General features: G+C 34.6%; 5 protein-coding genes across 18 annotated transcripts; all 5 read left to right on the top strand.

Moving 5' to 3' along the window:
• The first annotated feature begins 6,572 nt into the window (after positions 1–6,572).
• Positions 6,573–9,736, top strand: LOC8278924 (pyridoxal phosphate homeostasis protein). The gene is made up of 7 exons (XM_002529409.4): positions 6,573–6,919; positions 7,019–7,085; positions 7,395–7,441; positions 7,789–7,876; positions 8,411–8,544; positions 8,818–8,916; positions 9,562–9,736. Exons 1-7 carry the CDS (start codon positions 6,698–6,700, stop codon positions 9,640–9,642), a joined length of 738 nt encoding a protein of 245 aa, XP_002529455.1. The 5' UTR covers positions 6,573–6,697; the 3' UTR covers positions 9,643–9,736.
• Positions 9,737–19,577: 9,841 nt separating this feature from the next.
• Positions 19,578–21,993, top strand: LOC125371134. 2 transcript variants are annotated; one of them, XM_048379493.1, is made up of 4 exons: positions 19,578–19,963; positions 20,049–20,998; positions 21,183–21,350; positions 21,424–21,993. In XM_048379493.1, the coding sequence occupies exons 2-4, from the start codon at positions 20,597–20,599 to the stop codon at positions 21,580–21,582; spliced, it is 729 nt and encodes a 242-aa protein (XP_048235450.1). In that variant the 5' UTR covers positions 19,578–19,963; positions 20,049–20,596; the 3' UTR covers positions 21,583–21,993. The 2 variants fall into 2 exon arrangements, with proteins under 2 accessions (XP_048235450.1, XP_048235449.1); XM_048379492.1 differs by having other exon boundaries at positions 19,578–20,998.
• An 8,486-nt stretch (positions 21,994–30,479) lies between these two features.
• Positions 30,480–42,607, top strand: LOC8278926 (1,4-alpha-glucan-branching enzyme 3, chloroplastic/amyloplastic). Of its 5 annotated transcripts, none has more exons than XM_002529411.4 (21): positions 30,480–30,902; positions 31,139–31,210; positions 31,514–31,578; positions 31,807–32,490; positions 33,159–33,331; positions 33,451–33,540; positions 34,020–34,095; positions 34,467–34,574; positions 35,519–35,609; positions 35,783–35,884; positions 36,706–36,808; positions 38,435–38,572; positions 38,722–38,793; positions 38,923–39,027; positions 39,351–39,428; positions 39,556–39,666; positions 40,019–40,099; positions 40,676–40,780; positions 41,082–41,167; positions 41,267–41,321; positions 42,028–42,607. In XM_002529411.4, the coding sequence occupies exons 1-21, from the start codon at positions 30,625–30,627 to the stop codon at positions 42,058–42,060; spliced, it is 2,706 nt and encodes a 901-aa protein (XP_002529457.2). In that variant the 5' UTR covers positions 30,480–30,624; the 3' UTR covers positions 42,061–42,607. The 5 variants fall into 5 exon arrangements, with proteins under 5 accessions (XP_002529457.2, XP_048235254.1, XP_048235255.1 ...); XM_015725555.3 differs by having other exon boundaries at positions 30,882–31,012; XM_048379297.1 differs by lacking the exon at positions 31,139–31,210.
• Positions 42,608–42,973: 366 nt separating this feature from the next.
• On the top strand, positions 42,974–48,745 carry LOC8278928 (CCR4-NOT transcription complex subunit 9). 2 transcript variants are annotated; one of them, XM_002529413.4, is made up of 10 exons: positions 42,974–43,300; positions 44,572–44,643; positions 45,083–45,172; positions 45,902–45,944; positions 46,112–46,218; positions 46,454–46,549; positions 47,213–47,403; positions 47,544–47,613; positions 48,236–48,337; positions 48,431–48,745. In XM_002529413.4, the coding sequence occupies exons 1-10, from the start codon at positions 43,121–43,123 to the stop codon at positions 48,464–48,466; spliced, it is 987 nt and encodes a 328-aa protein (XP_002529459.1). In that variant the 5' UTR covers positions 42,974–43,120; the 3' UTR covers positions 48,467–48,745. The 2 variants fall into 2 exon arrangements, with proteins under 2 accessions (XP_002529459.1, XP_015581040.1); XM_015725554.3 differs by lacking the exon at positions 44,572–44,643 and adding an exon at positions 44,457–44,528 and having other exon boundaries at positions 42,977–43,300.
• A 385-nt stretch (positions 48,746–49,130) lies between these two features.
• LOC8278929 (ribonuclease 3-like protein 2) lies at positions 49,131–52,592 on the top strand. Of its 8 annotated transcripts, none has more exons than XR_001535976.3 (5): positions 49,133–49,726; positions 50,073–50,228; positions 50,345–50,724; positions 51,062–51,242; positions 51,959–52,095. XR_001535976.3 is itself a non-coding variant. In XM_025159167.2 (4 exons), exons 1-4 carry the CDS (start codon positions 49,409–49,411, stop codon positions 52,131–52,133), a joined length of 978 nt encoding a protein of 325 aa, XP_025014935.1. In that variant the 5' UTR covers positions 49,131–49,408; the 3' UTR covers positions 52,134–52,592. The 8 variants fall into 8 exon arrangements, 4 of the variants coding, with proteins under 4 accessions (XP_025014935.1, XP_015581042.1, XP_015581044.1 ...); XR_001535974.3 differs by lacking the exon at positions 51,959–52,095 and adding an exon at positions 51,326–51,829; XR_001535975.3 differs by having other exon boundaries at positions 49,134–49,726; positions 51,062–51,325; positions 51,959–52,116.
• The last annotated feature ends 877 nt before the right edge of the window (positions 52,593–53,469 follow it).

The raw sequence follows: 53,469 nt of genomic DNA, 5'->3' as shown, positions 1-53,469 counted from the left end.
AATCTTGCATAATGGCATCTTTTTGTTCAGTGGTCAGACTTGGATCATCTAGTGGAGTTGGCAGTATAGGTAAAGTGGATCGTTCAATAATGGAGTGTTCAGTCCATTGATTATCAGGTCCATTATAAGTGCAGATAAGTGGTGTAGAAACATTGGTCCTTCCTAAATCATTTCTCAATTGTAGAGTGAGCTTCAATTCCCTTGTTATTGGCGGAGGAGCAAGATGCAAGGGCATTTCAATTGTTTTTCAATAATGACAGATGTTTTGGGTGGTATAGGTGTCTTCTGAGAGCTTAAAGTAAGGCCTGTGAAGAATATAGATGGCATGATATCCTGAAGCCTTGAAGTCATTATCCGTGAACAATTTGTTTTCATGAATGATTTTGAGGAGATCCTTTTTCCATTGGTATGGGGTTTTGAACCAAGTGAGATATTTCCATGGATATGTTCTTGCATTTGTATCAATATTGAAGAAGTATAGGAGGTCCATGACTGGCACTTCTATAGCATGAAAACAATCTGTGGAAAGACACCATAGAAACCATAGTTCACTTTCAATTTGTGGATGGGTAGGAGAAAAATGATAGATTAAGCACCAAGGGTAATCTAGATAAAAGAAATTGGGTTGGATGGGTAGTGAAAAAGTCTGTTGGATGATTGCCAAATAATGAAACATCATATTTTTGGCAAATTGTTGACTTGTTCGGTTGTGAGACTTGTAGGAAGGTCTGCTAGTGAGGGAGGTTGCAGAGGGTTTTTTGAAGACGAAGAGGCCATAAAGATTATCGGAAGATTAACTGTTGAGGTGAGGAGGACAATAGGTTGGGGTTTTGGTTGTGGCTTTGATAGTCTGGATAAAAAATTTGGGATGAGGTTTCTTATTCCTTTTATATTGTGAACTTCAAAATCATACCTGCTAAACCATGATTTTAATCTCAATAATCGAGGTTCTGGTAAGGTCTTTTGGTTGGACTCAAGGATCTTCAGAAATGAAGAGTTATCCATTCGGACCAAGAAGTGTTGACCAATCAGGAAAAACTCAAACTTTTTTATCCCATATTTGACTGCCATAATCTCTTTATATATTGAATGGTAATGCCTTTCTGATGGAGAAAATTGTCCTGATGCATATCCACACAGTTATTCCTTGTTATTGAGATTTTCAAGAAGAATTGCCCCCATGCATGATCTAATGCGTCAGTCTGTAGGATAAGATGTCCTGTAGACGGAATGGTAAGGGGGGAGGATTATGAGCCAATTCTTTCAGTCTCTTGACAGCTGTTGTCTATTATGTTCCCCAAGGGGGAGGGTTCTTTTTGAGTATTTTAGAAAGATGACATGTGTAACTGGGTAAATGTGGTATGGCTTCCCTGACATAGTTGAGTATCCCAAGAAATTGTTGAATTTGCTTTACAGAGAGATTCTCATCTGGAAAATAATCAAGCTCTTTTGTTAAGTGTGGACCATACGTATATTGGCCGTCCTTAAAATACATTCCAAGGAACTCTATCTCTTGCTGGCCAATAATACTTTTTTTCTCTGAAAGCATGATTCCGTACTTTTGGATGATAGCAAGGAATTGTTTCAGGAGTTGATGATGTTCCTCAGTCGTTTCTGAGAATAAGAGAATATCATCAATGTAGATAAGGGAGGAGTAGAGGATATGCCCAAAGATTTCTATCATTGTTTTATGGAACTGAGAAGGGGCTGTTTTGAGTCCAAAAGGCATGACTGTCCATTGATATTGGGCGCTTGGGATACAAAAGGCTGTTTTGTATCTTTCTGAGGGATAAATACCTAATTGCCAAAATCCAGCTTTGAGATCAAATTTTGAATCGAATTGGGCCTTCTGAATGTGGACTTTTAGGTTCGAAATGCGAGGAATAGGAAACTTGTTGTCTTGCAAAAAATGATTCAGGGGCTTGTAATCAATAACAAATCTCTTTTTTCCTCTTAGTTTTTTAGATCTTTTTTCCACGTAAAATGCTTGATAGGTCCACTGCGAGGTTGTGGGCTCGATGAGGACTTGTTGTAGCAGAGTCAGGCATTCTGATCTGGCAAGAGCGAGATCTGTAGGAGACATTCCTAGATGAGTGGCTTTAGTTGGATTGATATCTTTGTTAAGCTTGAAGGGAAGGCTGATATATAATTGGGAATTTTTCCACAAGGGTAGTGGGTGTTGAAAATGTGAATGGGATTCTGGACAGAGAGGAAGGAATTTTTCCTTATATTGCTAGAATGGTGGTGTTGTGTCTGCTATGATGAACATATTAGAAGTATCTGTGTATGGACAGAATTGCCTTTTGAACTTTATTCCATTGGGAAGAATTTGAAGCCTTTGAGCTTGATGATAAACATCAAAACCTATTAAAAGGTCTTTATTTGGGAGATCTGAGCCAATGATGTGCGTCCATACCACACAATCAGGAAAGAACTGTATCCCGATTTTTTATTTTGAGATCAAGGTAGTCTTGAAAGTTTGGCCATTTGCCGCTCTGAAAAACTAAATATGAGATTTCCAGTATTCAGATGGGAGGACTTCAGGATTCATCATACTTCTCTGAGCTCCAGTATCAAAGAAAGCTATGATTGGAATAGGTTTTGAGTACCTTGAAGATAAGACTCGTATAGGAACCAAAGGAACTGGAGGAATCTTAGTAGCAAGTTGAGATAACTCAGGAACTGGAGATGGAGAAAAAGGGTATTGCATCACATTTGCCAGAATGTCCTTCTCTTCTTTTGAGGAAAGATTGATCATCAAAATTAAAATTTCATTATCATCATAATCTGAAGAGGACTCTTCTGAAGAATCAGTAGAGTCTGAATGTTCTTCTTCTATTCCAAAGAGACTTTCTGGAGTGAGATCGTCTTGTTCTGATAAGAGAAACTCTATATCTTCTTCAAATGAATCTGGTAGAGACATGGACATGCTAACTGGCTGTATCATTCTTGCTGCCTTTTCCAGATTTTGAGGGCAATCCTTAGCATAATGCCGCTTCTTTCGGCAGATGTAGCATCTGTCTGATTTGTTGTCTTGATTCCTCTTTTTCTGGAAGTACTTGAATTTCTTTGTATGTGGCCTTTTTCCTCTGAATTCTTTGCTTTTGTTACGAGGGTATTTTTGGAAATGGTGTTTGATTTTCTTCTTGTGACTGGAGCAGACACAATTGGAGGACTTGCATTTAATCTTAAGGTGGTTTTTGTTACAGGCCTTTTAAACAATCAAATCTCGTTGAGACAGTCTCCTGAATAATTCTTGCTGGTCACATAATCTCTTGATAGAGGATAGAGTAAACTGCCAGATTTCTCCAAGAGTAATGGAGGTAACTGGCTTCTTTGTTGCGGCAATCATGTTATTGACTTCTGGTTGTATCTCATCTGGTAATGAGGTGATGAAAGTATACTTTAACGTATCATCGTCGTCGTGCCCTCCAATGACATAATATAATTTGGACATTGCAGAATAATGTCTTTCTAAATCCTTGATCTTCAACGAACAACATTTTCGATCAAAGTATTTCTGTTTCTATTGTCGTATAATGAGATCATAGCTTCCAAGGAACTGATTATGGAGGACTGTGACCGCAGCTGACGGAGTTGGCAAAGTCACAAATTGGAGTCTGGTATATTCAGGCTGTGACTAGAACCAATCCCTGAAACTACTTGTGAATCTCGTTACAAATTCAGCAAGAACCTTTTTGAGTGTGGCACCATCAAAAGTCATTTGAAGATCAATCTATGCCAAAAATTCAGAAAATTTATCTCTCCATTTTGATGGAGGCAAATCATCAAAGGTGAATTAAGGTCCCGTTCCAGTTGTGGATTTTGACCTTGGGTGTGAAGCTCCAGTAGGAACAAAATATGACTGCATCCTCATGCCATCTTGAGCTCTACTACTTCTGGGTTGGGTTCAGTAGTGGAGGTGTTCATGAGAATTTCTGTTATATCAGCCATCTCAGAGGTATTTGAAGAAGAATCAGAATCATAAGGGCTGATTAGTGATTAATCTGGCAATTTATTTTCTTTCGAGATTGGAGGATGTGATATTTTCTTTTGTTGGGTTGTGGAGCCTTTTGGATAGAGGTGTGAGAAAGTACCAAAGGGTTGGTAAGGAGTTCCTTCTTGTTCTGGCTGTGGAATAAAAGGAAATGTAGAATAATATGATGGAGCAATTGCAGAAGATGTAGAGGTTGCTGATGTAAAGGAAGGGATTGTAGAAGACTGATCTTTTCTAAGTTCATGTTCAATTTGATCAATCTGCCTTTTGAACTTTGTAATTTCTTTTTCATTCTGGCTGAAAGCTGGTGTAATCGGTTGGGGAACTCGAAGCTCTCTATCCAAGGCTTGATATTTGGCGGTTAGAGAGGAATATAGTTGGAGTACTTCTTGAGAGAATGTATCCAATTTCTGGTCCAACTTGTGAGCCAAATGGAGAGCCTGATCTAATTTTCCATCAATCTTCTTTAAATAAGAGTTCTAGACTATGGAATTAGAAGTCTGCAATTTAGTACTTCTTCTGGTGGAGTGAGAGGCTCTATGGATCTTGATGGAGTAACCCTTGAGGGGAGGATCTTGATGGAGTAACCCTTGAGGGGAGGATCTCCGATCTTTTATTTTCTGACTTCCCTAAAGGAGGGAAATCTTCAGGCTGGAACATGAAACAGCTTTGGATTGTCTGGGGTGTTTGGATTGCTGGCAAATCAGAGTAAATCTCCTGTCTGCAAGTAGTAGAAGGCTTCTGTCCAAAAACAATTCCTTTTTTAGCCACAAGTACTTTCATCTTATCAAAGGTAATGTCAAGGACAGTTTTTCCTTCTTTTGCAAAAAATTCCAAAGCTTCCTTATACATAGGAAGAGGAGATTTATCTTTCTTTTCTTTCTATTTTTTGTAGATGCCAATCCAAGGACCGTTTGGATCTCGGTCATCTTGCCTTGGTTCCGTGACTGAACACGGAGTTTCTAGAGACATGACTCTTGGAGTTTTCTTAGAGTGTTGAAAACATGGTTCAGCAAAATCAAGGTCATCTCTGCAGGTGCATCCTGATTTACACTTTTTCTCTACTTCAAGGTCTATTTTCTATGACCACTCACCTAAGAGAGCATACATTTGTGCCCCTGAACTTGGCTTTTTTACTTCTTAATTTGTCATAAAAAACCATTTAGTTATTCCAACTTGTTTAAAATATAATTTATAAATATATTTTTACTTTGTTGGCAAAACAACAAAAATAAATTTTTTATTTATATATGTAGAAAAAAATTTAACTTTTTCTTTATTATATTTAGTTACATTTGATTTTAATAAATAAAAATAAAACTAGCTTAATATTAAAATCAAAAATCTTTTAATATTGAAAGAGATATTCTTAAATTTTAATTAATTTAAATGGGATTTAAAAATTAATTTTATTATATTAAATTTAGATTATTCAATTTTATTTTATTTTATTACTCTTAAGTCCAAACATATATAAATGAAAGAAAAAAAAATTGAGATTGAGAAGAGAATGATGAGTCACTTAAACATATAATTAAGACTAAGTAGATCATATGTCCAATAAAATAAAAATGTGTTTATAAGTTATAATTTAGACAAGTTGAAATAGTTAAATAATTTTTATAAAAAATAAGAAAATAAAATGATTAATCGTATAAAATTCAAATAATTGTGCGAATATATTAAGCTCTATAAAATCATTACATCATAATCAACACTTATCGATATATCTTTTCTATTTAATACTATATAATCCACCTTTATTTGTTTTATTTTTTGATTATTTTAATATAATATATAATATTTTTATAAAATTATCTTTTAATTTTAAAATTTTAAAAAATGGTTTAGTAAAAATATTATATCTCACTCAGATGTACAAGAATTAAGATAAATAAAATGGATAAGTACTTAAAAGTGTTATGTGGTTTCATTATTCAATAATTTTTAGTGTGTAATATTTTTTTAGATAAAAAAATATACGTGGTTACAAATCGTAATAAAAAAAAATATTTCACTGTTAGAAATTATCGATTTGCAAGAATCTATTCACCTTTACACTTATCGGCCATCATTGTAATATTATATGTGTTTAATAACGTGTATTTGGAGCTTAACAACTTCTAATTTAATATTTGACTGTTAAATCATGAATAAAAAATTATTAATCCGATAATATCAATTTAATGGTTAAATAATAACATTTTGAGTTGTTAAGCTTCAAACATTTATTCACAATCACGAGTAAAATGATAATAATAGTTAATCGGAGTGAAAATAACTAAAATCTTTCCAATCGAAATTCAACGGTGAGATATTTTTTATCATAATTTGTAATCAATATTTCTTTTTATCTAAAAAGAATTATATAAAAAAATTATCAAATAATTAAATCACAACATATTTTTTATATATTTATTCCTACATCTTTAGTATTTTTTTTTTGTCTAGTACGATATTAAATTCATAAAAAGAATTCTATTGTATCATAATATCTAATTATTAACTAAATAGATTACGTGGCCATATCATCCACAAGCATTAATACGAGTCAATTAAAACCACAACTTTCAAAGAAAAAAAATCCATCTTCTCCTTCCTTTTAACAATTGTCTTCAGAAAATTTCAAAAAATACACTCTATAAATATTATAAAGTGAATGACATCAAATCTGAACTTTCTTTTCCGAGTTGAAAAGCAATGGCTGCTCCGGCCATAGAAGGAGCAGCAGTAACGGCACTGCGGTCAGTCATGGTCCGAGTCCGTCAAGCTGCAGAGCGTGCCGGAAGACGACCCGAATCCGTAAGAATCGTGGCTGTATCCAAAACCAAACCCGTGTCCCTTATTCGCCACGTGTACGACGCTGGTCACCGTTGCTTTGGCGAAAATTACGTTCAAGAAGTTGTAGATAAAGCTCCACAGGTCTCGATCAATTTAATAAATACGTCATTTTTTTTTCTGTTTGGCGTTAATGTAATCTTATTATTATTTTCTTAATATAATTTAATTGTGTATGTGCAGCTGCCAGAGGATATAGAGTGGCATTTCATTGGGCATTTGCAGAGCAATAAAGTTAAAACTTTATTAGGTATTATGATTAATTCATTCTTACTTTTTAAAAAAAAATATATATCTTATTTGTTAAAAAAGTGATTGAATTTTTTACTGGTTTTTGCTTGCATTTATGTATGTTTTAATAATTAGCTTAAGTGTGCAATTTAATTTTATCAGTACTAAATCGATATCCAAATTATTGTTATCTTTTTAAATCCTTGTAGCTCAGTTTAAGGGTTTTTTTCAGTTAAAAGAAAACAAAGGGTTTTTGAAAAAAAAAAAAAACTTTTTTGCCAGTTCATGGTACTACTACATTATTTAAAGTGATTATTTCTATATGCAGCTGGAGTCCCAAATCTAGCTATGGTTCAGGGTGTAGATAATGAGAAGGTAAACTCCTTATTCGATACCTGTTGTAACTATAAGATGCAATGCAAGAGCTTTTCATTTGTTTTTTCCTTCTTTTACACTTCTTTTGATAAAGGAAACTCAGCTCATAGTTTATTGGCTGCTAAGCTGAAAACTTGGGCAGCACCAATTCGTTATTCACTGTTATTAAGTGATGCTTTGGGTGTTCACGTTGTCATTAATCAGCTATGCACCTCTGGTAATCTTATGTTATCCTTGAACCAGCCAAATTAAGTTACACTTAATAGAGTTAATACGATGATTATATTTTAATCTCTTGAAGAAAAAAAAATCAAAAAATATGTTAACAGAATTCTTTTATCCTACAGGTAGCTAATGTTCTTGACAGAGTAGTGTCTACCCTTGGAAGAAACCCTTTGAAGGTCTTTGTCCAAGTGAATACTAGTGGAGAAGCATGTGAGTAAACTAATTAACTATCATCTATTTTTCCTTATAATTCAGTTGGCAATTTAGAACATATGACATCAGCAGTAGTGAATTGCTCAAAACATCATATTTAGATGTCTGATTATATTTGACTCTGAAGTCGGTGTTCAGAAATCAATGATATGCTCATAATTTATTGAACCTTAAAACAGTTTCTGTTGGATTGAAACTGCCAAATAAGAATAAATATTTCAAAAGAAGACTAGTAATTTTATTTTCGTAATGGGCGAGTAACCTTCTCATACTAGGAGTAGAAGAATTGACTCTTAACCGACCTATTGCATCACTGCACCTACATTCCTCAGAATTGTATCTAAACTCTCAAGTAACTAAAATATCTTGATGCCTGGATATTATGCACTGTCACAGGCAGAAAATAGCTTTTTCTGTAGAATGCTGTTTTAACTACTCCATCTGGCCAATTCTAGAGAAGATTTTTTTTCTTTGCCACTTGTCTAATTTGCTAGATTGATCTGCTGATTGGATTTTGTAACATTGTTTCAGCAAAATCTGGTATCGAGCCTTCAAGTTGTGTAGCCCTTGCAGAACATGTTAAACTGCGATGCCCGAATTTGGTACTTTCTGGCTTAATGACAATAGGGATGCCAGACTATACATCAACTCCAGAGAACTTTAGGGTAATCCTTTGCATTTGTAGAGAGCACATAGAATAACATTACGTAAACACGAAATTTCTTACTTGATTTTTAAGTCTTATGAGAACGTTAAAATATGGGGTTTCTAGTTGGCATCATCTAGTCATTTCACATATATGCTTTTCTATCACATGCACATAATCAATTTGTATAGTATTCCTTTTATGCCTTCTCTTTTCTTGTCTTTTTCTTCATGTATTTTAAATTGTTAGTCAATATATCTGAATATCATATCTATTTCTGTGCATGCAACAGAAACTATCGAATTGCAGACTTGAGGTTTGCAAGGCACTTGGGATGGCAGAGGACCACTGTGAGCTATCAATGGGCATGTCTGGCGATTTTGAGCAAGCGGTAAAGTTAACTGCTGACCTTGTTAAATATCAATTAAATTCAATTGTTTCTTGATGTTATAATAGCAAGCTCTATTCTATAGCTTTCTCACTTCTCAGAATAGCACAGTTCTATAGTACTGAAATGTGTACTTAAAACTGTGATTTGAACAAGATCATAGTATCTTGAAAGTTGAAACTTGGTACTTAAACTGTGACTCAAACTAGATCATGGTTTGTTGAAAGTTGAAACCTGGTTCTTGCCAACTATGAGGATCATTTTCAATGTGGCAACAAATTAAGCTTCTGGACTCTATGTTTATAGATATTTTAAATATCTGAGTACATCTAATGAAACTCAAAAAGTGTTATTACAGCATATCAGTTCTTGATTTGTCGTGGAAATTTATGAGATTTCCAGTATCCAGAGTCGATAAAGGAATGTAAAATCCTCTTAGGCTTCTCTTCCAAGGATAATTGTGAATCTCCTTCAGGGGGTACCACATTAACAACATTTTATTTTCTCTTAAAAAGATAATGCTTAGAGTTCATGTTCTATACATTAGTTTGTTCTGACTTGCAGTTTTTCCCACTGTGTTTCCTAAATGAATTGGAATCACACCTAACATAGCCTAATAAAATGATCATCACTTTCTGATTCGCGCAGATTGAAATGGGCAGCACCAATGTGAGAGTTGGATCAACCATATTCGGACCAAGGGAGTACCCGAAGAAGCAATCCAACTGAAACAGGTTCTTGTTGTACTATAAAGTCGACTGCAAATTCAAATTGTAACATTAAACATTAATATACATGATAAAACCGGCATCTCTTATATTCACATTAATTATCTCTTTTCTTCTTGAGAAAAAAAAAAGATAGAAAAGAATATATACCTCAATAGGTAATGAAATGTTTTTCTAAAAGGAATTCTATTATACACATTTAAACAATTTACATATAAGTAGTTAGTTCGATATACCTATAAATGAATGTCTTTTAAAGCTCCAGAGCTATTCAAAGCTCCAAAGCCCATCAAAATGGCCCGACATACCTTCTAATCCAAAAGTCCACCATCATATAACAATCCAAAAATTGCATTTGTGATGAGTTTTTAAAATTTTTTCTAAGTAATCTAGTACTGTTATACAGGAAGATAATCAAGTTGGTACAGACATGCATATATATATAATGCCCATTAGCAGGTCCATGTGTTTGATAGATCATAGAACATACAGCAATGCAAGGACCAAAGTGTTTAAAAGGGGTAGTCACCTAAATGCAAAGTCTCATAGTAAGGAGACCCACAATGTTAAAATTCAAAAATCAAATATTTAGTCACATTCCTTAATGTGGAAACGCCTTATAACCTTCACCATTGTCAACGCAAATGTGGTGTATTTCCTTATAAATTGACGCCTACCTGGAAGAGGAGGCACTACTGATCTAACCCTCTGCTAGAATCAAAAGCTTAATCAAGAATCCGCATTATCTGTAGGGGGCAAGCTGTTTTTCATACATTTGATAACCAAGGATCATCTTTGAATCCTTCGAATCCTCCTGAAAATAATGATAACCATGAGAAATGTGGGGGAAAGAAAGAGTTAAATGAATTAGAAATCAATTTATTTAAAAACCAGCAAACGATAAAATAGATGTGCATGCCATGAATAAAATAATGTTTTTATAAAATGTTAACATCTAGTGAATAGACATCAAGGGCATTAGAAGCCATATGAAAATTAACTCAGCCGATTAAGCATTGAATATACGGTATGAAAAGAAGGAAATGAGAAGCACCGCCAATCATGTAATTCCTAGCTGAAATGGGACTTTTCATGCCTTGTTCTAAGTTGATGCAAGATGTGTGATATATATATATATATATATATATATATATAAGATTTTCCATGGGACTCTATTTGGCAATATTTTATAAAGTCACATTATATAAAATTTTAATAAAAAATATGACTTTAATGTTATTATATAATACTTATAATGTTAAATACTAATCAAATAAAATGATAATATTAAATACATTTTAATATTAAATACTAATTAAATAAAATTGTAGAATTAAGTGCTTATTAACATAAAATTGTAGCTAAATATAAAAAAAGATTAGTAATTATATAATGCCATTACTAAATTTTTATTTTTTTATTTTTTATGACCATTAAATTTTGAAGTTATTGAAGTAAAATGATAATATAAAGTACTTATAAAATAAAATAAAATAATAGTTAAATATTATATTTTCTTCTAATATAATATATTTATAATTAAAATAAGATACCTAAAAATTTAAATTATAAGATTATCAATAGTTGTGCATTAGCACAATGATATTACTACATGCTTATTAAAATAAAATGATAACTAAATATAATAAAAAATTAGTGATTACATAATTACACTAATTTATTATATATCTATTATGAATTTTCTAATTATTTTTTATAACTATTAAATTTTAAAATTATATAAATAAAATGATAATATTAAGTGTTATTAAAATAAAATAATAATTAAATAAGATTATTTTTTATAATGTAATACTTTTTATTAAAATAAGATATTTCAAATTAAAAATTTATACCATAAACTTATCAATAATTATACATTAGCACAAGCATATTGTTAGTGTATATGTAACCCAAACAACTGGAAGAACAAAACACACAAGTTGCATATCATCCAAGGTTGTATTTTTATTGACTATTTTATTTATTAAATGTTGTATTTTCATTGGCTATTTTATTTATTATCAATAACCACTCATGATTTAAAACCAACCAATACAAATATAACAAATAATAAATAATACTATATATTACTATGCAATTCGTTTTGTCTATAGATGATTTAGTATACTAGTCTAACTGAAAATTTATCTGATCAAGCATATTCAACTACCTCTTTAGTCATTTGTACAAAATTTATACTAGGCAATTAGAGCATATGAAAGGTAGGGTTCATTTTAAATAACAAGAACAAGTATGAACTTGAGAACAAAAGAAAAAAAAACTAAAAAAAATACGTATAATACATATCAGATAATGTGGTTGGCAGATTAGAAGATATAAATCAAAACCATATTTATTAATACAACTAGAAAAATTTCAATTTTCAACTCTGCGATCTGCTTGTAAGTTGTCACGACCCACTCTGGGGGCCCGTGACCGGCACTAGGGAATGGGTAGGCTTAAGGCCACCGAAACCCGTAGTAAGCCTTACCAACCCGCAAATCCAAATATACAATTAACCAAATATAAAATAGTCATAATTGTATATTTGGATTTCGGTGAAGGCTTACTCTTACTGCCTTAACTCTTGATAAATGACAAAGTCATCGAGCTTAGGTTTAGTTTTTCCTTCCGACCTAAGTTAAGATTTTTCTTGTGCGGAGTTAGGATCAAGTTTGTCTTGTTGTTTCATTGACTCAGTGTCTCGACCTTCTCTGTTAGGAGTCGGTCTTTCCTTTCTTGTGAGCTTGTCTTTGGTCTTTGTCTTTGAGAATAAGCTTGTAGCGATGGGAAGATCAAGCGCGATAGACTCGTCTTGTTTCTTAGTGATTAGTGCAGTCCGCCTTTAGAAGCTTTGATTGTTGTTTCGATGGTGGGCACTGCATGATCTGTTTTAGTGTAGGCGTGGTTGCGGTCATGTCATGAAATGCCTCGTCATCGCATCAGGCATCGTCTTATTGAGTAGCGGCAAAGTAGTGCACCGGAAGTCGAGTAGATGTCAGAGCTCTATGGTTGAGTTTTGGTGATTGTAAGAAGCTTAAGAAAGGTGGCGGGAGTATTTTCGGACGCTCGAGAATCCGGAGAAACTTAGCGAACATTATTTATTTTTCTAAGTAGAACAAGTGTTTTAAAATACAATATTACTTGATCCCGTAAGAATGCATATGGCATTTCAACGTTAGGCATACATAAATTCATTTTAGGACATGCATCATACATTGTGCATTGCAACCCTTGGTGATAGGGGCATCATCACCGCTGGTAGCGATATTGTAGAATTTTATATAAAGAAAAATGGCTAGAGATTTTACGATTTTGTAAAAGTATTTTCAAGATAATAAAGTTTTTATCGTTGATGATTATAAAGTAAATAAATAAGTAAATTTTTTCAAAGTAAATAGTGTAAGCTTGAGAATTCTACCGGATGACGAGTTGAGTTCTTTGAGAGTAAGTCTGTGGGTATAGACCCCATGTTAGATTATAAGGGAGGCTTTTGGATTTCGGTCAAGGAGGAATCTTGTGTCGGGGATGGCATGGGTTATGTCGGTTGATGCGATCGGATGGATGTTATGTCATAAGTGATGTGACTCGGTAAGAAAATAAGGTTATGGAGACCCTTGGTTTTGTCGGCAGTTGGTGAGGTGACATGTAAGTTGGACTTGCCGCCAAGTATTAGTAATGTTCTCCGAGGTCAAATCCAGTTGTTTGTAAGTCCGAGTTGAGGAAGTATATTTTCGATCCTTTGCTCGTGTTGGATCCTCGGTGTGTGAATTTAAGTGAAGATTTGGTTTCAGAAGTAGTAAGTGAGGATCGTGGATTTTCAGTTCGCCAGTTTTATTTAAGGGTTTCTTGATGAGTCTTGTGGTTTAGTTTAGTTTCACGAGGAAAGTTCTCTGAAATACGGGTTGGAGTTGAGAGGTTCCTAATTAATTTCGGTCGTAAGTGAAGCCCTTTTCTTTTAAAATTGAAATTCGAATTTTTTTAGGGAGAATGTAACACCGGAATTTTTATATATTTAATAATGAGTTTTTATTTAAGTTAATTTTAGCCTCATTATTATTGGGTTTAATTTGAAATGATTATATTTTGGTTATTCAAAATTTTTCCAAATGCATATTTATATAAGTAAAATTATATATTGAAAAATTTTGGAAGAAATTATAAGGGATGTTTTTATAAAAGAATTTTGAGAAAATTGGTATTATAATTGATTAGTAGTATTAAATTTTAAGTTGGAAATTGATTATTTAATTTAATTGTGTGTAGGATTTAATTGGAAATTTATTTTGGAATAAATTTTGTTTAAGCATGGCATGACACATATGTTTTAACATGACACGTATGGTTCGCGTGATTTATTAATTATTTTAAAATTAAATGAATGTGACATTGAGATATTTGAAGCTGTTTTAGATGTATGATTTTAACTCACTCTAGACCGAGGTCTCCATTTATTGTTTTCGATTCGTGATCGTTAGTTCTCTCGCATGACTCTTATTCAGTAACCGAAACTCCTTCATCATCGGGTGAAGTATTTGATTTGGTATGTAAAATGGTAAATCTTAGATTCTCCATGAGTAGTAATTAGTATATGTATCGGTTGTAAATTTTCCGAGCTTGGTCTCGCCTAGTATTTTCCGGTAGGCAGAAGTAATTTTGTAACGTGTAACTATTAAGATAATTTATGGTTTTAATAATATAAATTTGAGTTGAGATTTGTTTAAATCAGTGAGTGTCAGGCTTACTACGGGTTTCGGTGGCCTTAAGCCTACCCATTCCCTAGTGCCGGTCACGGGCCCACGGGTGGGGTCGTGACATAAGTTACCTGTAAAACACAAGTTAGGAGGGTCCATGCAATGTACCTAGAGAACTATTCTGAAACTTAAGTTAGTCTTTGAATGAGATTTAAGTGTTTACAAGAGTTAAATGGCTCTCCCCTTGAGCAAGTGATCTCTTTGAATTTTATAATGATGATTGTTGGAAATTTATTTCGTAGAAAACTGCTAGTAATGATTTATTGGTAGTGCAGTAAATAGGATCTTATATTCATGGAGGAAGTGTTGAACGTGGGTTATGACTAAGTATGCTACGGTAGTCCGGTCATGTGGGTGGTTCCTGATTTGTGATGGGAGATCTGGTCGGTATAGTGGCGAGCCATATGTCACGAAACTTAGGCTTAAAGGTTAGCCAAGTCGCGCGACACTTAGTTAACTTGCTTGACAAAGTCGAACTAAGTAAGCCTAGATGAGAATTGGGAGAGATTGTAAGTGAGAGGCGAGCTGTGACACATAGCTCGCCTTGGGGTGATCTATTTTAGCCAATTTGTATCACATGTTCCCCCCACAAGTTCCAAGTTAAAGGCTGGAATATTTGTGGAAATCTATACGATATAATTAATAATGGAGATCTAGGGAGATCTGTATAGAAGCTCTACATTAAGGGGATTTGTACGAAAGAAAGCTATATTGGGGAGATTTGTATGGAAGAATTACTTATAAGTATCTTATGTGTTGGAGACATGTTCTCCTATTTTTCAATAAATGGAGAACATGGTACATGATCATGATAACTGATGGAGATCATAGATTGTTATATATGGGAGATCTCATAACTCTTTAGGCGATCTCATAGTTCTCTATCCGATCTCAGAAGAGATCTAGAATCGATCACATAGCTCTTCATTCGATCTCATAGCTCTTCTAGGTGATCCATTAGCTTTACAGGCTATCTCATAGTACTTTGACTAATCTCATAGCTCATATGTGCAATCTCATTAGACGAGTATGCATCGCACACCATGTCCCCCTACAAGTTTCGAGTTAAAGACTCGTGATACCTTGATGTAGATCCTTTTTAGGATTTTCTTGGAGATCTCTTGAAATTTTTTTCTTGGAGATCTTCTTGGAAACTTTCTTTAGAGATCTTATTAAGAGATCTTTTGAAAATTTTTTTAGAGACCTTATTGTAAAGATCTCTTATAAACTTTCTTTAGAGATCTTCTTGGAAGATCTTTTGAAAATTTTCTTTAGAGATCTTCTTGTAAAGATTTTTTAAAAATTTTCTTTAGAAATCTTCTTGAAAGATTTTTGAAAATTTTATTTGGAGATCTTCTTATAAAGATCTTTTGGAAATTCTTTGGGGATCTTCTTGGAAAATCTTTTAAAAAATTTCTTTGGAGATCTTTTGAAAACTTTTTTTGGAGATTTTTTTTGTAAAGATCTCTCAAAAATTTTCTTTAGAGATCTTCTTGGGAGGTCTCTTGAAATTTTTTTTCTTTTGATGGAGATCTTCTTTAAGGATTTTGTTAAAGATCTATATGGAGACCTCTTTTGATAGAGATTTTTTTTTAGAAGATCACTTGAAGATTTTTCACTAGAGATTTTCTAGGAAGATCTTTTGGAGATTTTTAAAGATTTTCTCTTAGAAGATCTTTGGAGATTCTTGGAACATCTTATTTTGATCTTTTTGAGATTTTCTCTAAAGATCTTCCAAGAAGATCTTTCAGAGATTTTTGAAATATCTTCCAAGGAGTTTCTGGAGATCTTCTCTTGAAAGATCTTTTGGAGATCTTCTTACAATAAGATCTCTTGGATACTTTTTTGGAGATCTTCTTAGAAAGTCTCTTGAAGAAATCTCATTGCATATCTTCTGGGAGGTCTCTTTGAAGTCTTCTTGGAGGGTCTCTCATTGATTTGGAGATCTTTCTATAAAAATCCTTTTGGAATTGCGATTATATAGCTAGAAGCATATTGAAAATAATTGAATCTTAAATATAGGATCTTCTTATAACATCAGAAATAAATGTCATATAAAAAATATGTATGAAGAATCTTAAAGAAATTTTGACATTAACTGTTGGACAATTTAGATACTGGCCCTTTATTAAATAAATAAGAACAAAGAAAATTATTAGAAAAAAAATACTCTAGTACTTTATTGGTAGTAGGCGCTCAAGTTATCCAAGTTCTACACAGGAATGACTAGCAGATTAAATCACAAAAGAAAGGTGTTCCACGCTCACTACACCAAATGATACAACTGAAAAAATTTCGATTTTCAACTTGGCGATTTACCTAATGGACAAAGTTAGGAGGGTCCATACGATGTGCCTGAGAACCACTCGGAAACTTAAGTTAGTCTTTAAATGAGACTTGAATATAAGTGTTTACAAGAGTTAAAGTGATCCTCCCCTTGAGCAAGTGACCTATTTAGATTTTTATAATGATGATTGTTGGGAGCCTGTTTCCTAGAAAATAGCTAGTAGTGGTTTATTAGCAGTGGAGTAAATGGGTTCCCATATTCATGGAGGAAGTAGTGAACGTGGGTCATGACCAAGTATGCTGTGGTAGTTCGATCATGTGGGTGGTTCATGATCTGTAATGGCAGATCTAATCAGTATAGTGGCGAACTATAGCTCACCTTGGGAGATCTATTTAGTCGATTTGTATCATTTATCTAAGATGAAAATAATAAGTAAAATATGGAATAGTTAGAATACATTAAATACCTTATAAATTTCATTGGAATCAAGATTTTTGGATTTTGCTGTTTCAAGATTGAAGAAGATGCCACTGCTTTTCATTGTGTAACTGAATGTGTTCAAATAACCAAATGAAGGCCCTACTTGAATTGGGTTGATCAAACGACCCATTAAATCCAGTTTTTAAGTACCTCGTTGGTCTTTATGGACTGAATTACAAAATACAGAATAACTGAGATTTTGAGTTAAAATGTTACAGTGACCGACTATTGTTATTATTTTTAAAATTATATTTCTTTATTAAAAAAACATATATGCAGTGATAATAAATTATATATAACAACATACAATAAAAAATTAATAAATAATCATGATTTAATTTAATATTTTAACTTTTTTCTTTTATTTTCTAATATATTAATTGAATTTTATAAATTAATAATACAAATATAATCGATATAATATTTTTTAATTTAAGTAACTTTTTTTCTTAAAGATTAATAAAGTAATTTATTTTATTAGTTAACATATTAATTATATGCATATTATAATATATAAAAGTGTGAAGTAGAACTGATATATTGATCAAAGATCTTTTATAATTAGTGTTGTTAAAATAGATTGATTTTAATTTTCTTACTAATTTGACATAATTAATAAAAAAAATTACTAATAGGAATGGAAGTCAAAAGAAAGTTATACGAAAGAAAAAGAAAAAATTAAAATTGTTAAACTATCAGCCCCTCAAATTTTTATAAATATTTTTAAATTTCAATTTATATTACAAAATTATTTAAATTTTAATTAAAGTATCATTAAATCTTTAACATCGGTTAAGAGACAGACGGAAAACTAACGTGGCATGCTACACGATTAAATTAAAAAAAAAAAGTTACACCCATCTTAATAATTTTTGAGATTTTTTTATTTAAACTTGGTGTATACGGCACAACTAATGGAAGAGTAATACGTATGTATTAGTATTTTACATTTTAATATTTGATGATTGACATATATTTTATTATTTAAAACTAATAAATATGTGTCAATCTTCTATTGATTTTGTGTAGAAATGAGAATATAGATCAACCCTAGATAAGAATTTTTCAAAATTTTTCTGCCATGTCATCCAAAAAATTTTCTCCATCTCAAGCTTTCACGCTCGTAATCAAGCTTTGTCCCTTTCACGCTCTTGCTCGCAGTCACGATCTCGTTCTCCATCCTAATCCAAATCTCAATCATTTTTGGCATGTCCGTTGCTCTTTTAACCTTGCCATTTCTTATAACTCAACTGGTCCATCGACATTATTTGTTGAAAAAAGGGTTAATTGCACCGCTGGTACCAAACCTTCACACTTTTTTCTAAATGGTACCAAACCTTCAATTTGTTTCTTTTTGGTACCACTCCTATTATTTCTGTATCTTCCGCCAGTACCAAAGACAATTCGACACTTATTTGCTGATGTGGCTGCCGGATTTTTAATTGATAACACACCACTTGCCACACCTGTTGTTGACTCAACAACTTAATTCCTAGTCAGCAATTAACTAATTACTTTAAATTTGAGCTAAAAAATTGAGAGAAATTGTAATGAAATTGATTTTTTCCTCTAAGCTAACCCAAAAGTAACTGTTGGTACCAAATCTCAAAAATTAACGCAAACCGCTCGACTTCGATCTCCATTGTCAACAATCTCTGAATCTCTCGTTTCTCGTCTCTGACCTTCTTCTTCATACCTGGACATTGCGACATTGTAGAACAATGACACTCGACTGGCGAGTAAGGGACAAAGCCGAAGATCCACCACTATACTGTAAGTACAAGCGGACCGATAGTTATTCTATAGTTATTGAAAGCTATTTTGCACCTTTCATTGAGTAATGCATGCTGTATTTATTTGGAAGTTAACAATGCAGGGGCTAGGGTTTTCCCTAATTTCTTTTTAAAATTGCAAAGAATGTTGATGATGTTTGTTTATAAACACTACTTGTGTGTGGTTGTTTCACATTTGTTTAATTAATTTATTTTACAGTGCTTAATTTCGAATACTTCACTTTGTATTGGCATGATTATGGAGTTGATGTTAGAGGTGAACCTAAGCTATGGGATATAGGAGCTGTGCATTTTTGTAGTTTAGATAAGATATCCAGGATAGAAATTGATTCAATGGCTAGAGAACTAGGACTGAATCCTGAAACAAAGCTGATTATGTGGAAGGATCCTATAAAGAGTATAAGTGATGGGTTGAGAAGCCTTGAAACTGATAAGGATGCTTTAGAAATGGCAATGGCTGTGGAGGGTTCTAAATTAATGCATATATTTAGTAGGGATAAGTGGGAAACAAAAGAAAAAGTTGGGGAAGTGAAGGCGAGAAGAAGGCGGGAGGAGGTCATGAAAATAAGGATGATGGCAATTTGTAAGGATAGTGATGCAGATTCAGAGGACAATGAGTTTGTGGACTCTGATTATGACCTGAGGGATGAAGATGCTGATGATGATGCCATGTTTGTTGAGTTTGTTGATAAGGAGCTTGAGAGGGACAAACCATCTGATTCTAGAAGTGCTAGGCAACCTGCTGAGGAGTTGTGTGAAGAAACAGATGTAACAGTTTATGGTCCATTAGATGAGCTGGTGTCATGCTCCTCATCTGAACACAGCGATGCAGATTCAAGGAAGCAGAGATGGCCTGTGTTTAATGAGGAGACTGCATCTACCCAATTGCATGGTGTTGTGCAAAAAGAAAATAAGGAGAACTGGAAATGGTTTTTGGAGCCGCTGGCTTAAGATGTGGGGATAACAAACAGTTATCAATTGGTGTTTATGAGTGACAGGCAGAAGGTAAATACTCTTAACAATTTGCTTTTCTATTCCTTCATATATTTTGCCATAATGGTATTAATTGTGTGTTGTTCTTTTGAAATAGGGTCTTATTCCTGCCATTGAAAAACTATTCCCTAATTCTGAACATAGATTTTGTGTTAGACATGTGCATAATAATTTTAGGAAGAAATTTAATAGTCTAGGGTTAAAAGAACTTGTGTGGGGTGCTGCTAAGGCAAGTTATGTCCAGATTTTTCAAAGGATAATGGAGAAGTTTGCAGCAGCATCACATCATGGACATAACTACATGAATAACATCCCTCCTCATCACTGGTCTAGATCTCATTTTAGGACTGATGCTAGTGTGACATGTTGTTAAACAACTTATGTGAGTGTTTTAACAGTTTTATCTTAGATGTTAGAAGCAAGGGTGTGATAGCTATGAATGAGGTTATAAGAACAAAATTAATGAAGAGGATATATAAGAACAAGGATGCTATGAAAAGAGTGGCATCTGCTTACTGCCCTAAGATATTGAAAAAGCTAGAAAAAAGCAAAGAATTTTACTGGATGTTTACAATAGAGTGGTCTGGAGGTGAAAGATTTCAAGTGGTTAGCCCAGGGGGACAGTTTGTAGTTGACAAATAAGAAATGACATGTACATGTAGGAGGTGGGATCTAACTGGAATACCTTGTTATCATACTGTATGTGCAATTTGGTATAACAATGAGAACCCTGAATTTTATATACATGACTTCTACAAGGTTGAAACATACCTAAAATGCTATAGCCATTTGATTAACCCAACCACTAGTAAAAAAATTTGGCCCAAGGCAACTGCCCCACCAGTCTTATCCCCCAAACCAATAAAACCTAGAAAAGGCAGACCTGCTAGAAAGAGAAGGTTAGAGGAAGAAGAGATGGAGGGTCTGATCATAAATGCTAAGGTGACCAAGAAGGGCTCTGTTATGACATGCACAGTTTGTGGTGCTAAGGGCCACAACAAGAGGTTTCATGGTGCTGGTGCTTCTATAAGGAGGGAAAAACTGCTTGTAAGTATGCCATTCTTCTCATTTACTTATGCCTGTAAGTATACCCAATTGGTACCAAACATTGGTAACTTATATCCAATTGGTACCAAACATTGGTAACTTATATCAAATTGATACCAAACATTGGTTACTTATATCCAATTGGTATGTAATACCCCTTCAATTTCTTTCTTTCTTATTGTAGGTAAAGAGGAAGACAAAAAAACAGCAAAAGGAAAAGGAATCAAATGCTGCAACTATTGCTGCACAGAATGTAGATGACCAACCTGATAATGTAGCTACTACAGACACGGCTCCTTTAGGGAGAGCTTCAACATTTGATAATTTGTCACCGCTAATACCATTGTCACAGGTAAGTAATATGTCACTTATAATATTTATTCAATAATGTCAACTGTTTACTAACTTGAGACTTTATTATACAGTTATTCAATGTAACACTATCAGCAAAAGAATCAGAAAAACCTCCAGTTCACTCTACTACATCACTTTCAAAACCTACCAGCAAGAAGAGTAAAAACATTAATGATTTGTTGAGTGAGCTGCCACTAGATCTGGCCATTGGAAGTCTTTCAGAAACATAAAAAGGAGGAACTGAAGCTAAGGGAAAAAAGACTTTCAAACCCCCAGGGTTGTTGAGCAAAGATCTTGGGGCTGAAGGAGTTACCATAAGAACAAAATAAGACAAAGGAAAACATAAGATTGATGGAAGTGTTTCAACAAAGAAGAGAGCTTGGGTGCCTCCAGGAAATGCAAAGAACAAAGGAATTACAATTGGAAACCCTAAAAAATAATGTTTATTTTGGTTGTTGTGTTGTTAATATGTTAATATATGTGTGGACCTAACATGTGGTCCTTTGACAGAATTTCGATTTTTGTAATGGCTTTTGACAGCCTTGGGTGTAGGGTTCATGTGGATAGAATTTCCACATCCTTTCACTTTTTATTTAAACATTTCATTATTTAAAGTAATCAACAGAGTACAATTATTTTCACTCAATTTGTCTGTTGCGAGGATTGCTCTATATAGGACATGTCTGTGCATATTTATTATAACAGTAACATTCAAATGAAGTAATATTAATCAACTACTGTAAAAACCCAAATACTCATTTATCAGTAAATTGCATAACTAACAGTAGTTGTAAATACTACTGTATCTAAACTACATCTTTAAGTAAAGCTATATCTTAAAAATAACAATCCTAGCCACACCATAACAGCCAAGCTTAGACAGGTCCATTCTGCACTTCATACTCCTTTCTTTTTTCATTTTCTGTAGCTTTCAATTTAGCAAATTAATCCATTCTTGTACTCATTCAGCAGCTCAGTTGTAAGGTCAGATTCAGCACTATCCATTCTTAAGTTAATAAAATGACAAATGAAGAATATGTACAAGAAGAAGGTTCTTCATTACAACTCAAAATATATCAATGTAAGCTAAGACAACATCCCCAAAATATACTATAACAGAGCATAACCAAACTTGCGCCCGGATTTCCTTTCTCTTCGAGAGACGAAGCTTCACTATCAGTTCGACAAACGAAGTCACCATGCACATATAGATCCAACACTAAGCACATTGTAATCCAATATGACATGATAAAGAACAAGGAAGCTACAAAATCGATTATTACATAAAGTAAATCGATCGATATAATAAAAACTAGGTTTCATAATTTGGGAATTTTCCTATAGGGTTTTTTATTTGAGGTTTAGGGTTATAAATTGGGAATAAAAACTAGATGTTTTTAATTACTGAGTTGGATAACTATTTGTTGAGTCAGCAACAGATGTGGCAAGTGGTGTGTTATCAATTCAAAATCCCAAAGAACCACACGAAATAAGTGTCGGATTCTCTTTGATCTTGAAGATATAAAAATAATAGGAGTGGTACCAAAAAGAAACAAATTGAAGGTTTGGTACCATTTGGAAAAAAGTGAGAAGGTTTGATACCAGCGGTGCAATTAACCTGTTGAAAAACATTATTGTTACTATTGAGGTCACCGGAATTTTGCAGAATAACCTCTTAAAAATTACTGAAACGGTTTAAGGAAGATGAATTTGGCATGACTAGCAAAAGAATTAAGTTATTATTTGAGGTTACCAAGCTATTCTGGTTAAATTTCCAAAAAAATAAAAATAAAATCCCTTTAGTTTAAAGCCAAGAATCCCAATAGTTTAAGAAACTTTTCCAACAATGGTCCTTTAAGGAAGTGTCCAAAAATCAATGGAACTATCCTCAATTGCAGCTGCAAATGCAAAACAATTATGCTTAATTGCTAAGAGCTAAGAATGTAATTTATAACTTGAATACTTGTTAAACATCAAACTGGAAAATAAACTAACAACTCCTCTAGCTGAAGGTTTATCTTTATTCGTACTTGAGGCACTTTTAAATATTGGTGGTAACAAAGCTAGTATATATCTGTATTAATGCCTAAGGGACCACAAACTGTTCTCCCTCAGGGCTGAAATGAAATTACAGTCAACAAAAGTGAGAAATATGTTACATTTAAGGCTTTTAAGAGAGGTGGTTTTGTTGGAATGGGAGGTTTTGTTTCAGAGAATGGAGAAAAGATGGTAGCTAAAGTCAGGTCAGGAGAGGGCTCCATTTCTCCTACTTTCACCGTCATCAAATGCTACCGTTCGTTGGCGTCGTCTATGCTGTTGTTACTGTTGCCGGTCGTTGCGTTGTCGTCGTATTGGTTCTTATTATTCTTTTCATGGAGCGCAGGAGTCAGCGGCGGTAGTGATATTGTTCATTCTTATGATTTGTTTTTTTCTTTTCTCAATTTTTCTTTTTCTTTTTTCCTCATTTTGATAGAGAGAAGAGGGAGGAGGAGGAAAGATGGAACCCACATGTGTGAGTCAACTAGTGACGTGGCAACAATTATCCATATGGGCAAACTACTTCAGATTTTCGTCTCTCTTAACTGGAGGAAATCGATAACAAATTTAGGGATATAACAATTAAAATTTAAATAATTTTTGTGATATATATTGAAATTAAATACAATTTACTCTAATTGCCTTATTCATAATTAGACCTATAATAAAAGATGCAAAGTCTTTTACTTTTTTTAAAAGAAATGAAGGGCTAATTTCGGAATGACATCATTCTAACGGTTAATCTTTTGCAATGGAATGATCCGCCTAAGAAGATTTCATTGATTTAAAAACTAGAAAGGTGCATTTTTGCCCCTCATTTTAGAGCCAATCTCATATAGGCACTTCAACTTTTTTTAGGGACAGTTATACACGAGTTTGCTTTAAAGTGGTACAAGTAAGCCCTTATTTTAACAGGTTGACAAGAAAAATTAACTCCATTTATAGAGAATTTATTGGACTCAATATAAAAATTAGAAAAATTAAAAAATTAAATATTTTATATATTATTATCCTTTTTTTTCTCTCTTTCTCTCTCTCTCTTCTCGTTTTACCCATTTTGTGTCTTTTTCTCTCTTTACTCTTCTTCTTTTCACCTTCCCCTTTCTTTTCACTGCAGTTTTTATCACAAAAAGTTGATTTGATTACTCATAAGCTTCCTCTCCTTTTATTGCTATCCTTATGTTGAGATATGCAACTTTTTATATATTTTCCTTTTCTCTGCCGAAAATTAATTAGATTTTGAATGCATTGTAACTACAGTTTCTCTTCGTTTAGTTTTTGTATATCTCAAAATGCTTGCATTTTTATTTCCATTATGGAAGATTCTTGAATTTGAACCCTAAGCTGAGTAGTCCATTTGAAAATTTGATGCTCAAATTGTCTCAGTCAGATTTCCAGTCTTTGTTTCTATTAATTAATAAGTATTAACCATCAAAGACCAGCCATGAATTCAAATGTTTGTCTGAAAGAGCATGATGAGGACACTTTGGAGTGATAAGGTTATTAGGAGTGATAAGGCTGCAAATGATCCTCTTATCATATCTAAGGGATATATTTCGGTGGTTTAGTTAATTCAAGATCAGCTCAATCATGGTCAAAGTGGTTATCTCCAGCTCATCATTTAGTTACAGCTGATATTATGTAACAGATTGTATTTTTGAATTAATCTTCTTATCTAGTTAGTTGTGATAGCTTTACGATATATATTTTAAACTTCTTCCTATAATAAATACTTGCTCACGTTAATACAAAGAACAATTTTCAGTTTATCAAATTTCTTTTTTGGTATCAGAGCGCTGGAGTGAGCAACAAAAAAATAATCAACAAACATGAGTTCATTCTCACACAATGTCAGCAACTTCATTACTCTTAAACTCAAACCTGATAACTACCCATTATGGAGAGAACAGGTTCTGGCACTTGCAGAAAGCCAAGATCTAATTGATCATCTCACAAGTGAAATAAACAACTCAGCAACAGACTCAACTACACAGACTGAGACCACTTCGATGAACAACAAGACGGTAGACTAGAGAAAATCATATCGGCTACTTCGTGGATGGCTGATTGGCACACTTTCAGAAGAGGCACTTGGTCTTGTTATAGGCCAATACACATCAAAAGCAGTCTGGGATGCTTTAAAGGAAGCATATGCCCAATATTCTCAAGAAAGAGAATTCACTCTATAACAACAACTTACCTATCTCTGGAAAAATGACAGTATCACCATTATTGAGCATATTCAAAAGTTTAAAAAGGGATCTGTGACAGCCTCGCAACCATTGGAAGTCTTGTTCCTGATAAGGAGAAGGTATTTTCCTTGCTCACTAGTCTTGGACCAAAATATGAATCATTTACCACAACCATGTTGAAGCCACCCAGACCATCCTACCCTGAACTCATATCTTTGCTGCAAGGTTACGAACAGAGAAAAAACTGGTTCACTACACAAACACCAACTCACCAACTAGCTTTCTATGGACAAAAATAAAATTCAGGCCTCACAAATCGCATAAGCCAAAACAGCTTCAACTTGAGTGGTCGAGGCTTTCAAGCACACAACCAAAATTCCAGCAATCAAGGAAATCACAATTAAGGTTATACAAACAGCAATAGGCAAGACCTCAGAGCCTGCAAACCACCTCCACCAGGATAAAGAAGGATGACACCAGAAGAAAGAGAGATGTATCGAAATGATACCTGCCAAATTTGTGGTGTCGTAGGACATATTGCAAAGATATGCTGGCACTTAGGTAAGCATTCGTCAACTATAGAAGAACTCCCTAAGGCATTGGCCACACTCACCCTCGACAACACAGTGTATGACACCGAATGGACCACAAACACTGGAGCTTCTCAACACATGACAAGTAACTCTAAAATGCTGACAAATAAATGACCATATTTAGGTAATGACTCAGTACTCATAGGTAATGGTTCTCTGTTAGGTATTGACTCTATAGGTGATGCTAGTATTACCAATGGTGATAAAATTCTACCTCTAAATGATGTCCTACATGTACCTAAACTAAAAAGGAATTTGCTATCAGTCGGCCAACTTACAAATAACTACCTTGTTAATTGTGAATTTTCTAATGATGGTTTTTGTGTCAAGGAAAGGGAGACGGGTTACAAGGTGATGACAGAGCAACGCAAGGGTGACCTATACGTTATTTCAAGTCCGCATGAGTCACATTTCTCCCGTAGGTTCAAAGTTGGCACCATCGACTTGTGGCATCAACGACTGGGACATCCTCAAATGTCCACTCTTAAGTTGTTACAACAAAAGGGTTTGATTGATGTTCAAGGCTCCAATAAGGCGCAATCTCTTTGTAATAGCTGTTAATTAGCTAAACTTAGTAAATTACCTTCTTCATCTTTTGACAGTATTAGTTCTTCTGCTTTTAATAAAATACATTGTGACTTATAGGGTCCATCAACCATTTTATCACTTAGCAAATTTTGATATTATGCTTGCATTGTTGATGATTTCTCACGATATACTTGGCTCATTCCTTTGCGAGTTAAATCTGATTTCTTTGATGCTTATTTGGCTTTTGAGAAATATGTTGCAAGGCAATTTGACACAACTATTAAAATGTTTCACTCTGATGGAGGTGGCGAATTTGTTAACTTTAGGCTTAGTTCTCATTTTCAAGCATAAGGTATTGTTTATCAAATTTTTTGCCCACACACACCAGAGCAAATAGGTATGGTTGAGCATCGTCATCGTGTCATTCGAGAACTAGGTATGGCTATGATGTTTCACTATAATGCTCCTTTATATTTATGGGTTGAAGCCTTTCAAACTGTTGTATTTTTTATCAGTCGTTTGCCATCCACTGCACTTGATTATAACACACCTTATTTTAAGCTTCATCAAGTTCATTCCAAATATTCCTTTCTTAGAGCTTTTGACTCTAGATGCTTTCCATACACATGGGATACTCAAAAAAATAAATTTGATTCGAAGACTGTCCCATGTGTTTTCATAGGTTACAGTGATCAATATAAATGTTATAAGTGTTTTCATCTATCAATACAAAAAATCATTATCTCAAGACATGTTATGTTCGATGAGAGTTAATTTTCCTTCAAGAATCATGCCCCTCATTTGATTAACTCTTCCACTAACAATTGATAAGTATATTTGATTCTTGGATTGATCTTCCATTTACTAATGCTGATTCTTCCTCGTAGGAATGCACTACTACTGATCCTTCCCTTCCGCTCTACTTAGCACAACAATCCAGCACGCCTGAAGTTATCTTGAATGCATCTCTATCTCAATCAGTGTCTACTCTAATCTCAACACAAGGACAACTTAACACACCATTAAACCCAGCTCTCATCAGTCCTGATCCACCTGACTCTTCTTCTCCAAATCATTCACCTTTCGTTCCATCTCCACTCCCACCTCATTCTGATCCTATTGCTTCATCATCCCCTTCTCTTGATCATTCACCTGGTGCATATCGACCTGACCTCTCCTCTGAAGAGCCCGCATTACCTGTGCCCATTCCACCTCAACCTCACTCCATGATCACTCGCTCCCAAGATGGTATTTATAAACCCAATCCCAAGTATGCACTCTTGGCTATTGGATCAGACATCCCTCGCGTTCCTAAATCTATCAAGTTTGCACTCAAGCATGATGGTTGGCGATCTGCAATGAATAAAGAAATTCAGGCACTTCGTCATAATCAGACCTGGACGTTGGTTCCTCGTGTCTCTTCTATGCATGTCATAGGATGCAAATGGGTTTTAAAACCAAAACTTAAACCTGATGGATCTCTGGACAGACTAAAGGCACGCCTCGTTGCCAAGGGATATCATCAAGTTGATGGCATCGACTACACTGACATGTTTTCCCCTGTCATCAAACCTGGTACTATTTTCCTTGTTCTCAGTCTTGCTCTCGTTCGCCACTGGGACATCAGACAACTAGATGTCAAAAATGCCTTTCTACATAGAGTCATTACAGAAGATATCTATATGGAACAGCCCCCAGGCATGATTGATCCATAGTTTCCTAATCATGTTTGCAAACTTCAACGAGCCCTTTATGGTCTCAAACAAGCACCCCGTGCCTGGTTTGATCATTTCAGTACTTTTTTATCAAAATATGGTTTTGTTTGTAGTCTTGCTGATCATTTCAGTACTTTTTTATCAAAATATGGTTTGATCATTTCAGTACTTTTCATAGGTTCAAATTCATAACTTCTTTCCACTTTTATTCAGCTATTGCATACGGAGTTTGCTATGAAAGATCTTGGTCCCATTCATCATTTCCTTAGAATCAAAGTGACTTCTACATCTCATGGCTTACATTTGTCTTAATCTCACTATGCACTCACCATCCTAGAACGAGCTGAAATGGTTGACTGTAAACCTATGAGTACGCCACTTGAAGCCAAAACCAAAGGACTTCACAATCAGACTCCTCTTGATGATCCTACTTCACATCGTGCTATTATTGGAGCCCTTCAGTATCTCACTTTGACCCGCCCTGATCTTGCTTATAATGTGAACTATGTGTCTCAATTTATGCATGCTCCCACTCAGTCTCATCTAAAAATGGCTAAACGCATCATGCGCTATGTTAAAGGCACCCTTACTCTTGGTCTTGATCTTACCTCCAACACTACACTTGATCTTTGTGCCTTTTCAGATTCAGACTGAGCAGGCTGCCCTATCACTTATCGTTCCACTACTGGCTACTGCACCTTCCTTGGTCGTAATCCCATCTCCTGGTGTGCCAAGAAACAACATACAGTTTCACGCTCCAGCACCGAAGCTGAGTATCGAGCCATGGCACACACTGCTGCAGAGGTCACATGGCTGACTTATATTCTCCACGATCTTCAAGTCACAGAGTCTCATCCTCCAATTTTGTTATGTGACAACCTCAGTGCCTTACATATGACTATCAATCCAATTTTTCATGCAAGAAGCAAGCACATTGAGCTTGATTATCACTTTGTTCGTGAGAGAGTTGCTCTTGGTTTTCTTGTCACTAAATATATTCCAACTTCGTCTCAAGTAGCTGACATCTTCACTAAGCCTATGTCCAAAGCTACTCTTTCTCTTTATTGTCCCAAACTACGCCTCCAGCCTCGGCTCAGTTTGCGGGGGGATATTAACCATCATAGACCAGCCATGAATTCAAATGTTTGTCTAAAAGAGCATGACAAAGACACTTTGGAATGATAAGGTTATTAGGAGTGATAAGGCTGCAAGTGATCCTCTTATTATATCTAAGGGATACATTTGGGTAGTTTAGTTAATTCAAGATTAGCTCAATCATGGTCAAAGTGGTTATCTCCAGCTCATCATTTAGTTACAGCTGATTTTATGTAACAGATTGTATTTTTGAATTGATCTTCTTATCTAGTTAGTTGTGATAGCTTTACTATATATATTTTAAACTTCTTCCTATAACAAATGCTTGCTCACGTTAATACAGAGAACAATTTCCAGTTTATCAAATTTCTTTTTATAAGAACCACCGGTATGTGAAATCTTGCTATGGATAGTAGCACTTTAGAACAACAAAGGGCCATCAAGGATTGTGCAATTAGCCCTTCAATAAAGAGATGAATGATGATTCTTCGAACACTTCCAACTCAAACATGACCTTACAGCTTAACTGCTAACTAATAGTAAAAAAAGAAAATCAAAGACAAGATCCAATTTAAGGCATTTCGCTTCCACCTAGACCCTTCCCCACCCAACTCCTAAAAGTTAAACCTTTATATGCATAAGGTCCTCTTAGAGATGGCAATCGTTACTCATTTCACTATGGAGAAGGAGCTCACTTAGGTTTTGAGATATTAATGGCGAAGAAAAGTGGGAAATTGATTTTTATTGATTTGAATGTATGGTGAGAGAAGAACAAAACAGAGAATGGAGAATAATAGATGAGAATAATTGAAGGAGAGAAGTCAAATGACGGACAAAGTAATAAAATTAGAAAGAGATTTTTTAAAAAAAATTTATGATAAATATATTTTTATTACACCTCAGTATTTGACTAACAGATTGAATTTCTGCTAAATTCGCAGTTAAAAGATAGACTTAAATAGTTGTTTTTGATAAATCGTTAAGCACAAAAATGCACCTTCTCCCATTTTTCAAAAAAAGAAGAAGAAAGAACTTCTCACTAGTCACTACCCGCCATCCTTATCTAAAAGCCCAACTCTCCTCTGCTGTACTCTTGCTTCTCTGTATCAGATATGACTTCACTTCTCTCAACAAAATCCTTCTTTGCTCTTTACCCAAATAGCAATGCTCATAATCTTCCCTTCCAATTCAAATCTCAAAGCATCAATCTTTCTAACAAAATTAAATTCAAGATAGACTGCACAGCCGCAAATCAACCACCAAAACAACAAAAGCACTCTAAAAAGACCAGAGAAACTGAAACAGAAGACGAGAAAGGAATAAACCCAGTTGGGTTTCTCACCAGACTTTGCATTTCCCATAAACAATTTGCTCAGTTTCTTCGTGAAAGGTACAAAGTTTGAGAAAACTCAACTTGAAAGAAGAAGAGGGTTATATTCTGTTATATTGGAGAGAGAAAAAAAGAATGGAGCTTACATATTTCATTTGAATGATTCTATTGTGAGTCTGTATAAAGATTGTTCTTTTTCTTTTTTAGTTGAAGAATTGTATAATTTTGTTTTATAATTCTTTTCTGACATTTAATTGAAGTATATTATTAGTAATTATAGTGGGAAAATTCTGCAGGCATAAATCACTGAAGGATCTCAAAGAGGAACTTTTCAAGAGGAATCTTATGATTAAAGACATTGCTTATGGGTTTGTTCAATGAAATTAAACCTGTTTGCATGTGTGCGTATTTGTTATGTCTAAAACAAAATTCCACGTGGTTAGCTTGAATGTGTATTACCTTAGAGGGTAGACTTGTTTTGTAATAATAGCTAACTTATTTAATTTGCTGATGTCAGAATATGGGAAGCTTTTGATAGAATGAATTTTTAAAATTTTGGTGTTATTGTTGGTAAACTAAGTTAATAATTTTGTGCTTATTTTTCTAGCTGAGATGAAGTTGGTGGTGGTAATCTTGGGTTGAATTTGATTGTACTTGGTTTTCTTATATAGATTTGAATTGATGGGTCTGCATCGCCATCCAGAACATCGGGCAGATTATATGGAATGGGCACCAGGTTTTACATAATGCTCTTATTTTGTAAACATATTTTAGGCCTGCATTATTAGGTAGATGTGGAATTTGTTTTTTTTTTTCTAAAATATTTCAGTAAATAGTACCATGAATGGCTTTTATTATCACTTCTCATCTTCCTTTATGTCAGCTTCCTTTTCATTTATTTATTTTGCTAGTTTCCTGTCTATTTTGGCAAAGCACATGTGAATATTATGATGGATACATACAGGTGCTCGTTATTGTGCACTAGTGGGTGACTTTAATGGGTGGTCTCCAACAGAAAATTATGCAAGAGAGGGTCATCTTGGCCATGATGACTATGGATACTGGTTTATCATTCTTGAAGATAAACTTAGGGAGGGAGAAAAACCTGATGAACTTTACTTTCAACAGTATAATTATATGGATGACTATGATAAAGGTGACAGTGGTATTAACATTGATGAAATCTTCAAGAAAGCTAATGATGACTATTGGGAACCTGGAGAAGACGAATATATTAAAAACCGACTTAAGGTGCCCGCAAAGTTATATGAGCAATGGTTTGGGCCTAATGGACCTGAAACTATGGAAGAATTAGATGCAATACCACTACCAGATGCGGAAACGAGATATAAGGAATGGAAAAAAGAGCATGCAGATGATCCCCCTAGTAACTTACCTCCATTTGATGTGATTGATCAAGGAAATGAATTTGACATATTTAATGTTGCAAGTGATCCAATGTGGCTAGAGAAAATTCGTACTAAGGAGCCTCCGTTGCCTTATTGGTTTGAGACACGTAAAGGAAGGCAAGCTTGGTTGAAAAAGTACGCTCCAACTATTCCTCATGGAAGCAAATATAGGGTCTATTTTAACACTCCCAATGGGCCATTAGAACGTGTACCGGCTTGGGCAACTTATGTAGAACCAGGTAAAACTCACTTATGGTGAAAGCCATTTGTTGTTCTCTGACATTTTTTTTGAGCATCAGATACTTTAATAACATAACTTTGTGTCATTCCCTATTTGATTTTTCTGGTTTATGCATTCAGTGCACCTTGCTTAACAGTCAAATTGTTGTAAAGAAAGATTATTATGGATACATAATGTTGAATATAAATATTCACTCATCTGTCACCTTCCCCTTGTACATGCATTCATGATGCACATCCACATTGTATGTCTCTATCCTGAAACATCTTTGATGGGGTGTGCTTTTATTTGTCGTTCTCTCTCTCTCTCTCTCTCTCTCTCTCTCTCTCTCTCTCTCTCTCCATGAATGACATTATTAAACTAGGCTCTCCATGATCAGTATTCTCCTGGTCCTCTTACTTATTGGGCTCTACTTTTCTCTGCATAATAAATACATTCCAAAGCAGCATCTGCTGCTGCCGAATAGGGTTCTTCTGTATAGCAATTTCTACGCTCATCCAATGCTGCAAGGACTTTGCTGCTTGCTTGTAATTATTGTCTATCGCTTATCCTTATCGGGAATAATCTTGCAGAGCTTTAGTTCTTACTTTTCGTCAATTATGGAAATTATATATAGTATTTTACTATTGATACTTCGCATATATGAACCTTGATAATCATTCTCAGGCACAGATGGGAAGCAACCTTTTGCCATCCACTGGGAACCACCCCCAGAATTTGCTTACAAATGGAAAAACACTCGCCCAAAAGTGCCAAAGTCCTTGCGTATATACGAGTGTCATGTTGGAATTAGTGGCTCAGAGCCAAAAATATCTTCTTTCGGTGATTTCGTAGAGAAGGTGGATCTTTGTTTTATGGCTTATGGCTTATGGCATGATCTATCTTTATTTATTTGTTTTGCATAGTATAACGTGTAATCATTTTGTTCCATTTCTGTTCTACACTATTTCCATAATAGGTCCTTCCACATGTGAAGGAAGCTGGATACAATGCAATCCAGTTGATTGGCGTTGTTGAGCATAAAGATTATTTCACTATTGGTTATAGAGTAAGCCACTTTCTGTATCTTGTTTAACATTGATATATGTAAGTTTCCCTGAATTCCAGACATCCAAACTTTTGATCATTGATTTGACAATGATAAGCAGAATTATCGGAGAATCTCTAGGTTCTAGATTAATTAGAGACCCTGTTTGACATTTGTGTTTAAGAAGGGAACTTACTATGGAAAAACTATTGTATGATTAAATATTGATGGTAGAAGTGAAGTTCAAATTATTCATGACCCATTGCTGGTGAATAATTATTGCTATGGCTAGTTCCATTTTATTAAAGTTTGTTTTTCTTATAATCCCTACTGTTGTGCCTGATACATGTGACAGGATCGCTAAATTTAACTTCATCCATTTAACATATTGCTGCCTCATTTACAGTTAATCATTTTATACTTTTGTCATGTTATGTTGTGACTGAAATTTTCTTTAACATCTTCCATGAACGTGAGTAAGCATCTCTCTGGCAATGCAGGTCACCAACTTGTATGCTGTTAGCAGTCGATATGGCACTCCTGATGATTTCAAACGCTTGGTTGATGAAGCACATGGTTGTCATTCTTCATCTGATTCTCTCTGGTCGATTCCTTAACATCATGGATTTTATCTATGCTGTGCAAGCAAACTACTTCATTTTTTTGTATTTGCTTATGTCAAATGTTTTGACTTGCAATTTTGTGTTTCAGCATCGTTTGTGATTTGGTTTTTTTTCAATGTATGCTGACAGGCATATGAAATGAAAGTAAATTCACAGACACATAGTGTTAGCAATTGACTCTTGCATTGAATATACAAAATTATCCATGATTTTTCTTGTATTCTTATTTTTTCATTAGAAATATGTCTTAACATTGGCTGCTCCTATTTGATGCTAATCTGTTGATTTCAACTTATGCTAACTTAGTTGGCTTTCTTTTCACAGGATTAGGACTACTAGTGTTCTTAGATATCGTCCATTCCTACTCAGCTGCAGATGAAATGGTTGGACTCTCACTTTTTGATGGATCAAATGATTGCTACTTTCATACTGGTAAAAAATCATTCATTTATTGGCAAACCTAATTCATATAGTTCTCAGATTCTGCTTGCCTCCTAGCTACTTCATCAGCTAATATGTGAAATAAAATATGTTTCACTTGCAGAAATATCATATTCTAAATGTTAATACTTTGCTGTCCTAATGTCCTATAATATTTAGTTAAGAAACATGCTTCAATCATGATGCGATGTACATAACAGGCACTTAAGGTTATAATAATCAATTGTGACTTGTTGAAGAGCAAACACAAACCTAAATGCCATATAGCTACTAAAATAAATGCTCATTTGATATGTATTTATGGCCAGTTTTCTGGAAGAATTCATCCTTGTGATATGTGTATGAGAGAGAGAGGTAATTTGGGGGGGTTTTTGTATGACCAGTCCTGATTTGCAAAAAGGGTTCGAATAGCAATGGAAAACGTCAATTGGGCATGGAGAGAATTTATTTCTTTAACCTTAAGGGAAATGGGGATTTCCTCAATATTGGAAATGGGTCGTCTAAGTCTCCAACCCCACCCCCAAAGAAAATGAAACTTTCTGATTAATCAGATGTAATTTTCCACTATGAACTCAGTGAATAATACCCTCTTTTGGCCTGAAAGTGTGAAGAAAAATACTGCTGGCAGATTACCAAATTCGGGAAGTTGATAGTGTGTTTTCTGCTCTAAAGCTATGCAATCTGAATTTTCACAATGATCTAGTTCTTGTGCTTCAATGAACTAAATTGCTAGAGCATGCATATGCTTCTGGTTTTGCATGAAAGCAAATACATAGACTCAGCATGTGACCTTTCAACTATTTTAGGAAGGCATACTCAAATGCAACAGATTTTTTGATACAATGGAAAAGTCATAGATGATGCAGTGACATTACAAGCTACTCAATGGAGCTTTTCTATTTAATACTAATATTCTACACTCACTGTTTGAATAGGTAAACGTGGACATCATAAATTTTGGGGTACTAGAATGTTCAAGTATGGGAACCATGAAGTGATGCATTATCTACTCTCAAATCTTAACTGGTAAATCTAAAGCATGAGCAATGTTTCAATTTTCTAAGTCATGTGACTGTGAGCCCCATTTTATTTATATTATCTTCTGTTCATTGACTTCTTAGAAAATCATGTGGTTTGTCTCAGTCTGCCTCTTTGGGTAGGTTTTCTTGGCATTGCTTACGTAGATGATATTTGAGCAGGTGGGTTGTGGAGTATCAAATAGATGGTTTCCAATTTCATTCACTCTCATCAATGATGTACACACATAATGGTTTTGCTTCTTTTACAGGCGACTTAGAAGAGTAAGGAATCTGTTTTCTCATAATCTCATCAGTCAATTCTTTCATGTTGATATGAACCGTCCACATGAATTTCATGGAAGAACTTTCATTTCTTAGATATGACTAAATTAAATGAGTTGGCAACCAATTGTGTATTTGTACCTGCTGGACAGCTTAACAAAATACTATCTTTTTGTTGTCTGTTATCAAAATCTACACAAGTGAGGATTAACAAAAAAAAGATATAATTATACCCAATTTGACAAGAATGCTATGTTTGCAAAGCCACCAATATTCTTACTGTGAAAACTATGTCATCACCACTGCCCTTCCCCTTACCCACCATAATGGAAACTATACCATAGCCTTACCTGGAGCTTTAAGTGTTGAACCTCTCTAAACATGAGCCACACTCTCAACACATGAGCCATACTCTCTAGGTTTAAACTTTACCTGGAGCTTCAATGTTGGAATCCTCTCTAAATATGAGTCATGCCCTTAGCATATGATTTTCTAGAATGGTTGAATAATATTTATCAAGTGCTTAAAGCAGTGCTATAGCGTATTTAGTTGGAAGCTAAAAGTAATATGGCATCTTGGCCTTGGCTTAGTGGTATGCATAGAAAGAGCAACTAATATTAGGGGGAAAAGGGCCTTTTTGCAACACTACCAAAACAGAGTCTTTGTAGGCTTCTTTGGTTGCTCATTAGCATCCATTGCTATGGCTTGATGCTACTTTTAGTACAGCATTCAATCTAACAGTTTTCCTCAATTTTTTATGCACTGCACAAAAATGATTGTGGCTAGAGAACTAATTTGAAAGTTTTTCTCTTTGATTGCAGGTACTGTAATCAATATGTCGACAGGGATGCATTATTGTATCTCATATTGGCCAATGAGTTATTACATACTATTCATCCTAATATAATAACAATTGCTGAAGATGTAAGTAACTATATTTTTCATATTTCTCTTTGTTACAAGTTGTATTTATCCTACATCGCTTGGTTACTAGGCTGTTATAGTGTATATAAGTGGATTGTGCACCCTCTTCCTTTGAGCTAGCTTTTGGGAATGAGCTCTACCTATTAGAAGTTGTATCTATCCCACATCACTTAGTTACTGGGTTGTTATAGTGCATATATGTGGATCGGGCGCCCTCTTCCTTTGAGCTAGCTTTTGGGAATGAGTTCTACCCAAGCCCATTTATCATGGCACCAGAGCCGCCTTTTGTCTGCAATTGTGGGTTTGGACACAGCCCGTTTGCATGTCACGCTAAGCGTGAAGAAGGGTGTTAGAAGTTGTATCTATCCCACATCGCTTAGTTACTGGGCTATTGTGGTGTGTATATGTGGATTGGGCACCGCTTTTCTTTGAGCTAGCTTTTGGAAATGAGTTCTACCCAAGCCTATTTATCATGGTATCAGAGCTGCCTTTTGTCTGCGATGGTGGATTTGGATCCATCCCGCTTGCATGCCACACTAAGCATGAGGGAGGGTGTTAGAAGTTGTATCTATCCCCACATCGCTTAGTTATTGGGTTGTTATAGTGTATATATATAGACTGGGCATCCTCTTCCTTTGAGCTAGCTTTTGGGAATGAGTTTTACCCAAGCCCATTTATTATGATATTAGAGCTGCCTTTTGTTTGCGATGGTGGGTTTGGACTCAGTCCGTTTGCATATCACGCTAAGCATGAGGGAGGGTGTTAGAAGTTGTATCTATCCCACATCGCTTAGTTACTGGGCTGTTATGGTATATATATGTGGATTGGGCACTCTCTTCCTTGGAGTTAGCTTTTGGGAATGAGTTCTACTCAAGCCCATATATCACTCTTTACTATCCTATTCCTTTATTTCCTTGTAAATGAACTTATCATGCTAAATTTGATAGCGCATATCTTTTAGTAATATGATTGCATAATGCAGTCAACACCTAAAAGCAGTAGCCATGCAGTAACAATCAGTCTATGTTTTTCAACCTTCAACCATTACAGATACTACAGTTTTCAAAAATAGATTGTCCAGTTAGATAGGTGTATGCTTCTCTAAATTGATAGCTGGCATTAGGAATTTACTTTCGACTTTGACAGGGTCCAATTAGGTGATGCGGTTCATTCAATGTGTGTTTGAATAATGTGTCTTTAGCCATATCACTTGTTTGCTTGTTTCATGATTGCACAATTTCTTTTCATCATTGTGAGATGGGTAAATATGTGTTTATTGCACTGAATAGGGTGTCGTTGCCCTAAAGAGTTCTTATAGCTAAGCCTAGTTAGATTTTGCATCTAGTTGAATTCTGTACCATGTATACACATGCTACAATGGCTGGGACAAAGGGTCGCGATTCCACATGGGGGAGCTAATTCCATAACCTATGGAACTTCAGTAACTAACCCAGACGAAGTGTTGCATCACCATCCTATTAATTATGGCTGTACTTTTTACCTATTTTTCTCTGAGCTTATAATGACCCAAAAATTGTTTATTGCAAGTACTCCTCAATGCCTTTGTAGTCGTTTAGCAAAATACAATATGAGGGTTTTAATAAAGTTGTTTCTTTTGGTGCTCAGGCAACATATTATCCTGGACTCTGTGATCCAACTTCACAGGGGGGTTTGGGATTTGACTATTATGTCAATGTTTCTGCATCAGAGATGTGGTCCTCTTTTCTCAAAAATATTCCAGACAGTGAATGGAGCATGAGCAAGGTTGTATTGTTGATTATCACAGATCCTCCATCAGATGGGATTTTGTTTCTGTGTATAAATTCCTTACCAACCAGTTCCTTATTTGATTATCATAAAATATTTTTCTATGGTAATATTCATATATTGATGAACTTACTTCTACACTGTAGATTGTCAGCACATTAATGGGCAACAAACAAAATGCAGATAAGATGCTTTTATATGCTGAAAATCACAATCAAGTAATTGTCCACTTGAGTCTCTTTCTAGTAATTAAAAGTTTTGCTCTAAAATAGTAAAAACTATTATACATGACTTTACTTTATGTGTTTACTTAATGACTCTTTCCACCATTACATTTTCCATGCTAGTCTATCTCTGGAGGGCAATCATTTGCAGAAGTGATGTTTGGTGAATTTAAGGACCATACGCCTGCCTCAAAAGAACCATTGCTAAGGGGATGTGGACTGCACAAAGTATGCATAATTTGTTCTTTATTTCTTTTGCTCTGATTTAGTCACTTTCTTGATGCACTTCTGAAATATAAGTTGCCCTTATTCTTACTCTGAATTTGAAGAGTAGAGTAAATCATTTTTGCATGTTACTGATAGGGTTTTCCCTTGATCAACTTCCATGAATTTTCTTTTCATATCTTTCATGAGTGCTCTCTCTCCCAATAGCAAAAATGTAGTCAAGTTGCATGGAAAATCTAATTCATCATTTCTTTTTTAAAAAAATATCTCCATTCCTTATTTCTATTTCTTTGCTTTCTGAACTATTTTCTTTCATCTTGAGCTAGATGATCAGAATGATTACCTTCACAATTGGTGGTTTTGCTTACCTCAATTTTATGGGCAATGAATTTGGGCATCCCAAGGTGAGGTTCTTTATTTTTCCATGTATTGTCTTTTCAAATGTTTTTTTGTATGGTTAAGGTAGGGTTTCTGTAGCTTTGATATAATGCAGTTTATTATTTGTTAAAGTTAATAATCTTCTCATGTTAGAGGGTGGAGTTCCCAATGGCAAGCAACAACTTCTCATATTCACTTGCTAATCGTTGTTGGGATCTGCTGGAAAATGAAGATGTACATCGCCATTTATTCTCCTTTGATAAGGTTTATTTTATAACTTTATGCTCATATTATTGACACATGATATATATGCATTAGTATCTGAGTCTAATTGTGTCGGAAGTGACTTGGAAATTGCATCGTTTCTGGAAAATTATGGAAATGTTATGCAATTTAATTATCACTATAATTGTAGACATAATTGGTGCAATATATTCACAATCAACATATAAATGCTACTTGGAAGGTGATATTTCCTAATTGTTTTTGCACTATGCATTTTCTAATCTTGAAGCGATCTAGTGTAATTTTCATGAACCATTCTTTTCTTTTGGCAATTGATCACAAATCTGTGATTGCTTTGGTAGTGAATTAACTTTTTCCTCCTGTATTCCAGGATCTAATGAATTTGGATGAAAATCAAAAGCTGCTTTCAAGAAGTTTGCCAAACATTCACCATGTGAATGATGCTAACATGGTACGGAAGTTGTGTTTTTCTTTTTCTTTTCTGCATTCAGAGGCAGCCACATGTAGATTTGGGGGTGGGAGGTTGTTATTCATATAGATTTTAGTTGTCTAAACCAGGTACATAACAGATCAAAAAAAAAAAGCTACTCTGGCCTTTCTGCTTTAATTAAAAAGCTTTTGGGACTTTGGGTATTCATATGGATTTTAAACCCAGTTGAATTACATACAATCCAAACACTGCAGTGGCCCTTCTGCTCAAAATTTATTATTTAGGAATGGATGAAGTAAGGGTATATGCTTTTTGAAACATGTATCTTACACCTTCTGTGGACTTGCATCTTTTTAAACCCTTTCTTTTTTTGCAGAAGCACTTCTCAAATTGTTCAATAGTATGTTTTAGAAACATCATATGGATGGGGCATCTCTCTCTTTCTGAATGTGAAATGGTTGTGAATGTGTTAGCTATATTTCTGGTTACATGATTAGTTTGGAGGTCACTTAAATTCTCACTTTATTTTTGCTATCACATTAGTTTTCCATGCCTAGTAGTATTGCCACTAAAAATAGGCACCTCTTTTCTGTTCAGGTAATATCCTACATGAGAGGTCCTCTTCTCTTTATATTCAACTTTCATCCAACCAATGCATACAAAAGATACAGTGTAGGCGTAGAAGACGCAGGAGAGTATCAAGTAAGTCATAGTTTGATGCCATTTTATGATGTATTTAATGGCAATATAAGGTGAGCTCGACGATCAAAAGAAAATTGATTATTATGATTTTGAGCAAGCCGCTGTGGTGAAATCGGTAGACACGCTGCTCTTAGGAAGCAGTGTAGAGCATCTTGGTTCAGTAGAAGCTTATGTGCACAATTCTCTGTGTGTCAGCTTAAGCCTATAAAATACACTTGTGTTTAAAATCACTGTTCCTAGTATGGCTTATCCTCCTTTCAGACATCCTGCAGTTGCATTAACAGCTCTTAATGATGTACAGATCATTCTAAATACTGATGAGAAGAAGTATGGAGGTCAGGGGCTTATAAAGGTTGACCAGTATCTTCAAAGAACCATGAGCAAAAGGTAGCATCTTTCCTCATATAGAATTATTATCTGCATCATATGTTTTTATTTCTTGTTTAACTTTTACGTGGATCTCATCTCACCTTTCTGTCTGTGCAGAGTTGATGGCCTTCGAAATTGCTTGGAAGTGCCCCTGCCTAGTAGGACTGCCCAGGTTGGTTATTGATTACTTCAGCTATTATTTCCATGTTTCTGTGGAGTGGCCATCTATCTAGATCGGTTACATAAACTATATGTCTGATGTCCTTCTGCTATACCCACCATTCTTTAGGACTTGGAAAAATGCCAAATGATGGTAATGAACTAAGTTTGTTGCAAACATAATCATGGTTAATTAAAACCAACCAACATTAACCAGAAACATTGGGCCAAATTGTTAACATTTTAATAAGATTTCTATCATTAGTATTAAAATGCAAGCAATGGCTTTCACCTGGTAAGTTCTTCTTGATCATTAAGTAGATTGCTAGCTTAAAGATACATATACTTCTGAACCAATGCTGCTTCTCCTAAAACTGAAAAAATTTTGGAAACTGGAAAATATTCTCCTTAAAGTATGCTGTCTCACCAAATTTAATTCATAAACTTGTTCCTTCATCAGTGAACATCTATTCGGCCTTTGTGGTTAACTAATTCAGTGGTAGCGCCTTTGCACCATGAATGCTATCTGTACTGTATTTTCAGTCGAAAGAATTTGTGTTGCACCCAGAACCATTAGGACTAGAAGGCAAACTTTATTTTCAATTATGTCCAACTTACAACGATTCCACTATTGCTTGTTTTCTTAATTCAAAATTCACATTGTTCATATGAATTTTGACGTTTGAACAATTTCATTCTTTTTTTTTTCCAATGTGCAGGTTTACAAATTAACTCGCATATTACGAATATAAACCCTTTTTGACACTTCTCTTCCTCGTAAACACCGGCAAGGCAGACTCTCATAAAGATGAAAACCAATGCCTATCGGTCATGCTGAGCTTACATGGGTGTTATATCATTTCAAAGGGAAGATGTCCCTCTTTGAAGGCAAGTTTCGTGAAACCGGGAAGAACCATCCTTGTCAATATGCTCAAGACTCTGGAATCTTTGATCATCTTTGCAAATCTAAAATACTAGCAGTTGCTGGTTGGTGAATATTGCCTGTGATACTTGAAGAATTGGCAGGTTCAAGGTATCTGAGACAGAAATCTTCTTCACTCACTCATCAGCCAATGGAGTTTTCCCTTCACTCATCTTCACCTATCTCTTTCTGTTGGAGACATATAAATGACTGTAATCATGGTGAGGGAATGGAGAAAAAATAATGTATAAGACTAGGTGGCGTGACTTCAAAATAATGCAGCATTTTAGGTGAAAGATTTTAAGTCAGAACTCTGGCTTGGCAACTTTACTTGTGATGATAAAGATTAATGCATCTTTATATCTTTCTTTCCAAAATATTAAGATAAATATTTATTTTTATTGATGATTAGCTTACTCAAAACAAAATGAGAATCAGATTAACATAATATAATTTTGATATTTTTCATATTCTATAGATATAATAACAAATTTAATTTTAATATTCATCACAGTTTATAAAGATAAATAACAAAATAACACATTAAGGTAATCTGGTTTTAATAGTAACCATAACTGATAAAGATAATAACTTAAGCTAACTTTTAGTAAAAAAAAAAAAAGGAAAGAAAATTGAAAATTTTAGTTAAAAGTAATAAATAATAATTTTTAAATCGTGGTTTGACACAAAGACAAAAACTCCCACGCGCATGTAAAGCACGTGTCCATTCTACAAACAAAACCAAAACTGAAACCTTTGCTTGAAACTCGAATCTCTCATGGTTTTGGATTATAAAACAGACCGAAAATAAATAAAATCAAACAGTTTATTATTATAGAAAGAAAGGAACTCCGAGAAACTGAAAGAGAAGGGAAGGAAAAATTTTGAGAATGGCTAATCTGCCTCAATCTTTGTCGATGAACGCACAGTTCGGCGGGCCAAGCGCGTCGACTCCGACCGCAGCTGGGGCTCCGGCTAATAAGGACCGGAAGATGGCGTCCGCAGAGCATTTGGTGCTTGACCTAAGTAATCCTGATCTTCGAGAAAACGCTCTTCTTGAGCTCTCTAAGGTATAATTTAAAACCACTTTTTATCACTCCTTTTAATTGTGTCGCTTGTTGTACTTTTTGAGTCGTTTTTTTCTTTTTCTTTTTTCGTATGTAAATGGAGCTGTGAAGGCTAATTACGCTATGTTTAGCAATTGCAAAAACAGAAAATTGTTTGATCGTTTGGATTTTTTTTTACTCTTATTTATACCTAAAAAGAGATTAATATCTAAGGAAAACTATATTAGTTTGGTTTCATTTAACAAATTAGTTAATTTCCCATTGCGTTTGTTAATGTGAAATTTGTTGGCGGTGATAAATTTGGCCAGTTACATTGTGGATTCTTTTACGTAGTTGGTCTTATGTTAGTCTTGGAAACTGATAATGGTGTAGGTGTCTTTTTTTTTTTCAATTAATTAAATAGCTTTGGTTTGATTGGAGAGTTTCCGGTAGCATTTGATAGTGATACTAGATCACAATCATCATCTAGGCGCTGCTACTCATTATAGAAGATTGAACATTCTGAAAGAAATACAGGCAACATATTTGATATCCTCACAAGTTTTATCCAATGTCTCATAAGTCTTTCATTTGTATAGGAATCAATTTTAATTTTAGAGTATTAATATCATAAGTATCAACATATGTAGAATTTCAGTCAAAACTCAGTTTAATCGCCTCTGGAAGATGTAATATCGAAGATTGGTGGAATATATGGCTCAATGAGAGGGTAGGTCTAGAGGTTTGCTTGTATAGATTTGTTCACATGGTATAACCTTTTTATAAACAAAAAGGACTTGCCATTTTTCTTTTGGTTTTGATTTTGCAAGAAGTATGTAACTTTTATTCTTAAATCAGAAGTGACTGCAATCATATTTGAGTTTCTGTAATGCTTAGGCTTATGCTATCACTAGTTCTATTTGTCATGCCTTTGTTTGGCTAATTTTATACACATGAAAAGGCCCAAGCATGAATTCATATGAAGTTTTCTTCTTATTATTATTACAAACAACTAATAGAATCGTGGTCGAGTATTAGACTTCTACAATAAATGGATTAGACAATCGTAATTTGTAAATTTTTTTCCAATGTTCTGTTCTTTAAGTGGATGCAATTAGCTACTGAGCATTTGTGTGCTTTAATTATAAACTGGAATCTGCCTTTTGGTTTCATTTTTTAGAACAAGGAATTATTTCAAGATTTGGCACCTTTCGTGTGGAATTCTTTTGGTACTATTGCTGCACTCATACAGGTATGCCTAATAAACTTGTGTTTTTTTTGTTTTTATTTTTTAGAAGAGAGAATTATTTCAAGATTTGGCTCCATTGTTGTGGAATTCATTTGGTACTATTGCTGCACTTTTACAGGTATGCTAATGAAGTTGGTATTAACATTGTTTTCTTTGGTTTACGCACTTCTTTGACATTTGAAATAAAGTCAGCCATCTTCTTGTCTAGTTGCCTATTGGCTTATGTGGTTTTGTTGCTAAGCAAAAAACATTGCACTGTTGTTACAAAATGATTTCTGTCCAACATGCCTGACTGGAAGATGAAGATAGCACTTATAGTTGGGTGAAAATGCTGTAATTCTTATATTTTGTTAGATTTCTTGAATTAGTTTTTTGGGTTGTTAATTGTACGTATGAGATATGACTGTGTGCTCCCCATAGGCAACTTTTAGTTGGTGGTTAAGAGGCTGAGTGTGCTGGCAATATTTTTTGTTGGGATTGTATATTATTGAACTTCTTAACTATCAGTTTCTTCATCTGTATTCCCATAATATTCGCATATTTTTTTTTACTTGCAGGAGATAGTCTCTATATACCCTGTTTTATCACCACCAAACCTTTCTCCTGCACAATCAAATCGAGTTTGCAATGCTCTTGCACTTCTTCAGGTGAAATATTTCCTTATCTACTATCCTTTTATAGTTTTTAGAACTATCATATTGTATATATTTGAAGTTGGAAGTTGCCCTATGCATATGTTGTCATACATAATACATTTTCCATTAACAAATTTAAAAATAAGATTATGTAGCTCTTCTATCTTCTACAAATATATATTATGTTCAGGTGGTTAATACTTTCTGTCAAAGATTAGAATGCTCTGGTTTCTCAGTTAAATTTCATGATAAATATGCCTGGTGCTTCACATAATTATACATCATAAGTGTTAATCTGAGTTGTCTAAATGTTCCTGGTGATTCTGTTAGAACTTCGAAGACTAGATAGAACTATTTGGATGATCCACAATTTACATGTCTCGCGGAAGGTGGAAAAGCTAGAGCTAGTTTATCAACTTACTATTCTATGATATTGTTGAATTTCTTGTTTTGAAAAGGAAGATGCTTCCCAGTTTACTCAATTTACTTTCCTTGTAACTGGATGAAAAGGTTTAGTTTATGTGGAGCCCAAAAAAATGCTTGTATATGTAACTAGATGAACAGACAAGCCTCCTATTTCTTATTACATGATACCTGCTTGTTTTGCTTTCGTGCATTGAAGGTCACTACCTAAAATGTTTCAGAATGAACTAAAGTCTTCTGAGTTGCTTTATGTTTTTGTATTTCTTTCTTCGGTTTGAAGACATTTCTAATGTTTGTATTAATTACAATGTCTTACAGTGTGTAGCCTCTCATCCAGACACAAGGATGTTGTTCCTCAATGGTATCTTGTTCATTCACTCTGCAGCATAACTTTTCAGACCTTTCATTTCTTTTCTTACTTGTATCTTCTTGTTCATGGGAAAGAAAATTTCTCACAAGCTCCAGGCAATGATATAGGTTGATCAATACAATATTCATTACTCTTGCAATTGACTTTTGCCTTTGCAGCTCATATACCTTTGTATCTTTACCCTTTCCTTAATACAACTAGCAAGTCAAGGCCTTTTGAGTACTTGAGACTTACCAGTTTAGGTGTCATTGGTGCCCTGGTGAAGGTACTTATCCTTGGCGTTCTTCAGTTGCTGAAGTTCATGTTTTATTTATAAATGTTCCTTTTTATTCAGTTTTAAAAGAATGCAGTATTAAGATATCTTATGTTGTTAAAAACAAGATGTTTTGCATTTGGGACAAATATACTTGCATTTATCCACACTAAAGAAGACATTACTCAGTTTACCTGCTTTGATCTCCACTTGATATTTGAAAATTTGGTTCTATTTCCCTTTACAGGTTGATGACACTGAGGTTATTAGTTTCCTTCTCTCAACTGAAATAATTCCATTGTGTCTGCGTACCATGGAGATGGGCAGTGAATTATCGAAAACAGTTGAGTGTTGAGTTCACTTTCTTTTCACCCAAATAGCTAGACTGCTATATATTGTTGTACTATTTATTCCTTTTGAAAATGCATTGTTCTTTTAATAAAATTCCAGCATGTTTTTGTAATGAATTTAATTCAATTTGGTTCTTTAAGTTTTATTATTTTCCAGTCATTGGAAGAACACTGTTAAATTTGAAATTTCTTCAATTCAATACCTTAAGAGTTTTTTCTAATTAGTGGAGAGAAGATTGTGATTCTCTTTTAGAATGTCCAAAATCGTTTTCTTGTATTATCTCTTCTGAGCTTAGAATTTCAGTAAATTACTTAGATGGTGGTAAAGAGGCTGTTCTAGAAGAAGATTTCACTTAAAAGTATTGTCTCCTAAAGCATGTTGTCTTTGAAGATGTAGATCTTATGGAAGTTAACTATACCAAATGTAGCTTAATATTTCTGTGTATAAGATGACTCTTATCTGAAGACCTCCTTTTAGAATGATAATAATGGGATTGTTGTTCCACATAGTTACTGCTTCTGGCAGCGATCGTGAGATTGCTAATATCAATCTTCCTGATAAATTTTCTTGTGTATGCTCTCCATGGATATTGTTTTGGTTTTTGCTGCTGTTAGTCTACTTCAATTACTTTAGCAAAAGATTTTCCTGATGCCAGGTTGCGACATTTATAGTGCAAAAGATTTTGTTGGATGATGTTGGCTTGGATTATATTTGCACCACAGCAGAACGGTTTTTTGCTGTTGGTAGAGTTTTGGGCAACATGGTTGCTGCACTTGCTGAACAACCCTCATCTCGGTTGCTAAAACATATTATTCGATGTTATCTTAGACTGTCAGATAATCCTAGGTACATTGCATAATTATTAGTTGCTCCAAGAAGCATGCTGCCCTTCCTCTTATTCTCCTTTCTTTAACTTGTTTATTTTTTTCTTCACAATATGTGGTTCATGTTTACATTGTGCATGTCCTGTGGTCTTTGCATTGCAGGGCTTGTGACGCATTAAGAAGTTGCTTGCCAGACATGCTAAGAGATAACACCTTCAGTAGTTGCCTTCGGGTAAGTATGGTTTGTGCAATTTGTGATGTCAAAAAGTAAAACATGGTCCTTTGCGAAAGGAAAACTGTTGGTTGTTAGGGCAGTCAAATGGACTTGGGTATTCTTGTGGGGTCTTCGATGATTCTTTTGCTAGATGGTGCAAGCTCTTTTTTATATTGTTAATAACTCCACATAATAAGGGGACAAGTTTATGTGCTGCAGCTACTGCATGAATTTTTGTATCTACTGACTCTGATTTACTAGAGTTTATTGGTTGCAAATTTGGAACAATAACTGGTAACTCAATTGAGGAAGTTCTTAACTGTTAATTATGGTTCAGAGATTATCTCTATGTTCAAGTAAATTTGATCCTAGGGGCAGTTGATTTCATGTTTTAGGCAGGTGATTGTTTTCGAACCTGGAGTTCCTTTGGAATGAGGAGTGTGTTAACATCAGTTTAATTCTAGTATCAATAATACTTTTCCTATTCATGATTGTTTAATTGACATTAATGATAACCAATTTGTGTGTATAATGATTGTTTACCTTTTCATGATGTTGAAGGGGGAAAACATCACTGTTCATGCTTAATCTAGTTTCTTTTTAAGGTTCGTAATTTTGTGATCTTTCCTAATGGTTCCAGGAGGATCCGACAACAAGGCGATGGCTGCAGCAATTGCTTCACAATGTTGGAGTGAGTCGAGTTCCAGGGCTTCCGGCTGGGGCAGCATTTGAGCATATGCTGGTGAACTAGATTAAACCGTGCAACTTTCTTTTGATTTATATCCATTGTTATTTGCAATTCTTCTAATTGCGTCTATGATTATTGGCTAATCAGGTGTCAAAGGCAGATGACTCATTGTCTTACTATTAATTATGATGTGAATTAGCATCATCTGGTTAAGGGTTTGTTACAAAGGAGAATGGCATGGAAGAGGGATAAAGAGGCTTAGTATTTCTATTATTCTTGTTATTATTATTTTTTTGTCTATGGCTATTTAATGTTTAAGTTAATTTGTAATTAAAGAATATTCAATAGCTAAAGCTGTTGATCTAGAGGGGGATGCTTCCAACTTTTTTATGGTTCAGATTGTCATGAATCAATCTTTTAATTGTCTATAGTAGTAATTTGGACATCTCCATTTCATGGATTCTTCATAGTTTTTCGAATTACATATTCTATCACTTAACAGTTATAACTTATATTTCTTAGACCATTTACTATTTATCTCTGATTTTATACTATTTCCTTTTTAATTTTTTTTGTATAATATATAAACCGTCTTCAATATTTTACTTGTTACCTAAAATGTTATTATGTTTTGAAAATACAATTAAAAAAATTAAATTAATTTAATTTGGTCCTCGACCTTTGTAGCGTAACAAATTTAATAATAAAAATAATATCTGTTTTATTTTTTGATAATTTAAAATTAAATTTATGAATTTTAGTATTTTGATAAATTACGGAAATAGTCCTTAAACAGGTCCAACCCGGTTGAGTGTAAGCAACCAGGGGTTTGGAAAAGTAAATGGGGGTTCAAGGTGTATTTATTTTGGATAACGCCTCTGAAAGAACAATCAGATGACCTAAGAGTTCCAAATATTAGCAACATGTGGTCAAACTCTGAACTCTCACTACACGACATCACATTCTACACAGTGTAAGATTCACTCATTAATAACAAATCGACAACCCCCGCTTCATTTCCGCGCGTGATTCCACTGTCATCCGAAACACGGCAATACCCCACCCACCTCTCCCTGCATCTTATAAATACCAAATTCCGCAGTGACTCGTAAGACCACCACGAAGATGGAGGCATCGTCATCAATATCTGCAGTAGAAAAAATCTTGAACTACACTTTCAAGAACAAGCAACTTGTGGAAGAAGCTCTAACACACTCCTCTTACACTGCCTCGCCCAATTATCAGCGCCTCGAGTTCATTGGCGACGCTGCTCTTGGGCTCGCACTCAGCAACCATGTCTTTCTCGCTTATCCCGATCTTGATCCCGGTCATTTGTCCTTGTTGCGTGCCGCTAATATCAGTACTGAGAAACTCGCTCGCGTTGCTGTCAAACATGGCCTCTTTCGCTTTTTGAGACACAACGCTACTGCTCTCGATGACAAGGTTTCTGTAAACAATTTCTTCGTTGCTGCTCTGTTCTGCTGTTTTTAGCAGTAACATCAAAATTGTTGGCATAATAGGCACTTTAGTCCTTGTCTTTCAAAAACGTGTGCAAAAGACGAGATCTTTTAGTCCTAGGAATCGGCTAAGTGATTTCCAAAGACAATTTTGTCCCTGTTGGATGTTTAATTACTAAGAGATGTCAGTTCTATACTTGACGAAAATACAAACGGCAGTTTAATTGAAGGACTAAATTGCCTACTTTTGGAACAACAAAGATGAGAGTACCCATTAAGGCAAACCTTAGGGGGTTTCATTTTAATTAATCTGTTCTTTTTTTGTTATATAGGTAAAGGAATTTAGTGATGCTGTGCTGCGTGAAGAAGATGAGGCAGTTGCTCATGGGGGCACAGTGAAAGCGCCTAAAGTTCTTGCTGACATTGTGGAGTCTGTAGCTGCTGCTGTTTATGTCGACGTAAATTTCGATCTTCAAAGACTTTGGGTGGTACGAAGATAAATGTGATTATGTGCAGTAATTGCTTTATGATATTTCTTTTATAAATATGTGTGCGAGTATATACACATGTATATGTATGTATGGTGTTGTGTTTTCTTTTCTAGATATTTAGAGGTCTTTTAGAGCCAATAGTTACGCCTGAAGACTTGCAGCAGCAACCGCAACCAATGACAATGTTGTTTGAGCTGTGTCAAAAGAAAGGGAAGGAAGTCGATATCGTACATTGGAAAAGTGGGACAAAAAATATTGCTAGTATTTACGTCGATGGAGGTTTTGTGGCCTCCGGTTCTTCTGAACAAAAAGAAACTGCAAAGCTTAATGCTGCCAAGGGAGCTTTGCAGAAGTTATCTCATTTGATGCCTTCTAACCTTGGTCATTTTGAAGATGTCCTGAAGACCATCGGTGGATCATTTGAGATTGAAGGAGCAAAAAGGAAGCTACATGAACTCTGTGGCAAGAAAAAATGGCCCAAACCAACTTACAAGTATGTAGTTCTGCTTATTAACAAGTACATATGTTTGCTCACATGGCCATACTAATTACATATTCTGAGACTACGTTATGTTAGAAATTATTTATTCTATTTCTTTTTTATGTTGTGTCCCGATAATAAAGTCTTTGCTTGCTGTATGGTCTCAGTCTTCTTGTTTGATATTACTTTTATGCTTGATGAGAAAACTAATAGTTGTCTGTGTGGTTTCTCTGCTCTCTGCAAGACCATAACTGTTCAGCTTGCATTTGATTCAACTTTTTAAGTCTCTTCTTTCCGCCCTAATCAATTCCTACTCACCTATCAATAACCTACGATTTGCTTGAATCAGTTCAGAGAGCCGCCAACTGGTAGGAGAGATAAACTGGATAAGATGAGACTTCGAGATCATTTATTTTTCTTTTCAGCTTGGAGGGTGTATTGGGGCATGGAGGAGCAGTAAATAAGTTGGGGCCTTGGGTTGCTAGGAGGTCAGGGACTTGAGAAAAGCTATAGTGGCCTATGGAACTGAGGTGGGGAATGACTGCTAATATTAGTAAGGCTTTATAATGCGGAGTTCTTATGATGAGTAGCTGATCTTACCCTTCTACTCCAGGTTGGACAAGCAAAAAAAACTACGCTATTGGTAAATTATGTTGATTAGGCTTTGCCCTATAGCTGCTTTGGTGGCCAAAAAGCTGTTTTTGGATCAAGCAAGCATAGGGCAAAACAGATTTGACATATGAACTGAGCAGTTCTTGGTATGTTTGCCGTTTGAGTTTGTATTATATGTAAATCATTCTTCATATACTGACACCAAGCTTCTCTAGAGTTTGTTTCTAGGTGATTCACTAGTTCTAGAACATGAGGTGGGGAGAAGAAATAGCATGACCTGTCATGCACCATTTCATAATCTCAGGACCGAAAATTCTGAGTGCACTCTCTGTTGAGAACTATAAGTATACAGGATCAGAGAGTTAGATTAGCTCTAATTGTTACTTTGAACTCTTTCCATTCATTCAGCTGTAAAAACTAGCCAATGGTTTAGCAAAGATACAGTGGAAACTGAGAATTTGCTACTTGACAAGTTTCCATTCATTTGTAGTTAGTTCCCCATCTACCATGAATATATGTTTTTTCGCCCGGCTGTTTTTTCTTTTAAACTAATCGACTCTTGTTACTCTTGCTCTTTTGTGATGTCTTCTACGTATCAAATTATAATGCTTCTTTTATTTGCTTTGACATGCAGCATTGAGAAAGAAACAGGTCCTTCACATGAGAAGAAATACGTATGCTCAGTTCAAATTGCAACTGTGGATGGTGTGCTCTACATGAGGGGAGATGAAAAAATGAGAGTAAAAGAGGCAGATAATTCTGCAGCTTCACTGATGATACGAGCTTTGCAAGAATCAAATTATCTATGATTCTGTTATCCCGAAATTATCTGCAACATAATCTGTAATAGGATTCTGCACCTGAAGCTGTCTGTATCTTTGACCAAGTTTATTATTGAGTGGTAATGCCCGCGTTATCCTGAAATTTGTGAGCAGCTTTGTTTGCTCAGGATTGGTCAGTGATATAACAGTGTATATATAATTCCTGTCTTCTTAGCTAGTTTGGGGCTATTTGATAACTTGAGAGTTGAGATGGCTATGTGGTTTGGCTGTCTGGACTTGCCATAGTTGTTGAGTTGTCTCACGAGTTATACCAGCTAGACGCTAACTTCATGTATCATTTATGTCTCTAAACATTTGCTTCCTGCGGTAGAGCTTTGAATTGTAAAAAAAAATTAGTGTATACTGCAAGCTTTTATCCAAGATTGTGCGTAGTGCAGTTTCTGAGAATGGTTTAAATCCGGGTTTTATGCAAATTTTGAGTGCCTATCTAGACCCACTGGAAATGGAAGAATCTACTTTTACAAACCGTCAGATGCCCGTCATCAACAGAAAAGTAACTATCAGGCCTTTGCTTGCTCTCTGTTTAGCATTTCAACTGCTATTTATTACAGTATCAAGCTTTCATTAGTACAGAGGACGGCCCATTAGTTCCATTGCTTTAACAAGTCCGTGAATCTTGCCACTTTAATCTTCATATTCTGTCAAGCAGCAACCCTATTAGATTATTGACATAGAATCTTCTTTATAAATAGGGGAAGAAGTAAAATCATCTTCTCTTAAGCAAGGCAGAGTTATATTGAAGCTTACTTAGTGGAGTTCTATTATCCTTTTTTACAAAATTAAGCTTTGGATAAGCCTGCGTGAATAAGGTTAATTAATTTTAGGGATAAGTATAAAAAAATTACTATATAGTTTTACAGTTTTACACTGTTTAGTATATGATTAATTTTAGGGATAAGTATGAAAAGATTACTATATAGTTTTACAGTTTTACACTGTTTAGTATATGTAATTTTTTGCAAAGATATGTGATTACAGACCATGACATAAAAGTATTTCATCATTTAAGAAATTTTGATTCGCAAGAATTTAGTTATATTTACTCTAATTAAGAAATCACTAATCTGATAAAATAGATTGGACAATCAACTAATAATGTTTTAAGTTATTAAACTCTAAATTTATTATCAAATATAAATAATATAATAATAATAATAATTAATATTAAATTCTTTTAAATCAAGATTTTTTAACGGTGAATATTTCTTTTTGTTATATTTTTAACCACAAGGTACTTTCTATACTTGTCTCTCACCCTTTCTCATGCAATCAAAAGTGAGATTGCAGTGCAAAAGTTTTTTTA

The sequence above is a fragment of the Ricinus communis genome, chromosome 9 (genome assembly GCF_019578655.1).
Source record: "Ricinus communis isolate WT05 ecotype wild-type chromosome 9, ASM1957865v1, whole genome shotgun sequence".
NCBI classification, from domain to species: domain Eukaryota; kingdom Viridiplantae; phylum Streptophyta; class Magnoliopsida; order Malpighiales; family Euphorbiaceae; genus Ricinus; species Ricinus communis.
The sequence above is the reverse complement of the archived record's forward strand: the minus strand, read 5'-3'. Positions and strand labels throughout refer to the sequence as shown.

Excerpts from the sequence above, each read along its gene's own strand:
- LOC8278924 (XM_002529409.4), top strand. The coding sequence starts at position 6,698 with ATGGCTGCTCCGGCCATAGAAGGAGCAGCAGTAACGGCACTGCGGTCA. Across the intron at positions 6,920-7,018 it reads TTGTAGATAAAGCTCCACAG|CTGCCAGAGGATATAGAGTG; the intron begins GTCTCGATCAAT and ends GTGTATGTGCAG. Across the intron at positions 8,545-8,817 it reads CAACTCCAGAGAACTTTAGG|AAACTATCGAATTGCAGACT; the intron begins GTAATCCTTTGC and ends TGCATGCAACAG.
- LOC125371134 (XM_048379493.1), top strand. The coding sequence starts at position 20,597 with ATGACATGTACATGTAGGAGGTGGGATCTAACTGGAATACCTTGTTAT. Across the intron at positions 20,999-21,182 it reads TAAGGAGGGAAAAACTGCTT|GTAAAGAGGAAGACAAAAAA; the intron begins GTAAGTATGCCA and ends TTCTTATTGTAG. Across the intron at positions 21,351-21,423 it reads CGCTAATACCATTGTCACAG|TTATTCAATGTAACACTATC; the intron begins GTAAGTAATATG and ends TTTATTATACAG.
- LOC8278926 (XM_002529411.4), top strand. The coding sequence starts at position 30,625 with ATGACTTCACTTCTCTCAACAAAATCCTTCTTTGCTCTTTACCCAAAT. Across the intron at positions 35,885-36,705 it reads TTTACAGGCGACTTAGAAGA|GTACTGTAATCAATATGTCG; the intron begins GTAAGGAATCTG and ends CTTTGATTGCAG. Across the intron at positions 38,794-38,922 it reads ATGCTGAAAATCACAATCAA|TCTATCTCTGGAGGGCAATC; the intron begins GTAATTGTCCAC and ends TTTCCATGCTAG.
- LOC8278928 (XM_002529413.4), top strand. The coding sequence starts at position 43,121 with ATGGCTAATCTGCCTCAATCTTTGTCGATGAACGCACAGTTCGGCGGG. Across the intron at positions 45,173-45,901 it reads ATGCTCTTGCACTTCTTCAG|TGTGTAGCCTCTCATCCAGA; the intron begins GTGAAATATTTC and ends AATGTCTTACAG. Across the intron at positions 46,550-47,212 it reads GCAGTGAATTATCGAAAACA|GTTGCGACATTTATAGTGCA; the intron begins GTTGAGTGTTGA and ends TCCTGATGCCAG.
- LOC8278929 (XM_002529414.4), top strand. The coding sequence starts at position 49,409 with ATGGAGGCATCGTCATCAATATCTGCAGTAGAAAAAATCTTGAACTAC. Across the intron at positions 49,727-50,072 it reads CTACTGCTCTCGATGACAAG|GTAAAGGAATTTAGTGATGC; the intron begins GTTTCTGTAAAC and ends TTTGTTATATAG. Across the intron at positions 50,229-50,344 it reads ATCTTCAAAGACTTTGGGTG|ATATTTAGAGGTCTTTTAGA; the intron begins GTACGAAGATAA and ends TTTCTTTTCTAG.